The sequence below is a fragment of the Pelmatolapia mariae genome, linkage group LG10_11 (genome assembly GCF_036321145.2).
Source record: "Pelmatolapia mariae isolate MD_Pm_ZW linkage group LG10_11, Pm_UMD_F_2, whole genome shotgun sequence".
In the NCBI taxonomy this organism is placed as follows: domain Eukaryota; kingdom Metazoa; phylum Chordata; class Actinopteri; order Cichliformes; family Cichlidae; genus Pelmatolapia; species Pelmatolapia mariae.
Genome location: NC_086236.1, coordinates 879,528 through 949,417, shown reverse-complemented (window position 1 = coordinate 949,417; position 69,890 = coordinate 879,528). Strand labels below are relative to the sequence as shown.

The 69,890-nt window shown below is 46.1% G+C and overlaps 6 protein-coding genes across 6 annotated transcripts; 1 reads left to right on the top strand and 5 right to left on the bottom strand.

Annotated features, from left to right (window-relative positions):
* The first annotated feature begins 1,821 nt into the window (after positions 1–1,821).
* Positions 1,822–3,171, top strand: foxi3a (forkhead box I3a). The gene is made up of 2 exons (XM_063487931.1): positions 1,822–2,344; positions 2,525–3,171. Exons 1-2 carry the CDS (start codon positions 1,822–1,824, stop codon positions 3,169–3,171), a joined length of 1,170 nt encoding a protein of 389 aa, XP_063344001.1.
* A 17,078-nt stretch (positions 3,172–20,249) lies between these two features.
* On the bottom strand, positions 20,250–23,523 carry nhp2 (NHP2 ribonucleoprotein homolog (yeast)). The gene is made up of 4 exons (XM_063485407.1): positions 23,232–23,523; positions 22,545–22,614; positions 22,344–22,449; positions 20,250–20,669 (listed from the first exon to the last, which is right to left on the bottom strand). Exons 1-4 carry the CDS (start codon positions 23,392–23,394, stop codon positions 20,544–20,546), a joined length of 465 nt encoding a protein of 154 aa, XP_063341477.1. The 5' UTR covers positions 23,395–23,523; the 3' UTR covers positions 20,250–20,543.
* A 930-nt stretch (positions 23,524–24,453) lies between these two features.
* On the bottom strand, positions 24,454–25,829 carry LOC134635832 (cornifelin homolog B-like). The gene is made up of 3 exons (XM_063485414.1): positions 25,727–25,829; positions 24,716–24,870; positions 24,454–24,616 (listed from the first exon to the last, which is right to left on the bottom strand). Exons 1-3 carry the CDS (start codon positions 25,827–25,829, stop codon positions 24,494–24,496), a joined length of 381 nt encoding a protein of 126 aa, XP_063341484.1. The 3' UTR covers positions 24,454–24,493.
* A 3,245-nt stretch (positions 25,830–29,074) lies between these two features.
* Positions 29,075–33,192, bottom strand: LOC134635817 (hepatitis A virus cellular receptor 1 homolog). The gene is made up of 7 exons (XM_063485397.1): positions 33,101–33,192; positions 31,945–32,286; positions 31,749–31,811; positions 31,349–31,410; positions 30,634–30,706; positions 29,913–29,940; positions 29,075–29,398 (listed from the first exon to the last, which is right to left on the bottom strand). The coding sequence occupies exons 1-7, from the start codon at positions 33,132–33,134 to the stop codon at positions 29,209–29,211; spliced, it is 792 nt and encodes a 263-aa protein (XP_063341467.1). The 5' UTR covers positions 33,135–33,192; the 3' UTR covers positions 29,075–29,208.
* Positions 33,193–40,426: 7,234 nt separating this feature from the next.
* On the bottom strand, positions 40,427–53,550 carry LOC134635818 (hepatitis A virus cellular receptor 1 homolog). Its single transcript, XM_063485398.1, has 7 exons — positions 53,450–53,550; positions 51,505–51,846; positions 50,928–50,996; positions 50,562–50,623; positions 49,125–49,209; positions 42,656–42,683; positions 40,427–40,917 (listed from the first exon to the last, which is right to left on the bottom strand). Exons 1-7 carry the CDS (start codon positions 53,481–53,483, stop codon positions 40,773–40,775), a joined length of 765 nt encoding a protein of 254 aa, XP_063341468.1. The 5' UTR covers positions 53,484–53,550; the 3' UTR covers positions 40,427–40,772.
* A 5,732-nt stretch (positions 53,551–59,282) lies between these two features.
* LOC134635813 (hepatitis A virus cellular receptor 1 homolog) lies at positions 59,283–63,744 on the bottom strand. The gene is made up of 7 exons (XM_063485390.1): positions 63,661–63,744; positions 62,949–63,308; positions 62,680–62,748; positions 62,242–62,303; positions 61,623–61,704; positions 61,389–61,416; positions 59,283–60,065 (listed from the first exon to the last, which is right to left on the bottom strand). Exons 1-7 carry the CDS (start codon positions 63,692–63,694, stop codon positions 59,858–59,860), a joined length of 843 nt encoding a protein of 280 aa, XP_063341460.1. The 5' UTR covers positions 63,695–63,744; the 3' UTR covers positions 59,283–59,857.
* Between the last annotated feature and the right edge of the window lie 6,146 nt (positions 63,745–69,890).

The window sequence follows — 69,890 nt, the reverse complement described above, 5'->3', positions numbered from 1 at the left end:
ACTTTGTGTTGACAGATTGTTCATCATTCATCAATATTGTCTGTATGGACAGCAGTTTAAAAAAGTGAACATGTAAAGCTGAAGTGTTCAGTGATGCGGTTGAAAAATTTGGGAGCACCAAAGAGAAAAAGTGCAACTGTGGGAAAACATTAGTCTCGAGCCCTGCAGCTCCCACTGCACCCACAGTCCACAGCAGCTTCTACACCAGCTCCACCATCTGTACACTTTCTTCTGCCTCCTTTTTCTTTCTGCTCTTTGCGCTGTAAGTCATGTTTTCTCTGTCTCAGCTTCCACGAGCCTTTCATCGGAGGATCTTCCTCATGGTGCTGATCTCCTCCACCACGCTGACGGAGGAAGTCGTGCAGAGTGAAGCAGCTCTTCTGTGGTGATCATGTCCTGCACACGACTCAGTGGGGGTGGGGGGTACACTGTGTCACCATCCACCTGTCAGTCAGAGAGGCCACGCCCCTAATAATGTAAACATGAACCCTAATACAGGTGAGTTATCAAACACAGTTGCTATAGAAACCAGTTTGTGTATCAGGCTGTAAACGGCTTTATTTGAACTCTGCTGCCTCTGCTGGACGTCGGAGGAGCTGCAGGCTCTGACAGGAGGATGGTCACATGACAGCGCAGTCACATGACAGCCATGAGGACAGTTATCACACAAACATGAGCTCAGCTCCGTCCTCATGCATCTGCTCACTCTGAACAAACTCCTTCAGGCTGTAAAGTAACTGAGTAAAGTACAAAGCTACTTGTGTGTGGCAGCTTTGCAGCATCAGGATCATGACCTCCGTGTTGCTCCATCACTCGGGTCTTTATGGTGGAGCTGCTGGACTGAAGCCTCAGACCCGAGCTCGTGTCTGCTGACAGACGATCGTCGGGGCGTCTGCCACAGATCAGCTGAGCAGTTAGAGCCACGGTGAAAACGAGCCCTCGTTGGGAGGCGCGCTGAAGCATTTACATGAGAATGTGAGTTATTTTGATCGGGCCTGCAGACATGCTGACTGTCAGCGTGTCGGGGGACGTCTGCAGAACAAAGGGCTCGGGCGACGCCTCAAACAGCAGCTGCAGAAATGACTCAGGGTCTGTGAGGAGATAAGACGCTCCGAGCAGCCGCAGTTACAAATGAAGTTATTTATACATTTATAAAAGTTCCATCGTGGAGTTTATGTGTGCAGGAGCAGCGAAAAGCTCGTCTGTGAAACATCCAATCAGAGCCCAGGAGAACGGGCAGGGGTCACAGACGCTCTTCAGGAACACGACGACGCTTTCAGCATTTTATGGCTCAGAAGGTTCATCGAGTGGGAAAGTCACGGTCACAGGAAATCACCGTAAACACACCAATAAACAAATATCAGTGTTTCAGTGTTTGCAGAAGCTGTGAGTGAGCTTTAACCCTCATCCACAGCCTCACACAGCCAGCTGTGAACAACAGAAAACACACATTCAACATGAAAAAGCCTCAGATTTAAGAACTGAAACCATGAACAGATTTGAATTTTCAGAGTTTAAAATGTCTTAAATGCAGCTGAAGAAAGCAGCGACACAGCTCTGATGAAGCTGTGAGATCAGAGCTGCGTCTGTTCCCCTCTCGCAGGGTCGAGCTGACGTCTGCTCACTGAGTCGTTTGTCAGCACTGATCTGCCCCGGGGCAACAATTCAACCTGTTCTTATTCAAATCAGCCCCCTCCTCGCGCTCATCCCCCACCAGCCAATCAGGTCGTACAGGGGGCGGGGCAGCAGGGTATAAGTGTCTCAGGTGAGCAGCAGGTGTATAGAGCAGACAGGTGCAGGCAGACCGGAAGAAGCAGCAGCATGGCGTCCTTTGTGCCGGAGCGTGGCCCGTCTCCCTTCGTCTGCAGACGCTCGCCGCCCCAGCAGGAGCTCCGGTCTCTGGGCCTCGACCCGTCCGACTTCAGCCTGTACGGCCCTCTGTCTCCACCTGCGTCCAGCCCGTCGGCGTGGCTCCAGCCGGCCCACAGGCGCAGCTTCGCCTCCAGCCCGGACCAGAGCTTCGCCGCAGGAAGTGCACCGGGGCTGCCCCCGCCCTTCAGAGACTTCCACCCTCATCTCTACGGGCTCCAGAGGAGCATGCCCTGGTTCTCCCAGGACGAGATGCTGAGCTTGGTCCGCCCGCCATACTCTTACTCTGCCCTCATCGCCATGGCAATAAAGAGCGCTCCAGAGCAGCGGCTGACCCTCAGCCAGATCTACCAGTACGTCTCGGACAACTTCCCCTTCTACAGCCGCAGCAAGGCCGGCTGGCAGAACTCCATCCGCCACAACCTGTCGCTCAACGACTGCTTCCAGAAAGTTCCCCGGGACGAGCGCGATCCAGGTGAGGCGAGCACACCTGAGCTCTGAGGCTCTGATTCGTCGGAGACAGGAAGATGTTTTTGTGCTTTGTTTCCAGTATAAACTCAGTTTCTCCATCCAGGTTTTGTCTGAAACAACAAGTCTGACAAAAACCTGACGCTCACGCTTTGATTAACCTTCCTCCTCCTCTTCCTCCCTGCAGGTAAAGGGAACTACTGGACTCTGGACCCGAACTGTGAGAAAATGTTCGACAACGGAAACTTCCGCCGCAAGAGGAAGAGGAAGAACGACTGCGAGACCAATGAGAAGAAATCTTCCTCCTCTTCCTCTCCGTCCTCCTCAGAGCCCAGCCCAAAAATTGCCAGTGTGCACAGCAGCAGCGGTTACAGCACGGAGCCACCTCCTCTCTCAGACGCTGCGTCCAACCTCAGCAGCTTCCTCTGCCACCTCCAGGACTCCCTCTTCCTCGCTCCTCCTCCTCTTCACTCCTCTGTATCTTACATGAAGTTACCAGAGCAGGCCTCCCCGTCGCCTCACGGGTACACGTCGTCATATTCACCCGGCGCCGTGGTGCCGCAGTGGGACACCAGCTGCTCCTCTCCATCCTTCTACACCTCGCCGCCTCCTCTCTTCTCGTCCTCCCAGGCCACTCCTTTTAACTTCTGCCCGCTCCCCGACCCTCAGACTGGCTCGCCGCCGCTCTACACTGAGCTGCAGACGGCGTCCTGTCCTCAGGTGGAGCTCCAGGAGACGCAGCAGCTGCAGCAGCTGCAGGCCCAGAGCCAGCCTCTGTTCTCGGGGGGCTTCAGTGACTCTCTGCCCCTCGACTCGCTGGTCCTCCAGCACTGAAACAGACTCACCTGTCCGCCCTGAAAAGTTTCTATTTATCTTTTTTATACTTTCACAATTTTAGGATAAGTGATAAAACGTGTAAATATGAGTGAATGTGGGTGATTGGAATAATAAAAAAAACATTTAAGTTTAAAACTATGTATTTCTTCAGTGTCTCCAAACATGTCAACAAAACGTTTAACTGCACAAAAACAAAATTTGTAAAAAGTCACTTTTAAACCCAAAAAGATTCAAAAGATACCAAAAAGGAAAAAGAAGAAAAGACTGAAGTAAATGAGATTTAATCAGTGCCCTAGTTTTTTTTATCTGTTAAAATAAAAATAACCATAATTAAACTTCTACACTGCATTAAATTATAACTTATTACAGGTTATATTTAAATTATACGAACAAAAGCAGCTAAGTTTAGCTTTAGCATGAGTTTTGCTGCAGGTTTTTTTAAAACAATACTGAATAGCTAAACTTCAAAGTGGATGTTTGCTATTTATACAAATTAAAAGGGAGAAATGAATAGCGACACTTAGCTTTATTTTAGCTTCTGGTATCTTTGTCAGTAACTAGCATTGAATTGATATGAAGCTGATTAGCATCTCTGGGTAACTTCAGCTGCTGAGCTAGTTCTTTAGTTTTAGCGTGTGAGCAGCAGTGTTGCCAACTCCTCAGTAAGGAAAATCGCTATTGGTTGTCCTAAAAGTCGCTAGAAGTCGCTAAATGACGTCATCACCTAATTTGCATAATTGGTCATGCTAATATAATTGTAACCTACGTTGTTGGAGAGAGAAATAACATCGTGGAAGAGACATAAAGTGAGTAAAAAAAGTCCTAAATGCATTTAGAGTTTATTTAGAACTACTAATTAAATTTCTTTTAGCAATTATTGTTTTTTTAATGTCACAATTCCAACCCTGCTCCTTTACCCGGGCTTGGACCGGCAAAAGTGACCCGAAATAGGCACTCTGGTGGAGTTACTTTGTGTGTGTGTGTTTATAAGTAGTTTTAAACCTTGCGATCCACAAAACAGCATATAAGTAAAAGAGTAAAAGAAGAACTGACTGCGTTACAGCACCCGCTGCTTGTTGAGAGTAAAAGCCATACGCGCTTTCACATCTTTTCACGACTTTTTTTCTAAAAAAAAGTCGCTAGGGGGTCTGAAAACTCGCTAAATATAGCGACAAAGTCGCTAAGTTGGCAACACTGGTGAGCAGCTCTCTTTGCATAACTTTAGCAATGAAATTAGCATTTAGCTTACAGCTTTTCAATTAGAATGTCTCTATAACATTAGCAGTGTAGCACAGCAGTGTAGCTAGCCCCTTTTTATAACTTTAATTAATAGTTATGTTAGTTGTACAGTTAGCATATTTATATGATTTCTATGATTATGTTAGCTAGTTTTAGCTGTAAAGATGGCCTCTTTCTATGAGTGTATAAAACGTTAGCATCTTTATGTAGTTTTAGCTTAAAAGTCTGTCTGTTCTTTATCAGCAGCTGTTTAAAATCTCACAGTTCTTGAGCATAAGTCGTCCAGTAAGATTAAGACGAGTCTTTGGAGGTCTCTGGTTATTTGGGGGTCTTTGGGAGTTTTTATAGGTTTCTGTTTGGGAGTCTGTGCTAGCACTGGATTTCTGTAGGTCTCCGTAAAGCACCCCTCCAACAGCCAAACCCATCTGTTCTCTGATTGGATTGTTAAATTTGTGATTGACTTGACATTGACCAATCAGCTGAAAGGAAATAAAATTGGGTCAAAATTTGTACTTGTAAGTTGAAATCCACATGCAGCCAGGAAACCTGAGCGCAGAGTTTTACTCGTAGTTTTTGCTTTGTACCTGTAAGTAGACCTTAACAAAAACATTTGTAACTCGTGTAAATATTTTTTACAAACACACAAATTCTCATCTGTAGATGCACAAACATAAATCTTTCAGATATTTTGGTTTACAAGGTTACAAAACTCTGTACACAAATACACATTTGATTTACAAGTACAAAATATTTATGACCACAATTTGAGCCCATATTTCTGTGTGCTTTTGTGAGTTTGTGCTGGTGTTTGGGGGTCTCTGGGACTTCCTGTTTTCAGGGAAAAAAAACAAAAAAACATCTTCCAGCCGGTGCTTACCCGTACTTTGGTTTAGAACCAGTAATAAAAATGTATAAACCTGTCACAGCATCCTGCTGATGTGCACAACTGACAACACAACAATCATGGACTTCCACATCCAGCAGGGCTCATGTTAGCAGCTCAGTACAAAAGTCCCATTGGAAATCTGCCATTTTTAGTCAGGATGCATGAAGGTCACAGTTAGAGCTTCATGATGAACTTTATCAGAACAAACTGAAGGCCGTGGTGTATGACTGTTTATTCTTCTTGTTTTGTAGTGAAAATAAATCAGCACAGGTTCAAATATTGTGACAGTAAACTTCAGCATCAGCAGCAGGCTCCTGGCTCAGCTGTGTATTTGACGTCTCTTCTAGGCAGAAAGGAAGCTCTGAATCAAAAAGCACGACTTCCTGACACAGAGCGGACTTTTAGGTTCTACAGGTCAAAGGTCAGGACAGCGTAAACCTGTTGTATCCGTGGCTAAAGCTCAGACTGAGCTCTCCTGGGACAGCAGGATGCTACCACGGTGCTTACATTTAGCCCTGCACTCAGTGTTATCCATGTGATGTGGTATCATTGTACGTCAGTGAGCTGGGATCCCCACTGTGGCCAAAGTGCGCGCTCATGTGTGTGTATCATTGTAAGGTGATGTAATCAGGTCTACTTAATAAGGTAGACTGTTGTTGTGATTTGGTGCTTTATAAATAAAACATGAACTGAATTGAATGTGCTCATAAACTTTCCCCAGGAGGACTTTCCTTCCTCCTCTGACATTCCTGACCTTTGACCCCACTGTCCTCCCGACACGTTTGAGCTGCTGTCGGGTTTACCTGCCTTCAACCTGCAGGGTGAAGTCTGAGCGCGCTCAGGAGTTACACTCTTAGTTTTAAAGCTTTTTCCGAGGCAGATTTCAAATACAAGACACAAATGTAGAAATGACTGATCGCCATCACGTCGTCAGCGAACAGGCTGCGTTTGATTGGTGGACGAGGTGTAAGTGTGCCGCTTGTTTACACTTCACACATCCTCAGACTCACACACACAGCGATCAGCTGCTGATAGCTTTCATCAGACTCTTATTGACACAACAGGAGGTGGAGGGCCAACGTGTGCCGTCTGTTTACCGCCACAGGCCTCATCCATGCAGCGTGTGGGGGCAAAACACCCCCCCAGTCATCCCCATTAAAACCACAGCATTTGCATCTGAGACTGGGAGGAGGAGGAGGAGGAGGGTGCTGAATGATCTCAGCTGGCAGGATGACTGAAGCCCCGAGCTACGACTCAGTGATGAGTCTGCAGCTCCTCGAGTGCTGTTCACTGTGATTATTGATTATTGATGATCGACACGTTTACAATAAAAACTGTGTTTGATGAAACACTTTGAACTCAGACGAGTCATCACTGTGTCCTCACACACACACACACAGACTCACACACACACACACACACACACACACACACACACAGACTCACACACACACTCACACACACACACACACACACACAGACTCACACACACACACAGACTCACACACACACTCACACAGTCACAGACTCACACACACACACACAGACTCACACACACAGTCTCACACACACACACACAGACTCACACACACACACACCCACACACACACACACACAGACTCACACACACACACACAGACTCACACACACACACACACACAGACTCACACACACACTCACACACACACACACACACACAGACTCACACACACACACAGACTCACACACACACTCACACAGTCACAGACTCACACACACACACAGACTCACACACACAGACTCACACACACACACACACACACACACACACACAGTCACAGACTCACACACACACACACACACACACACACACTCACACAGTCACAGACTCACACACACACTCACACACACACACACACACTCACACACTCACACACCCACACACACACACACACAGACTCACACACACACTCACACACACACACACACACACACACAGACTCACACACACAGACTCACACACACACACACACAGTCACAGACTCACACACACACACACAGACTCACACACACACACACACACACACACACACACACAGTCTCACACACTCACACACACACTCACACACACACACACAGACTCACACACACTCACACACCCACACACACACACACACAGACTCACACACACACTCACACACACACACACAGACTCACACACACACTCACACACACACACACAGACTCACAGCAGGTCGTTGGGCTTCAGAAACCTGAACTTTGACCTCTGCCACATCCAGCTTTGACTTCATTATCCTCCAATCAGAGGTCCCCTGAAACAGCAGCTCCCAGCGTGGAGGTCAAAGGTCAGACTGCAGGGAGCAGACTACAGGTGAGGCTGCGCTGTGAGGACACCCGGACAGGTCGGCGGTCTGTGGCAGCGCTAACACATCAGCCGGTAACCCCGGGCAAGAACGCAGGCTGGACCGAACCCGGGACCTCGGTTCTGTGAGGCGACAGTGCCACCGCTGTCCCCCTGTGCCCGGTCCAACCGGCATCCTCCTCCAGAGTCCGGAGATGCGTGTGATCGTCCTGATCAGCTGCTCCGGCACACGCAGGGATAAACACGCGAGCCTCCTCAGCAGAGGCCGCAGCTCGCAGACCGTCGTGGTCCAGGACCGGCGTCCTGTCCTCCTCCACCTCAGACTCCCTGCTCCCTCCCTGAGTGAGGAGCAGCTGTGGACAGTGAAGCTCACGCCTACAGAGGACATCCTGTGAGCGTGAGGCGAGCTCATTGGTCCACGCCTCTGCGCTCGCAGCAGGAGGCGTCACAGCGTCAGACGGAGGCCATGTCCACACCAATGCGTTTGAAAATGCGCCGTTTTCTCTGCGTTTTGCCTCCCGTCCACACTGAGGCGGCGTGTTACGTCAAGGGAAACGCAGCGTTTTGGAAACGCTCTCCAAAGCGGATACATTTGAAAACGCCGTTTCTGCATCGCAGTGTGGACAGTGTAACCGCAGGTGTTGGGAAACAATGATGCATTTCAGTCATGTGGTGCAGTCATGTGACCAATTAAACTAAGACAGCAGAGGCCGTTACACAGCAGCTGTTTTGTCTGACGGTCCTGTTACAGATTAATATCAGTCTGTACGTGCTCCTCATAGCTTTTCTTCAAAGCCTTTAATTCTCACTCGCTTTTGCAACTTTGTATTTTTGTGTTACTCGCAGCAACAAATCCACCTCATTGTTAGTCCACTTAACAAACTCGCTGCTTTTCCTCGACGTTGTGCTGCGATGTTTCAAAGAGCTGGAAAGTAAATAAGCGGCAGACGATAATGAGCCTGACGCATGTGCAGCACGGGAACGTTTCAGTGCGGATGAACAGCTGTTCGACTGAAAACGACAGCGTGGACGTCGCCACAGTCAGGCTGTGCGTAGCTCCAGTCACACTGGTTCAAGTCCAGTTTAAACCTGCTCCAGGTGATGTGTTTATCCGTTACCGTGGTGATTTACAGGTCTTACTGGATGAAACGTGTTTGTTCGAGTCTGAGCTTTCATATGACATAATGGCGTGACATAATCTCATGTGGTTTCGGGGTTAAAGGTCGTCTTAACCTGTGCCTGTCTAATGCTGCGCTCACAGCATCAGGCCGTCGCTGTGTTTGAACTGTTGGAGCAGCTGTAAGTGCAGCCGAGGATCTGCTAACAGGTTTCTGCTGGTCTATGTCCTCCTCCTCCTCCTCCTCCTACAGTAGTTTGGATATGAAGTTACGGGGAGCAGATTTCTCCATGGGCTCATTCAGACGTTTCACCAGTCTCCAAATGATCCAGTGAAGACCAATCAAATCACTTAGAACCTAACAGAGGTTCTAGTGAACAGCAGCGGGTCAGCTGAGACTTGATGTGTTCTCTTGTTCGGGGTCTGTGATCCAGATTTGACTGAAGGCTGAAGAAAAGATTTGAGTGTTTTGGGTTTCTGCAGGTTTCACTAGTTTGAGTTGAAATGTGCTCAGACGGACGAGCTTCTGATCTGAAAACAAACTGTCGCTGCTCTGAAAGCTGTCAGCAGGTGAGTCTCCCTGATGGTTGGGGGAGGAGCCGATGTGGTTTCACTTTAACGGACGTGAAATGAAGGATAGGGGTCGCCCTGAATGAAGCTGTCAGGATACCAGCATGACGAGCCGCCCGCCAGCCCACCTTCAACTGTTTCAGCGCATCATCATCATCATCATCTCTATTTAGCACTTTAAACACGTGCTGTTCACTAAATAATCAAATTACACAAGAAAAAGTAAAATAATGAATAATTTAATGAAAAGACAAACTAAGTCTCTCTGAGGCCGACAGCCAAAGAATGAAAATGGCTTTAACACGACTTTAAAGTGGACAGTGAAGGGGCCGCTCTAACGTGCAGAGCGGGGTTATTCCATCATTTAGGAGCCACCATAGAAAAAGCCCCGCCCCCTCTGAGCGTCCTCCAGGAGCAGCTGGTCAGCTGACTTGAGAGACCAACAGGATGTGTGGGGATGAAGAAGCTCAGAGAGGCGAGACTGAGGGCACCGACAGCCAGAGAGGTCAGCACAGGGTCACATGCTCTGTTTGACCTGTTAGCAGTCGCGCAGCTGCAGCCGTGACAGCAGCGACTGACTCACCCCCACATAAAAGCATGCATCGTGTTTAAAGGTGCCGTCAGTCACATTAAATGATAAAAACTGGACTTCCCCACTGCTCTGATTTGGCTGTCCACTTTGAAACCCACGTCAGGAACAACAGCTTTAAAATAAACTTCAGGATCCCAAATCTACAGAGGAGCAATGACAGGGACACCGGGACCAAACACCAACACTGCTTTCTGTTCTTTCAAATGTAAACAGTTTAGAGCCAAACAAACTTTAGTGTCATCCAGACGCCAGAGGTTTATGGAGACGCCATCATTCTGCTTTAGGGGTGAATAGATTTGGCAGAGGGGACAGAGGAGAGAGAGAGAGGGGGTAGAGACAGAGGGACAGAGACAGAGGGGACAGAGACAGAGGGGACAGAGACAGAGGGACAGAGACAGAGGGGACAGAGAGGACAGAGACAGACAGGACAGAGACAGAGGGGGCAGAGACAGAGGGACAGAGGGGACAGAGACAGAGGGGAAAGAGGGGGCAGAGGGGACAGAGACAGACAGGACAGAGACAGAGGGGGCAGAGACAGAGGGACAGAGACAGAGGGGACAAAGAGGACAGAGACAGACAGGACAGAGACAGAGGGGGCAGAGACAGAGGGACAGAGACAGAGGGACAGAGGGGACAGAGACAGAGGGACAGAGACAGAGGGACAGAGGGGACAGAGACAGAGGGACAGAGACAGAGGGACAGAGGGACAGAGACAGAGGGGACAGAGAGGACAGAGACAGAGGGGGCAGAGACAGAGGGACAGAGACAGAGGGGACAGAGAGGACAGAGACAGACAGGACAGAGACAGAGGGACAGAGAGGACAGAGACAGAGGGGGCAGAGACAGAGGGACAGAGACAGAGGGGACAGAGAGGACAGAGACAGACAGGACAGAGACAGAGGGGGCAGAGACAGAGGGACAGAGGGGGCAGAGGGGACAGAGACAGACAGGACAGAGACAGAGGGGGCAGAGACAGAGGGACAGAGACAGAGGGGACAGAGAGGACAGAGACAGACAGGACAGAGACAGAGGGGGCAGAGACAGAGGGACAGAGACAGAGGGACAGAGGGGACAGAGACAGAGAGACAGAGGGGACAGAGACAGAGGGGAAAGAGGGGGCAGAGGGGACAGAGGAGACAGAGAGGACAGAGGGACAGAGGGTACAGAGAGGACAGAGGGGACAGAGACAGAGGGGACAGAGGGGACAGAGGGGACAGAGAGGACAGACGGGACAGAGACAGAGGGGAAAGAGGGGGCAGAGGGGACAGAGGAGACAGAGAGGACAGAGAGAGAGGGGGTAGAGACAGAGGGACAGAGGGGACAGAGAGGACAGAGACAGACAGGACAGAGACAGAGGGGGCAGAGACAGAGGGACAGGGACAGAGGGGACAGAGAGGACAGAGACAGACAGGACAGAGACAGAGGGGGCAGAGACAGAGGGACAGAGACAGAGGGACAGAGGGGACAGAGACAGAGGGACAGAGACAGAGGGGACAGAGAGGACAGAGACAGACAGGACAGAGACAGAGGGGGCAGAGACAGAGGGACAGAGGGGACAGAGACAGAGGGGAAAGAGGGGGCAGAGGGGACAGAGAAGACAGAGACAGAGGGGGCAGAGACAGAGGGACAGAGACAGAGAGGACAGAGACAGAGGGGACAGAGGGACAGATGGTACAGAGAGGACAGAGGGGACAGAGAGGACAGAGACAGAGGGGATAGAGACAGAGAGGACAGAGGGGACAGAGACAGAGGGGAAAGAGGGAGCAGAGGAGACAGAGGAGACAGAGAGGACAGAGAGAGAGGGGGTAGAGACAGAGGGACAGAGACAGAGAGGACAGAGTGGACAGAGAGGAAAGAGACAGAGGGGACAGAGGGGGCAGAGACAGAGAGGTCAGAGGGGACAGAGGAGACAGAGGGGACAGAGACAGAGGGGACAGAGGGGACAGAGGGACAGAGACAGAGAGGACAGAGTGGACAGAGAGGAAAGAGACAGAGGGGACAGAGGGGGCAGAGACAGAGAGGTCAGAGGGGACAGAGGAGACAGAGGGGACAGAGACAGAGGGGACAGAGGGACAGAGGGGACAGAGACAGAGGGGACAGAGCTTCGTCCTTTTCAGTAAAGCTCAGACAATGACGGCAGATGTCAGGAGAAACTTGCAGACAGACTCAGTGCAGCGGTAAGAACAGAGTCAGAGGTGTTACACAGGTGAGTTACGACTGTTGGAAGAGGTTAGGTCATATCTGCAGGGTCAGGGTGAGATTAGCGTTGTGCCGAGGTCAGACTGAGGTCAGACTGAGGTCAGAGCGTCATGTATGTAATAAAAATAGAGGATGGGCTGCTGTCAGTTACCCTCTCCGGCTCTCAGACTCCGTCTGTGCGACGTTATGCAAATATGAGGCAGCCAGACATCAGCGTGGCGGTTAGAGGGTCGACCACACACACGCCGCCGCTCGCTGTCAGCTCCTCTGTCAGCCCTCGTGCTGATGTGCCCTTTAGCAACAGAGACGTTGCGGTGGGCTCGGTCACAGCCGTGGGTCACAGAGTGGGCTGATGGAGACTCGGCAGGGGTCTGAGCTCCGGACTATCTGTGATGTTTCTACACCAGCAGAGAGCACAAAGATAAAGACGCTGACACGAGGAAGCTGCAGGATCAGGAAACATGCAGGCAGAGATTGTTAACGTTACCGTGGTGTTGGGGTCGTTGAGCTTCCTCTGTCAAGCAGACAAACACAAACACAGAAACTGCTGGTGTGTAAAGTTCTTGTGAGGACGTCCCGACCCGAGGAAGCACGCTGAGACACGAGCACGGTGTCATGGGGGTATCTGCTGCAAACAATAACAAAGTGTCCCGCAGCTCCTGCAGACGCACACCTGGACAGGTGATTTATTTATGCTGCTGTTCAAAAGGAGCATCAAGACTCAGAGAGGGACGAAAAACGCTCAGCGGAGGGTTAGGCTGAAACAGAGAAACTAAAGGAGCGCCTGGCGTTCGTCGAGCTAATTCAATTCAATTTTATTTACACAGCGCCAAATCACAACAGCAGTCGCCTCAAGGCGCTTTATATTGTACAGTAGACCCTACAATAATACATACAGAGAAAAACCCAACAATCATATGACCCCCTATGAGCAAGCACTTTGGCGACAGTGGGAAGGAAAAACTCCCTTTTAACAGGAAGAAACCTCCGGCAGAACCAGGCTCAGGGAGGGGCGGGGCCATCTGCTGTGATTGGTTGGGGAGAGAGAAGGAAAACAGGATAAAGACATGCTGTGGAAGAGAGACAGAGATTAATAACAGATATGATTCAATGCAGAGAGGTCTATTAACACATAGTGAGTGAAGAAGAAACACCCAGTGCATCATGGGAATCCCCGGCAGCCTTCATCTATTGCAGCATAACTAAGGGAGGATTCAGGGTCACCTGGTCCAGCCCTAACTATATGCTTTAGCAAAAAGGAAAGTTTGAAGCCTAATCTTGAAAGTAGAGATAGTGTCTGTCTCCTGAATCCAAACTGGAAGCTGGTTCCACAGAAGAGGGGCCTGAAAACTGAAGGCTCTGCCTCCCATTCTACTTTTAAATACTCTAGGAACAACAAGTAAGCCTGCAGTGTGAGAGCGAAGTGCTCTAATAGGGTGATATGGTACTACAAGGTCATTAAGATAAGATGGGGCCTGATTATTTAAGACCTTGTACGTGAGGAGCAGGATTTTGAATTCTGGATTTAACAGGAAGCCAATGAAGGGAAGCCAATACAGGAGAAATCTGCTCTCTCTTTCTAGTCCCTGTCAGGACTCTTGCTGCAGCATTTTGGATTAACTGAAGGCTTTTCAGGGAGTTTTTAGGACTTCCTGATAATAATGAATTACAGTCGTCCAGCCTGGAAGTAATAAATGCATGAACTAGTTTTTCAGCGTCACTCTGAGACAGGATATTTCTAACTTTAGAGATGTTGCACAAATGGAAGAAAGCAGTCTTACATATTTGTTTAATATGTGCATTAATATGTGGCGATCGTGGCTCAAGAGTTGGGAGTTCGCCTTGTAATCGGTAGGTTCCCTTGGACAGTCTCGGTCGTTGTGTCCTTGGGCAAGACACTTCACCCGTTGCCTACTGGTGGTGGTCAGAGGGCCCAGTGGCGCCAGTGTCCGGCAGCCTCGCCTCTGTCAGTGCGCTCCAGGGTGGCTGTGGCTACAATGTAGCTTGTCATCACCAGTGTGTGAATGGGTGGATGACTGGATGTGTAAAGCGCTATACAAATACAGACCATTTGAAGGACATGTCCTGGTCAAAACAGTGTTACTGGAGGCCAAGGTAATGCCATCCAGAGTAAGAATCTGGTTAGATACCATATTTCTAAGATTTTCAGGGCCGAGTACAATAACCTCAGTTTGATCTGAATTAAGAAGCAGAAAGTTAGCGGCCATCCAGGTCTTTATGTCTTTAAGACATTCCTGCAGTTTAACTCATTGGTGTGTGTTACCTGGCTTCATGGACAGATAGAGCTGGGTGTCATTAGCATAGCAGTGAAAATGTATGCTATGTCTTCTAATGATGCTGCCTAAGGGAAGCATGTATAATGTAAACAGAATTGGTCCTAGCACTGAACCCTGTGGAACTCCATAATTAACCTCAGTGTGTGAAGAGGACTCTCCATTTACATGAACAAACTGGAGTCTATTAGATAGATATGATACAAACCACTGCAGTGCAGTACCTGTAATACCTACAGCGTGCTCTAATCGCTCTAATAGGATATTATGGTCGACAGTATGGAACGCTGCACTGAAGTCTAGCAGGACAAGCACAGAGATGAGTCCACTGTCAGAGGCCATAAGAAGATCATTTGTAACCTTCACTAAAGCTGTTTCTGTGCTGTGATGAGCTCTGAAACCTGACTGAAACTCTTCAAATAAGCCATTCCTCTGCAGATGATCTGTTAGCTGTTTGACAACTACTCTTTCAAAGATGTTTGATATGAAAGGAAGGCTGGAGATTGGCCTGTAATTAGCTAAGACAGCTGGGTCTAGAGATGCTTTTTAAGTAAAGGTTTAACTACAGCCACCTTGAAGGCCTGTGGTACATAGCTGATTATTAGAGATAGGTTGATCATATTTAAGATTGAAGAATTAATTAATGGCAGGACTTCTTTGAGCAGTTTTGTAGGAATGGGGTCTAAAAGACACGTTGATGGTTTGGAGGAAGTAATTATTGAAGTTAACTCAGAAAGATCAATTGGAGAAAAAGAGTGGGTGGATTATATTCTTAAACTTAGTTACAGCACTTTCAGAAAGACATCTACTGTGATAAAGTCTACTCTCCACTGCTGTGTAATCAATCATTGTAAATGTAAATGTTATCAGGAAATGATCAGACAGCAGAGGGTTTTCAGGAAACACTGTTAAATGTTCAGTTTCTATGCCATATGTTAAAACAAGATCTAGAGTGTGATTAAAGTGGTGGGTGGGTTCTTTTACATCAGGGGTCGGCAACCTTTCTGATGATGAGTGCATCTAAAGTTTCCTCAGAAGTCAGTGTGCCATATGATTGCATTAGCAATAAATTTAATAACGCTGTATATGAACAGTTACACACTATATAGAACCACTTTATAGAATTATATTTGTTTGCAGGTGTTTGCAGCTATCAGCGAATAGTTATCAGCTATTTGGAAACAAAAAAAGACTTTTTATCCATAACAGCAAATGAACTGTACAACAGAAAATACAAATGCTATTTATGGTCTCCTCACAACAATGATAAGAAAAATAAACTGGGCCAATATGGCATGTTTGTTAATACAGAGATACACATGTTAATGTGATCTCAGGTCTCCCACTCAGAGACACAGGTCTCCGAGTGTCCAGCATTCAGAGGCTACCTGAGGACACTCATGTGAGAGAAAATCTGCTCACACAGATATGTAGAGCCAAATACTGTCAATAAGGCCTCTGCAATGTTCTGAAGACAGTTAACCTTGTCAGGTAGTGATGTCCAGCAGGTGAAAATGCAGCTCCATGAACACGCACAGCTGTGGATTCCAGCTGCGTTTGTAGCTCTGCAAACTTTGATCCCACAGAGTCGAGCTTTTCAGTTTAATCAGCTGCATTTCGATGTCCTCTGTGTCCAACCAGTTAATGACAAACCCAGCTGCTCATTAAAGCTTTCTGGTTTGATCAGAAAAGAAAACATTGGTCCATACACCTGAAAGTCCCAAAAACACATTGTGAATTCTGTCTCGAGTCTACGGATGTATCCGCGGTGCTGATGCTGCGCTGAGCGAACAGCTGCTGAAGCATTTGAAGTGTCAGAATGTGGAAATTTCAACATCGCTTGAAAAAACTGCCAGCTAACAACGTCCCTCTCACCGGTAGGCTAAGTGATTTTTAGCCAGTTACAAGTTGAATCTGGTAGTTGGGGTTGTTAGCTAAGATACCGTCATTAAGAAGAGACGCAACTAATGTGTGTATGCGAGCTAATTTGCGATGTGCACCGCTGGCCATTTATTTTTTAATGCACCTTCTCAGATTAATTCACTGCGTGTCGTGCCCAGGCCTGGACTGGGACAAAACATCGGCATTTTGACTGGAGACCGGCCCCCCAGGTATTAAAGCCATAAAGCCTTTGAATGAAAACAAACGCTGTTGTGACAGTGATGTACAGTCTTGTTGGTATATGTATGATTTCTATTCATTTTACGTCAGATAAAAACTTTGGTTGTAAGATTCAGATAATTATTTAAAGCGAGACATTTGATCTGATGCTAGAAATAATATTAAATAAATTCTAACAACAGCTGATCAAGCTTAAACGTGCTGCTGTTGTTTAGCGCGACCTCCGCTGGTTTCCTCTTTCTGGCGCAAAGTGGGCGATAAACAAACAAGAGAGAAAAGCCGATCAGCTGATCATTGATCAGTTTCATGATTGAAGTAGCAACAGGAGAGGGAGGCGGAGAGAATGAGAGGGGAAGAGGCAGCTGCAGCGTAAGGACAGAATAACTCCAGCTTTGTGTCTTTTTCATTCTAGCTGAAGTTCGGGCCAAACTGCGTCTCTTTTCAGCTCAATAAGAAACGCGTAATATTTTCTCTGAATACGAGACGATTACGTTTTTTACGGGACGGTTGGCAACTCTACTAACTAACCTTATGAATAAAATAAAGTCCACTATCAGTAACATCATAGCACCCACCCAGCTGTATAGAAACTCCGTCATGCTAGCTAGTACGCAGTACGAGTTATTGTAACTGACTGTAAAAAGTCAGCACAACTAAAATAAACTAAACTTGGTTTATATCTGACCCAGATAGACTGCAGGTCATAACTTCTTACCTGAAGTTCAGTTCACCTGACACTCAGACCGGCGGTCGCCTCGGGTCTCTCCTCCTCCTGCCTCCCCTTTCCCTCATCCACCTGCTGGCCTCTGTGGAAGCTCCGCCACAGCCACCACCAAACAACTGAGTTAGTTTTACACATCGACCAGATCCTGACCAATCCACCACCTTTCATTGTTTATACCGTTACAAAAAAAAAAAAAAAATCATCAACCCATAAAAACGATCAGCGATGATGTGAGGAAAAACAAAACATTATTAATGAAACTGTGCTCATGGTTTTAGCAGCCTTACTGGGTGATGACCATCTTTTATATACAGTCTGTGGCCGAGGTGCCCGTGCCACACTGACCCCACAGAGACGTGTCCGTCCTCCTGTTTCAGACCCGGCACATGGCTCCGGGTCCAGCTCGCAGGTTAGATGCTGCAGGGTCACTGATGATGTAACAGCTGTGACATCATTTCCTGTCTCACCCTTTAATGTTTGTGCTTTTTAAACTGCAAATATTCATTTGATTCTTTCTTCAGTTTGGATCAAATTTATTTGTATTTTTACTCATTTTAGGTCCTTTTGCTCGTTTTTGTGAAATGTTTTTATAACACAAACATATAAATAACAACAACAATGATAATAATAGTTGGTGAAGTGAGAGTGTCCACATGACTGACTTACAAATGCTGTGTGTGTGCTGTGATACATGCCACACACACACACACGCTCATACACACACACACACACACACACACACACACACACACACACGCTCATACACACACACACACACACACACACGCTCATACACACACACACACACACACACACACACACACACACACACACACACGCTCATACACGCACGCACACACACACACACACACACACACGCACACACACACACACACACACACACACACACACACACACACACGCTCATACACACACACACACACACACACACGCACACACACACACACACACGCTCATACACACACACACACACACACACACGCTCATACACACACACACACACACACACACACACACACACACACACACACACACACACACACGCTCATACACGCACGCACACACACACACACACACACACACGCACACACACACACACACACACACACACACACGCTCATACACACACACACACACACACACACGCACACACACACACACACACACACACACACGCACACACACGCTCATACACACACACACACGCACACACACACACACACACGCACACACACGCTCAGACACACACACACACACACACACACACACACACACAGAGTCTGGTTCCTGCTGGAGCCTCTCTTGTCAAATTTACTTTCAAAATAAAAGCCTTTGGGTGTCCCAGCTGTGGATCAATGAGTGTGTTTATTGATTATTGATGAGAGGACTCTTTCATGTTGCTTCACTGTCGCTCATCATCGATCTGCTGTAACAAACCAAGGCTGCATAAATAAACAATAAAGCTGCTCCATGTTTACATGAACACAAACACTGTCTCTGTGCTGCAGTAACAGCCTGTGTGTGGCGCTGCTGCCCCCGTGTGGCTGCACTGCAGACCTGCAGCAGCTGAAACTGAGCCACATGTTCCAGATGTTTTCCCTACACAGCTGTTTCACACTCAGCCTTAATTTACTGATTCATCAGATCGAAATATAACTGATCAATCGAGGTGATCGGATTTGTTTGTTTACCTTCAGCCGAATCAGAAACAACAACAGCTACTCTCCAGCACACATCCATTTCTGACTGTTTAAGTGAAATCAAGCTCTGGTTTACTCACAAATTTCTTAAACTTAATGAGAATAAAACAGAATTTATTTTAATAGGCACCAGATGAAAACGGACCAAAGTCCCAACCACAAGTCTTTCATTATCCATTGATCACTCTGATGTCACACCCCCTCCCCCTCAGGTTAACAGTCTTGGTTTCATCCTCGACAGCACTCTGTCCTTCACAGCACATAAATAATACCACTCTGTCTTCCTACTTTCATCTCTGTAATATTAACCGCCTCCGAGCAGTACAGCCATACACATCTCGTCTGGATTACTGTGATTCTCTTCTCTGTGGTCTGCCTCATAAATCCCTCCATAAACTGCAGTTAGTTCAAAACACAGCTGCTCGTATTATCTCCAGAACTAGATCCACTGAACATAGAACAGCTGTTCATTGGTTCACCTCCGTGTCAGATCCTGCTTCTCACTTTCAAAGCGCTTCATAACCTCGCTCCTCCACACGTACTCACCCCCTCGTACACTCCGCTCTTCTTCAGCTTTCTGTCTGCTCCACCTGCTCGCCTGAGCACCGTGGGACTCAGAGTTGTTCTGCACCGAGACTTTGGATGCACCTTCACCAGATCCCCGGACCACAAACTCTCACTTTTAAATCACGTCTCAAACTCATCTATTCAGAGCTGCGTACAGCTGATGTGTCTTAGTCCATCTTTACCTCGCTCAGCTTTTATACTTGTGTTTTTTTTATGTCTAAATTTTATTTTGCCATGTTTATTATATTTTATTGCTGCTATTGTTATTGTAAGGTGACCTTGAGGGTCTTAAAGGCGCCTACAAATAAAATTTATTATTATTATAACAAAAACTGATTTTTGATCAACAGATGCAGATCATCATCATCATCAATATTATTGTTGTTACACTTTAGCAGGTAAATAATACCTTAAAAAACATTTCATAAAATCATGAATTTTAACTATTCCTAAGCTTTCATTACCTTTCAATTTAATATTATGTTTACATACATATCTATATTTGATTATATATGTATGTTGTAATAATTTAACAATTAGAGAAAATATGTTGAACAATATAATTTTAAGTCCAGATTTTATGAAATATAAAAAATAAAAATGTTGTAATAAATAATTTTTTGATCCTTTTGTTCATTTCAGCACGTCGTCTTATAAATATAATAACTGAACCTGTTTCATTAAAGCTAACGACTTTAATAAGAAAAAACAAAAACATCTGTGAAACATCTGCCTTTACAGTCCTGATCACAGATCAATACATCGATCATACAAAAACATTTTTCACTCAAACATCAACATCGTTCTTTATCTGAAGTCTGTTTAGTCTGGACTTAAATCCTCCTGCTGGATTAGCCTAGCTTAGCACAAACACTGGCAGTGGATGGAAACTGTTAGCGCAGCTGGAGGAAGAACTGTTCCTTTGGGGGGTGGGGCTTATGAAGGGGGTGGGGCTTATGAAGGGGGTGCGGGGGGCTTCAGAGGGGTTTGGGCAGGCTGGAAACTTCCTCCAAGCACTCGTCATACGCTTCCTGGTAATCTTCATGAGGTTTGATGAGGATGACGCAGGTCGGCCTCTTCGAGCCCGCAGAGGAACCCAGGTCCTGGAACAGAGTTTCACAATAAGAGTCAGGAAATGAAAAAGATTTTAAAGTCAGAGAACTTTCACTGCTATGCAGATGACACCCAGCTCTATCTGTCCATGAAGCCAGATAACACACACCAATGAGTTAAACTGCAGGAATGTCTTAAAGACATAAAGACCTGGATGGCCGCTAACTTTCTGCTTCTAAATTCAGATCAAACTGAGGTTATTGTACTCGGCCCTGAAAACCTTAGAAATATGGTATCTAACCAGATTCTTACTCTGGATGGCATTACCTTGGCCTCCAGTAACACTGTGAGGAACCTTGGAGTCATTTTTGACCAGGACATGTCCTTCAACGCACATATTAAACAAATATGTAAGACTGCTTTCTTCCATTTGTGCAACATCTCTAAAGTTAGAAATATCCTGTCTCAGAGTGACGCTGAAAAACTAGTTCATGCATTTATTACTTCCAGGCTGGACGACTGTAATTCATTATTATCAGGAAGTCCTAAAAACTCCCTGAAAAGCCTGTTGTTGTGATTTGTTGCTGTATAAATAAAACTGAATTGGAAGCACACAGACTTTCCAAAATAAGAGAAATTATCCCAACACTAAAAGTCAGGAAATCACAAAAGATTTGAAAATAAGTCTGAAGCTGACGCCCACTCAAGTGTCACATGATCAGACATTCGTTAGTTGATTGGCTGAAGCTCAGCAGGTCATCGACTAATCAGAAGGTTGGTGGTTTGATCTGCATGCAAGAAAGCTTTTCTACTGAAAACGCTTCAGCTGAAAACGTCGCGATGCACGCGCAATCATCCAGGTACGTACATCTGCAAAAGTTGATTTTCTTAATCTGGACGTAGCGTTTTCAGTGGTGCTCATGGTCATTGATCAATGGTCATGAGAATTTGCATAATTATGATGAAGGCACTGACCTCCCAGCCCATTGTTCCTTCAGTGCTGCTGGTTTCAGTCATTATGCAAATGTCCTGTTTATAAGACTGAAACCTGCAGTCAGCTGAGACTGAAGAAGTCACCTGATGATGATGAAACTTTTCTCCCACTGAAAACATCCAGATGAACAGGATCAACTTTTGGAGCTTCAGCTGAAAAGTTTTGTTTGTGAGTCGTACAAAGTGGTGTACAAGAACCAATCAGCTTCTCTGACATCCTCACGAACTGTTTGCTAAAACAAGATGTGAGGTCAAATGAGCGCCACAGCCACAGAGGGTGCACGCTGTCCAAAGACAGAATAAGAGCTGAACTCCTGATAGTATAATCTGCTGCCTGGGGAGCGCGTGCAGCCGGAGCGCGTGCAGCAGTGTCCACATGGTCAGAAACAGCAGGCAGAGACACGGACGCCGGCGCACTCGTACAGACCGTCACATTCATGTCAGCGAGCAGACTCAGAGCTTTATGCTGCTGTTACAGAGGGCGTGGCACACACAGCGCTCTGAGACACACTGGTGTCGACTGTTTGTGATGCGCAGTAACGTTTTCCTGCTGCGCTGAGGAAAGTGCAGCGAGCAGTGCACACACATGCTGTGTGAGCGGCGCTCTGCAAGCACAGACTGAGTTTCAGCCACACCCATGACCCCTCCATCCAACCTTCACAGAGCGACGCGTTCAGAGCCCGCCCCCATCAGGTGACAGACCTTCAGCACACCTGTCCGCTGTCACTCACCACTTTAGACGGGATGTAGGCGTACGGCAGGCTTCTGTCCTCACACATGACGGGCAGGTGGCAGTAGACGTCGATGGGCAGCGTGTCGCCCGCCAGCACCACGATGCTGCAGACACATCAGAAACACATAAATACACCTGTGATCGTCACGAACACCTGGACACACCTGAGGACGCGCTGAAAGGTGCAGCAGCGGCTCACCCTTTCTCTCCTTTGTTGATGAACTTCTGAACTTCTTTGACTCCTCGTCGGATGTTCTTCACTTTGGCAGCTGGATGATAGAAACAGAGACACATTAAACCAGACTCCAGTCAAAAACCTGCAGTTTTAAGCTCAAGTGCAACATGAAGGATCTGCGCCTCCTTCAAGCCCAGTCCAGCTGCAAACTGCATTTAAAGTGAGGAGGAGCACATCTGGATGTTTAAAGCTCTAACATCTGTAGCGTGAACACATCGTTCACATGATTCCCGACAACAAAAGTTCCCTCACAAACCAAACTGTGAAGGAGATTTTCTCACATACTAAAAACACTTCTGCTAAGCATCAAAATAAAAGCACATGCAGCTGCCTTTTAAAACGTCCAGTGAAACCGGAAGCGGGTCTGACACTGAGGATGAAGCTGTACAAACAGCCGCTGATTTTCCACAGAAAATTACCAATAGATTACAAACTGTGCATCTATAAACGACGTGTTTACGGCCGAATTAACCAGAAGCTTTAAACGACTCGAACACTTTCTTATTTAAAGTCCTGCATCGACTCTAACAACTGCAGAGCAGAAAGAAATCGTTAAATTCGTGAATTTTTAAACAGAGTTCGGCGCCACCTCCACGAGAACAGTAATCTCCAACATTTCCCGGCCGTTAGCGGGATTCTTCTTCTTCTCACCTTTTTTCACGCATTTGTAGAGCTTCTTGCTGAGTTTTTTGGAGGCCAGCGGCTGAGCGATCGGGTTCAGGTGAGCGATCAGCTCCTGGTACGACCTCTCGGTGCCCCCGGTACCGGCTTCTTCACCCTCCTCCGAAACTTTCTCCTTCTTCACCTTCGTCATTTCTGATCGATAATCACTGGTAATCGATACCCGTTTGATTGTTTTCTGCTCGGACTCCTGCCTGCTGATCACAACACGCACACAGAAAAGACCCCACACGTGTTTCAAGACTCTTTCTCTGCCGTTTGTGAAAACGCTGAACCACAACAGCGCCACCAGCGGCCCGGAGGGCAGCGGCAGCACTACCCTTCAAAATAAAATACCAAACTTCCTTTTTTAGGTTTAGTCAGATGTTTTACTGACACTTCAGAAATATTCAGCGTAAATATATAGCGTATATCTATGTCTATAAAGAGATAAATAATAACATTTAATAAAATGAAAGTTTAAGTGGAGAGTTTTGGATTCAGCAAGAAGGAAATAATTTCCCCCTAAAACCTAAAAACCAGCTTCACTGTGTGGACACTCGACACTTTTCTTTCATTACATGAAGCTAACAGACACGCACTAAAATTAATTATTGCTCATCAGAATGATCTGAAGAGAGTTTGTTATTAATATTTCCTCATAAACTTAATGATCATGTTTTATTGCAAAGTGACACGACAATAAAATGAAAAACTGCTAAATGAAAAGTAATGAATGCTTTTGATTCCACATACACAGACACAGAGTATTTATTTAATTACATTTGATCTGGAAGAAATTTAAATACAGTTTCCATTTTTTAAAGGTTTTTATTTTGTCAGTATTGAATTTGGCTAGAAGCCAAACTTGAATTGTGTAAAAACATTTAAATGATTTCATGTAAATTGTGAATCCTGAAATCACCTTCCAAAGCTGACACGGACTGAACATTTGTGCATTGATTAAATATCAGATCTGAGCTTCTCTCCACAGTCTCGATTCATCTTTAAGCTCAGTCACAAGCTTCAATTTAATTTTAATGAATTTAAGCTAACAAACATTTAAATCGAGTAAACAGATGAATAGCACAACAAAACAACAACAACAACAAAAAACAAAGATTTGTTAAAAACAAATAACTGATAAATACAGTAAACACTGATGATTATTGATTATTGATTTCTCCTAGGGCAGAGCTGGGCCACGACGGCCGAGCCCGGTCTGGGGCAATGACTTCACGCTGATGACATCATCACTGGCTGATGATGTCACTGAACATGGTGGGGAGCTTCTGCTTCTTCATCTCGGTGGCCATTTGACACCAAACGCAGGGCAGACAGAAGGTGGAGCACAAACAGTCGGTGCAGAGGTTCCCCTGAAACAAACAAACAAAGTGAGCCACACTGGCTAACGTTAGCTTAGCAGCTGCTAACTGAAACTAAACGAGCGTCTCAGCGCCACCTCGTGGTCGTACTTTGATGCCGTAGCGCTGACGCAGCGACACCCTGATGGACATCGTGATGGGACGGACGCAGCCGAACACGTCCAGCAGGGGGAGACAGAGACACTGACCGAACTGTTTGGTGGTTCGACAGGCGAAGCAGGGACAGCACCAGAAGGCGAAGCAGCCTGGGAACGACAGCAGGCGACAAACACAACGTCAAAAACAAACTGAATAACAACATGAAACAAAGTAACACAAAAAACTGAAAAAAAAAAAAAAATAAGAGCTTAAAAAAAAGGCACAAAAAAAAAATGCAACAAACTGCAAACTATAAATAACATAAAAACAACAATATGAACAAAAATAAAAACAGCATCACTTCAGTTAAATGTTTAATATTACACAACAGGAGTGAATTCATTTCTTTATAATTGATTAAAAAAAAAGTTCAATCATAAAATATGATTTTTGTTTTCTTTTGTTTAACAAATAAACATATTGTTTACACTTGCAGTCGCTACTTAGGTTCAGACGATGTTTTTGTTTCTTTTAAGATGCGAGTAAAACCAAGCCAACATCAGCTGATGTGTTAGCCTCTGGATGGATTCACGTCACACACACTGATGATAATTTGACGCTTTTTGAATGGAGTTTGGTGCAGAGCCTTAGCAGCTGCTCTGAACATAAACTCATTAAAGAACCAAAGAAACTAAAAGTTGTGTGTCTGATTTTGAACTTCGGGACATTTTTAGGTTCAAACAGATTCAGTGTGAACGAACATGTGACCTCAGCGCTGTTTATATTCTGATGTATTTAAAATAATAAACTTATTTAAAATCAAAGGAAAACAGATGACAGCTGATGTTTGTCTCTGTGGAAACTGATAAATAAGAGAACGAGTCTGTTTATGTTCAATTAGATTCTTATGAGCTGTTGAAGCGTTGGCTGCATGCTCGTGTCCAGCTGTTAGTCTGGTTCCGAGTGTCGGTGAGGGATCAGTAAAGTCCGCTCTGATTGGATGAAGCGTGTGTGTTACTCTACATTGCTTCTTGTCGTCGCAGCAGTCGCAGATCCCTGAAGCCCAATCAGCTTCCAGCGAGGAAACGAAGAGCTGCTGAGGCTGAGTCATCACCGGCCGGCTCATCGTGCACCTGACGACACACAAACACCTGGACTCAGTCACACCTGTGGTACCCGCTCGTTAGTGATCAGCTGTTTGCAGCAGAGAGCTCAGTGAAGATTCCAGTTAGTGAAAGTTGTGAAGGTCATTTATCAACAGATTCCATAATCATCACAAGTGTGCATTAGTACAAGTTATTCACACGGGTCACTGCCTCCCTGAGTTAGCAGGGTAAAGGTCAAAGTTCATGACAGGACATGAGAAAAAGATTGAATCCTCTCCTAGAGTTAGGGTGAGGAGCTCCACCCTGAACCGCTGCTCCACATCGAGAGGAGCCAGTCGAGGAGGTTTGGGCTCCTGCTGGGCGTTTGAAGCACGTCGTACTGACGGAGGCCCCAGGACAGAGCCAGGGCTCACGGACAGATCACAGCTCCTGGCTGGTGTGAGTGAGGGAAGCCTGGGCTTACAGCTGCTCCCACGACCCGGACACAGGTGGCAGGAAATAAATGGATGGAAAAGTATGGCGTGGTTGGAAGAGCTGCCAGGAGAAAGAGCACGGCAGCTTGACTTAGGTTTGCAAAGCTGCACCTGAACCAAAGATCAGAGAGCTGTGCATGGATGCTGCGATCCTCAGTGACCTGCAGCTGTAAAGAAGAATGGACCAAAACTCGTCCACAGATGTGACGCACTGATAAAGTCCCACAGAAACCAGCACTGAGACTTTATCTACAAACTGCACTGTCACAGGAATGCAGAGAGCCGCGTGAACAACGGGAGAAACAACAACAAGAAACATCCGAGAAAGTCGGCACCAACAGCACGACGCAGCCACAGAGGAGAGAAGACGCACAGCAGAAACAAACTTCCACGGTCCAAAGAGTCAGGTCACTTCCTGTTATCTTGAAATGATCACGCAGCTGTCACGAGTTCATGCTTTTACTTTGATATTTTACAAACAGGAAATATGAGGTTACGTTAAACTATGTACACAATTCACACAAACAACATTAAAGTCTTATCAAATCCAAACGTTGCTGCTGATTTGAGAAAATATGAAGCTCGAGGTGTAACCGAGTTCTCATCACCGTCTACACCAGGACTCGAGTGTCCTTGATCCAGCACAGCTGATTTAAATGACCAAATTATCTCCTCAACGTGTCCTGAAGTTCTCCAGAGGCCTGGTAATGAACGAATCATGTGATTCAGGTGTGCTGACCCAGGGTGAGATCCACAGAGAATCTCCCCTGTTTGTATCCTGTGGACGCAGTGAGGATGAATGAAAATACCAAATATTTCATCACACACTGCACAGTCATCATCATCAAGCCCAAGACTGTGATCAGTGGATATACACAGACACGGGTAAAATAAGACAATATTTGCATGGAGTTTGGTGTGGAGTTCCACCAGCTGCCCAGGGAGCAATTTAAAGGTATAACAACAACATTCATGTGAGGCAACATGACAGGAATGTTAGATTAACTGTTTCAAACGATCAAAGAAGCAAAAAGCAGCAGACACACAAACCAGCCCACACACAAACCCACTAACACACAAACCAACAAATCCAGCTGCTGCGACTGAACCTGAACAATAATGAGATGATATAAAAGGAGAGTGTGATCATCTTACCTGTGTGACTGATGTGGTCGCTCTGATTGGAGAGATGAAGGTTTCGGATAAACCTGATGAACGAGTTCAGGTGGGCGGAGCCTGCTGACTCACCTGCATACTTTTAGATTTAATACATAAATCTGTGGAGAGGTCTCATCTCGTTCATTTAAAATGTGTTAAAAACAAGTTTGATTATTTATTTAAACTGGTTTCATTTGTTGGAATTTTTAAAATCTTTAAATAGTTTTATATAAAAACTTATACTACTATAATGTGATTACTATAATCACATTACATTCTCAGCAACGCAGTAAAGTAATGCATTTCATTACTGCAGGACGGACAGCAGAGCAGCAGTGCAGCCACACAGCTATGCATGTGACTTTTATGTCACAAAAGGATGAGAGTGATGGTAAAGTGGAGACGGCTCCAGGACTCTGCTAGCACAACTCGTGATGTCCGATGGCTCTTCAGTCGAAGACTCTATTTTAGCATCATTTATCAATTCTGAATGTTTTGTGTTTTGGGAAAAAGTTTTATTAAAAGCTTTGTTTGAATGCTTTTACTATGCAGAACACACCCGGATAAAAGTTTCAATTCTTTTGCCCTCCAGGCCTGCAGCTCTACACTCGCTGTCTTTGGATCTGTCCCCACTTCCATATTTGACATAATAGTATGATCCTAGTGTGTCTTTGCATGTGATTGGCTGCACGGTGTGCCCATCAGTACAAAGTACCGCCTGCCTGCATGGGCTCTCATCAGGGCTGAGCAGCAGGTGCTGAACACTCGGCTCTCCCTGAAGAGTCTGCTGTTGTGAACGACACATCAGCAGATCGCCTGTTTGCAGGCATCTGCAGACAGCATGTTAATGCTAAGCTAACGCTAAGCTAGCCACACCCCCAGTGATGTATGCAGACTCCAGCACAGCAGCCAGAGCCTGAACTTCAACAGGTAACAGTCAGGCTGCCGTTCTACCTGCTCATGTTTCTACAGTAGAATCACCGTGGCGACCGCCTCTCTGTGCTGAGAGATCCGGTGAGTCCTCGCGAGGAGTTCGTGTCGGTGTGTGTAGCCTCAGGTTTATAGTTTATTGTGAGACCGTGTGTTTCAGGTCATTTTACAGAGACATGAAAGTAACAAACACACTGCATTACATTTAAGAAAAGGAACAAGTAATGTGTAATAGATTACTTTATAGTCACACTGTAGTTTGAGTAAATGTAGAATATGCAGTGGAAGGAGCTGAATAATTGTAAGACATATTTAGATTATTTTAATGCATAAAACATAATAATATAATAAAGTATATTTTTTATATTTGTAGAGAGAGGCAGAGCCAACACATGTCAAAAACAAGAATGTTGTACTTTATATGAGATGTGAAGATTTATATGAGTCACTAACGGGCACCTTTGGGGTTATTTACCACCAGTGCACAGGTGTGTCTGTAACTGCAGTTCAGTCATTTGGCCACCAGGTGGCCACCTGGAGCAGTAAACAGCAGGACTCCATCCTCAGAGAAAAAGTGTTTAAAGGGTAAAAAACTAACAGATACAAAAACTCTGATCAAAGAAGTTCAAAAAGATTTTTACATATTTTATTAAATCTGAGAAAAACCTGAAATCACAACAAATCCTTCACAATAAGAGCTCATTTGTCTTTACATGTTAGTCTGTTAACCACCTGCTGCCTACAGACCCTCCCACCTGAGGGAGATTTACCACCTGAAGCCCTCTGATTGGACAGAAATGAAGGCACAGCTCTGGCTCAAACTCCAGAAAGGCTGTTGTTATTTCGTCTTCAGCCTCGGCAGCTGAGTGGGCGGAGCCTCAGAGCTGCAGAGGTAGTTCTCGTATACGCCTTCGCTGCCACTGATGTGGTACACGGCGTCCCCGGCGGAGCTTTCGCTGTGAAGCTGCACAGCAGACGACGTGGAGCTGAACCGGGCCGAGGTGTCGAACTGCCGAAACTTCTGAGGCCTGAGACACGAGAGCTGAGAGTCAGCTGTCAGCAGCTTTACTCTGATATTTATCATTATTATTAAATGTCTTCATAGTTACTTCCTGTACAGAATAAAAGACTTCCTGTGGAGAAGCTCCAGACTCATTTGTAGGATTCATTAAAGCTGCTAAACTTTCAGAGAAATTTGTAGAAACTATGTTGACTTGAAATTGGAAAATAAACTGCAGAAAAACCATCAGCGGAGCGACCGTTAAAATAACGAGCGGGCTGCAGCGCAGCTTCATGAGGACGCTTAAAGGGTCTGAAGCTCGCTGCTCAGTTTCCGCTCGTGTGAAATCGCCTGTGTGGTTTGTGGTTTTGGACACATCTGGTTTCAGTCTGAGCGCGTGTGAAGACGTGATGATGAAGGTGTATCGACAGACTGAAGGCTGAGAAATGGTGAAGGTTAAAGGCTCATAGATGTCGTCCTTCAGTGCTGAGCCGTGTCATTTATTCAGGAGACACAAAGAAGAAGTCCAAGATCATACTCACCGTCTGCAGAGCAGCTTCAGGCCTCCTGCTGCAGAGACACAGAGGACAGAGCAGACGTGAGCTGTGGGCGACCTCATGCAACATTTTAAAACCTGTCACAGACACAGAAGGTCACATTTTCATAAATCCAGTCCTATTCAGTCTTAGTGACCCGTGCGTCTCTCCCTGCAGGTCTGCCTGCTGCAGCCGCCATCTACCAACCACAGAGCTGCCGGGACACGCACACTGTGACGAGCTTCAGCTGTGCGAGCTGCTCTGCAGATATGAGCTTCTGTCAGAATCATTGCTGATCATTACAGTCACTTTGATGGGAAGTTGGAACGTGTCATACATGGAGTCAGGAGTGTTGAAACTGAACAGGATGGATGTTTATCTCTGCTGGAAGACCATCCTGGCATCAGACGAAGGTGAAAACACATCAGGCTCAGTTTCTGCTCCATCAGTGCAGAACTAAAACTTTGTTTTGGCTTCAGAGTTTCACACTCGCTGGATGTGAAACTTGTTTGATTAACACAATAACAGAACTGAAAGGTTTTCCATCTCTGATCATCTGAAGTTACGTCAGCTCCAAATGCTGATGGATCAGTGTGAGGGCGTCGCCCACAGCGTTCAGTGTCGTCTTTAAATCCATCACAGCTGATCAGTAACATCAGAAACAACAGTGGGTCAAACATGTAACGCAGCTGTGGCGAGCGAGCTGCTGAGGCCGTGAAGAACTCACCGACGATGAGCAGCAACACCGAACCCAGCAGCACGTAGAACATAACGCCCGTCAGAGCTCCGCCCTCCTGCTTCTGCAGACACACAAACACGCATCATAGATGTGACACGTCACACGTCTGTGCAGATTAGCAACACGTGAGCAGCAGACTGCACTGAACCAAAAACAACCCGTTTATTAGAGCTGATCCAAAACAACAAAAAGGCAAAGAAACAAAATCCAGAGCAGGAACTGAGGCAGGAACTGAGGGGCGGGACTATTTATACACACACCAGGTAATCAGGACGCTCACGCTAATAACATTAGTAGCAGTAACATCGATAACATGACAAAAATTATAACCAGAACCAAAGACTGAAAGCACTGAACGTCCAAACTCAACAAATCAAAAGCATCAAATAATAAACGAGCACCAAACTCTTAGCCCGCCGTCCTCTGCCTCCGTTTTCAGCTGATATCGGCCCCTGATGACAGGATGTGAATGGATTCAGTGCTGCTGTTTCATTTAAGGACCTTTCATTAGTACATGTGTAGTTATAGACACCCTGAAGCTGTTTGTGCACATCACTCTGACTCTGTCCTTTGGGGACGCTCACATGGATCCTGCTGCTGGTACTCAGAGGACAGACTTCTACAAACAGCTTCACTCTCTCCAACATTAGACGCGCCTGACATCAATATAACAGGTTACTTTGTTTCTCACAGGATCTCTCACCTCGCTGCCGCTCGTCACACTGTGGGAAGAAGTCAGGAGGCTTTCTGTGGAGGTCAGGTGACCTGCAGGATGAGGAAGTGAAAGCAGATGCTTTAAAGGGAGTTTCAGCAGCAGCCCGACGCTCTAGTGCTTCACTTTAACCTGCTGATGCTTTATTGCAGACACACTGGGACCATCAATCTGACAGAAATCAGGAGCTGCTGCTGTAAATATGTGACGACTAGTAAAGTTTACTCCACAGAAATGCTGTCGTTTGTTTGTGTGTGTCACTGACCAAAAACCAAGAATAAGGAGGAAATGATGAGTTTAAGCTGAAAGACCTGGTTTCATGTGCAGATTTGTTGCGAGCAGCACGAGTGTGCAGCGTGTTATAAACTACAAACAGCTTTGAATCGGTCACCTTCAGTCTGAGAGGCCGCGGTGGTCTTTGTCGTCGAGGCCGTTGATGTGTGAATTTGTGGAGCTGAAACAGACAGTTGTGCAGACACGAACTCGTTACTATCATGAATATAAAAGTTCAGGCAGACAGTTTAAAGTCTGAGAGTCAAATGGAGCGAGTGGATTCTGCTGTTTTCTCCTCACAGCTGCAGACTCACCCGGGACAACAGTCAGACCGATGTAATGCTTCTCGTCGTTGAACGGCCCGGGTATGTGCACCCTGCAGCCGTATCGTCCAGCGTCTCCCTCTGTGAGGCTCATGATGGTCAGAGAGACGTCTCCGTCCTCCAGTCGGCCCAGCAGCTGATACCTGCTGGAAGCTCTGGTTAACACTTTGTCTCCATCTGTGGAGATCAGCTGATTGGAGCACTTGTTGAACGGTATTTCTCCTCGCTGCCAGCACACTTCCACAGCGCCGTGATATTTCCTGTCATATTTACAGGGCAGAGTGACGTCCTGACCTGTGTGACCTTTGACCCTGCTGCTGTCACATTCACAGACTGGAAACAGAAACACAGGAAAACTTTGTTACATCAGATCCAAACTCTGCTCAGGGCTCAGATCAGGTCAGCGTCTCGTCATCTTCACTGGTTTCACTGGTTCCAGTAAACTCAGCTGTGCAGCCTGGGCCATCTCACACAGCATTACAAAGACTCAGCTCCATGAAGTCGTCCCATCAAACACTTACAAACCCTCCCAGACCAGTTCAGGCTGCAGACTGGGATGAAACCAGGCTTCATGTGTGTGTTCATCTACAGGTGACCCGGGTCTGTTACTCCTGGAGGTAAAGACCTACATGACCACACGTTTGTGTCTCTCACCCAGCTGTGCAGGTGATGAGACTGAAGCTGAACAACTAAACTCAAACACCAGACTGACCTCTGACCCCAACACGCTCTGACCTCAGCCGTGTTTGTCCTGACAGACACATCAGCAGGTGAGACTCACGCTCGGCCCTTCACACGTTTCTATAAAAGCATTTTCATTCAGACTGAGCTCGAGCGCTCAGAGTCACGTAACCAGCGCTCCTCTGTGGTGCCAGCTGACCTACACATTACAGAACAGAGACTAACACGAGAACAGAAAGCAGCACAGACCTGATGACGGGCTCAGCTTTAATGCTCTTATTAACGACTGAGAGACAGGAAGCTGCACACAGTCAGAGACACTTAGAGATCTGCTCATCTGGATTTAAGGTTCTACACACAAAACTGAAGCAGAGGAAAGACACACACACACACACACACACACACACACACACACACACACACACACACACACACACACACACACACACGCACACACAGCAGTTACCTGTGAGCAGAGCGAGCAGCAGCCTGAGCTTCATGACGGAGCTGAATGAGCCTCAGATCAGCTCCAACAGCTGCTGACGGCCACCACAGCTGCACGCTGCAAGAAATGAAGTGACGTGTAAAAACCAGCACCACACACTCTGCTGCTGCGACAGGAACATCCCACACACACAGCAGGCAGGGACCAATCAGAGAGCAGTTCTCTGTTTACGCACACACAATAATGTCACAAAAGTACATTTTAAAAAAGGGCTCTGCAAACACGGCCAATCACATTCATTCTGATGATCTGCAGAATAATTTGGACACAAAGCAAAAACCTGCAGACGTCACTACATACAGACAGTGTGGACCCTCTGTGGGATCTGATCTTTGAATAACTGCAGACCAAACTGTGGTTTGTATTCACTTCCACAGCACGTCTGGTAGAATTAACCGGAGTGATCGGCAACAGCAGAGAGCAGTCATAGCTCAGGTCTGAGAACAGAAGACAGGAAAAGATCAGGAAAGAAACAACTTCCCCAAAACAAAGCACCAATGAAACGAGAAGTAACACAGGCTGACCGAGAGTAGCCTGATTTTCATTTTAATACATAAAAATATTAATTTCACAGTACTCGATACAGTTATAGATCCAGAGGGCAGATTCTTAATCATTAAACTATCTATACTTGATAAAAAGCTATGTATTGTAAGTGTATATGGTCCAAATGTTGATAATCCCTCATTCTTTCACGGTTTTTTCAGTGCACTCTCTGAACACTTAGATGGCACACTTGTTCTTGGAGGCGACCTCAACCTTGGACTAAATGAAGAAATGGATAGGCTCAATACAGCAGGAACTCAGCGTAATTGGCAGTCCACAAATATAATCAAACAGTATATGAGCGACTTTGGTCTTTGCGATGCATGGCGCTCCCTTCACCCCACCAGTAAGGAATATTCTTTCTTCTCACATGTTCATCACTCCTACTCTCGTCTGGATTATTTTTTGGTCAGCAGCTCACTGCTGAGGGACATTTCAGACACTGAGATTCACCCTATAGCTGTCAGCGATCATGCTCCTGTATCTTTAACACTAATGGACGAGAATAACACTACGCCAAGTAAAAACTGGAGATTTAACACATCACTGCTCAAAGATGAAGACTTTATTAAATATTTTAAAAAAGAGTGGACTTCATATTTAGACTATAATGACACTCCCAGAACTTCAGCTTCTGTTCTATGGAAGCAGGGAAAGCTGTGATGAGAGGTAAAATAATTTCTTTCTCATCACATAAAAAGAAAAAAGAAAACAAAAATATTCAGGAACTAGAAAAAACCATCAAATCACTAGAAGAAGCCTATGCGTCCGACCAAAATCAGGAAACACTGAACAAAATACGCAAAACAAAACTAGAATTAAATGAGATAATTGATAAAAAAACGAAATTCTTAGTAGAAAGACTACGCTTACAAAATTATGAACATGGTAATAAATCCGGTCAATTTCTAGCAAACCAGCTAAAAATAAATAAAGAAAAAACAACTATATGTGCTGTTCAAGACTCATCTGGGAACACAGTATATGACCCGAAACAAATAAACAACATTTTCAGGGATTTCTATAAAGGTTCAAGGTTCTTTATTTGTCACATGCATAGTTATACAAGTATAACACACAGTGAAATGTATCCTGACACGCTCCTCAACATGTGCAAAAATGGGGGGGGGGGGGGGGAGAACATTATATATATAGTATATACATTAAGTGAATGTGCAGTAGTAGCAGCAAGCAGGTGAATTCTGTACATTAGGTGAATTAAATAACAATAGACAATTTGACTATTTTACAGAATAGACAATATAAACATATGTGGGGGGGGGGGGGGGGTTGGTTTAGTTTAGGGCCCGGGTAGGATAGAAGCTTCTCTTGAGTCTCTCTGTCCTTGCCCGGATAATGCGGAACCTTCTACCAGATTGTAGAAGTTGGAACAGTTTGTTGCCAGGATGGGACGGGTCCTTCAGTATCTGCGCTGCTCTAGTCCGGCATCTCCTGGTGTAGGTGTCCTGAAGCGGGGGGAGAGCAGTCCTGCAGCAGCGTTCTGCTGTATGGATCACTCTCTGGAGAGCTTTTTGGTCCTTCACACAGCTGTTCCCAAACCACGATGTTCTGTGTGAGGATGCTCTCCACAGCACCTGTATAGAAGATCCTGAGGATCTTTGGAGAGACCCTGAACTTCCTCAGTTGTCGTAGGTGATACAGGCGCTGCCTAGCCTTTTTGGTCTGGACCTGAATGTGGGCAGCCCATGTCAGGTCTGAGGAGATGTGGACACCAAGATACTTGAAGGACTGCACCCTCTCCACTGGAGCTCCATTGATGATAATGGGCTTGTAGTCTCTGTGCTGACTCCTTCTGAAGTCCACGACCAGCTCCTTGGTCTTGCCGACGTTCAGCTGGAGGTGGTTGTCCTGGCACCATGATGCCAGATTCTTCACTTCATCCATTTAGGCGGCCTCATCGCTGTTGGAGATGGCACCCAACACCACTGTGTCGTCAGCAAACTTCACAATGGTGTTGGAGCCGTGGGTGGCCACACAGTCTGAAGTGTAGAGGGAGTAGAGCAGTGGCGAGAGGACACACCCCTGTGGTGCTCCTGTGTTGATGGTGATGCTGTTAGAGACGCATCTACCCACCCTCACCACCTGAGTTCTGCCAGTGAGGAAGTCCAACACCCACGCACACAGACGGCTGTTGAGTCCCAGATCCCTCAGCTTTGTGAACAGTCTGCTGGGCACTATTGTGTTAAACGCTGAACTGTAATCAACAAACAGCAGTCTCACATAGTTACCCTGTTTCTTGTCCACGTGGCTGAGGGTGGTGTGCAGGACGTGGGCGATGGCGTCCTCAGTGGATCTGTTGGCTCGGTAGGTGAACTGGAGCGGATCTGTGGTGTCTGGGATGGAGGAGGAGATGATGTTCTTCAGCAGCCTCTCAAACACCTTCATTACTACAGAGGTCAGCGCAACTGGCCGGTAATCGTTCAGGGATGAGGGTTTGCTGTTCTTGGGGACAGGGATGATGGTGGATCTTTTGAAGCATGTGGGGACCACAGACTTCGCCAGGGACTCGTTGAAGATGGAAGTGAACACACCTGCTAGCTGGTCAGCACAGCAGCGCAGCAGACGGCCCGTGATGCCGTCTGGCCCCGCCGCTTTCCTTGTGTTCACTCTCCTCAATGCCGCTCGGACGTCATGCTCCGCGATGCTGGTCACCGGTCTCTCGTTGATGACGTCACTGTCCTCGGTAGGCAGGCGGTATATGGCACTAGCCGCCTGGCTAAAAAACGTTGTATTCACCACAAATAAACCCATCTAAAAAGGAAATTGATCAGTTTTTGGACAACATAATTCTCCCAAAATTATTAGAAACTCAAGCAATGGCACTGGATTCGCCACTGACATCGGGTGAACTCCAGGAAGCCCTGATAAGTATGCCCAATAATAAGGCTCCAGGTCCAGACGGCTTTCCTGCAGAATTCTACAAAGAATTCTGGACGATTCTAGCACCAGTTTTTTATAGAACGTTGTTGGAAATCAAAGAAAATGGCAGACTTCCATCAAATATGAATTCTGCAAACATTAATCTCCTGCTAAAACCAGGCAAAGACCCTGTATATCCCTCAAGCTATCGTCCAATATCCCTTATAAATGTAGACCTTAAAATAATCTGCAAAGCTCTCTCAAAGAGATTAGAGAAAATAACCCCCCTCTTAATTCATCCTGACCAAACTGGTTTCATAAAAGGTAGGCACTCATCAACAAATACATGTAGATTACTTAATTTGATAGACTACTCATGCAGTAAAAACCTTGAAACCACAATATTTTCTTTAGATGCAGAAAAAGTGTTTAACAGAGTTAACTGGAAATTTCTGTTTGCAACTTTACACAAATTTGGTTTTGGATCCTCTTTCATCAGCTGGTTAAAAATATTATACAATTCCCCAACAGCTTGTGTCAGAACAAATGACCAGACATCCTCCAGCTTCTGTCTCCTGAGGGGCACCAGGCAGGGGTGCCCACTCTCCCCTTAACTGTTTTATTGAACCACTAGCAGCAGCAATTAGACAGAATACAGTAATTAACGGCATAAAATGCAAGAACGTGGAACATAAAATCAGCCTTTATGCAGATGATGTGTTACTTTTTCTCCAAAACTCACAAACCAATATCTCTGGGGTGATTGCACTGATAAACTCTTTTGCAAGAATATCAGATTACTCAATTAACTGGTCAAAATCTACAGTCCTCCCGATTAATTGCTCCTTCCATAATTCTTTTTCTACACCGCTGCAATCGGGAAATATAAAATATTTAGGTATCAATGTCTCTCAGAGCAGCTCCAACAGCTGCTGACGGCCACCACAGCTGCACGCTGCAAGAAATGAAGTGACGTGATAGGGTGGGGGGTAGGTTTCACAATGAGCTCACCCGAAACCTTGGCTGATTGTGACCCACACCTGTTTTTACACCTTGGCTCATGTGATTGGTCTGGGCTGTTATCGAGTAACTGCTAGTGATGGTAAATTTGATTCTTTTTACTGAATCGAGTTTGAATGAGTCACTCACCAAAGTGAATCGGGTTTTTTGAGTCATTTGAGTCACTGAGTCAGTCGACCAGAGAGTGCAAAAAATTTACATTTTCACTCAAACTTAATTTGTTTCTCTTTTCATGTAAATCTTACTGCTAAGACGATTGAAAAAGAAAAACAACTATTTTTATAGAGCAAAAAAAACCTTAAGATTTCTAAAGGGAACATTTATTTTATTTATTTTTTATTTTAATTTATTAGTATTTTCCTCAAATGTGTCAAATATATATTTTCTCATCTAAATGTCCACTGAGCTGTGAGCCAGGGGGCGGTAAAGCGCCTTAACATTGGTTGCCAACCAAGAAGAAGAAGCTGTGAGCCCGGAGGGAGGGGGTGAGTGAGTCAAATGTGCTGTTAGCATGTTAGCAGAGCGATGCTACTGTGAACTGAGGAGCTATTGTCTTGATGTGAGCTTCTACTCAAGGTTTTTTCTTCCAGTTCAGAGCAGAAATGTTTTTGTTAAGAAACTGGCTGTTGTTTTTTCCACACAATTTTAATTATAAGCTAGATATATTTCTGCTAATGAAATTAGTTTGCTAACAGCAACAGGGATGAGTCAGTGAGTCAGTTGGGCTTGTGAATCATGATTCACGAGTCAGTAAAGTGATTCTCGAGTATTGAACGATTCGTTCATGATTCGCACATCACTAGTAACTGTTGTGGCTTCAATACTTATGAAGAAATACCTCAGAGTTGTCATACAGTTTCCTCTATTCAGTACATAAGGATCAGCGCATTCACGTAACTGTCAACTGCTAAGCTAGCGCACGCACATAAAGCCGGCGTACCTGTGTACTTCTGGTGATTTCAAAATAAGAGTTCGAACATTACAGTAACTACTCACTTTTCTATTTCAAACAATCAACAGAAAATTTCACAGAGAGATTTTTATATTAGGTTTTTAAAGCGGTGGGTTAATGTTTAAGTAACATGAGCCGAGAGGCAGCAGCAAGCTATGCTAACACTAGCTAGCTAGCATGTTCATAAACCTGGTGCTAAACTGAGAAAGTTTGAATAAGAGTCAACATTTAGTCACCAAATCAGAGTATCACGTACAGAATCACAGCAATGAGCTGAAACTTCTCCAGGTTTGCTCAGAATATTCCAGAAAAATCAGTGAGCGCCATGAACAGGCGGACTGATCTGTGCGAGGGAGAAGGAAGGTAGTGACGTGGCATTCTCAAACCATATTGTTTTATCCTTCCGCTGAAGGGAGGCTGCTTTTTGTCTGTTTCTCTGCAAAATCATTCAATAATTAAATAATTAAAATAAAATGAGCTTTTCATCTGGTTTTATTTACATTTTGCAGGCTTTTGTATGACGTAAGATTCAGTCTCTCAAACTACTTTTTGTCTAAAAACAAAATGAATGTTTTAAAAGTCCAACAGTAATATAAACTGTCAGATATGGGAAGCTAAAAGCTCAGGTAAAGCAGTCTACCTGTGAGCTGTAACCTAGTACAGTATAGAGTAAACGTACTTAGTTACATTCCACCATTGAAAAGCTAAATTTCCAGCACAAGTTCGTTATTGATGTAAACAGCAGTGCAGGTAGACTCACAGCACAGGTGAGGGTGGGTTAAAGCAGCACAGGTAAGGCTGCTGAGCCTCAGCTCTAAACAGGTAAACAAGCTTCAGCTCATCCTTACACGACCACCACGTGTCACAGTCAGGAGGACGTGCTGAGCCAACCAGAGGAGAGGAGAGCCATCGTAACCACATCAGGTACGCACAAAACACACCTGCACCTGAGTCCTCCAGCCACCTCCATCACGTCACGGTCCACAGGCAGCACATCATGGAGGGGAGCAGGTTAATGATGGGGTCAGCGGGTGGATGAGCAGGATAAGGAGGAGTGATTTTTCCTCATTAAAGATTTCCCACAGATCATGAACCTTCTGAGACTGCACAGAGGTCGGGGGAAGGGGGAGGGGTGTAGTTTTGAGCCTGTGGCCTGATGGGAGTTGTAGTTCTTTCACAGGATCTTCTCTTAATATTCAGAGAATCAGTGATGTGAGGAGGAGGCTCCATCTGTGAAGATAACTGATCACTGAGGTGGTGGAAGAATAAATCCAGCAGTACAGAGCCGTTCTCCTCCTGCAGGGGGCGCTGTGGTGTCTCCGTCCTGAGCTCAGCCTGAGCGGGTGGAGCAGGAGAGCTGGAGATGAACTTCCTGAGTGAGCTGCTGGGCTCGAGCAGAGAGTCTTTACAGGAGAGACGGAGGGAGGACGCCGCCATGATGGTGATGTTGGTGTAACACCATCATGGATGAAATAAAGCTCGTGTGCTTTTATTCTGACATGTCAACTTTCTTTTTTCCTTTCAGTAACAAAGATGTCACATCTGAGCTGGATCAAAGGAACAAATAATGTTTATTACTGTCGTCATAGCGATCTTACTAAAGTGCATCTGTACCCTAGTACAGGTGTGGGGTTCTCACGGGTAACTCCGCCCCCATGGCGGTGATTAGAGATATTACAGAGTCTTTTTTTAATCATAGTGTGGATTCAGTCCATCAAACAGCCTGAGCTCAAAGCACAGCTGAGTCTGTGTAGCTGCAGGTCATCTGTCCGGCCAGCAGGTGGAAGCAGCGTGCAGAAGAAGAACTGAGCGCCCAGGTTACCAGTCAGAGGTAAACATGTTTAAAGGAGCAGAAGAAGAGTTCAAACCAACCTTTAAAAGTCCTCCAAACATTTTATTAAATTAAATCTGAAAAAACAGGAAACCTCACCAAACCTTTCACAATAAAAGCTCTTTACATCTTTATTTACATGTTAGCTCTGAGTCTGTTAAACACCTGCTGCCTGCAAACCTCCAGCCTGAAGGTGGGGTTAGTCACCTGGGACCACAGCTGTAGCTCTCTGATTGGACACTTTCAAAGCAAAGCGTGAGAGCAAGGCCATCTTCCTAAAATACTGGACGCTTCTCAGGGCAAAGCTGTTGTCTTGCCTGTCCTCGATGTTCCCTTAAAGTCCGGAAGAGCTCGTCATTGTCCTGCCTCCAGGCTCTGCAGATGAGTGGGTGGAGCCTCAGAGCTCAGGGGCAGTTCTCGTATACGCCTCCCTCACCACCATCCATCTGGTAGATGTTGTCCACGGCGGCGGGCTGAGCGTGCAGCTGCAGAGTTGACGACGTGGGGTTGAACCGCACCGAGCCGCTGATCTGCCGATGCTGCCGAGGGCTGAGACACGAGAGCGAGAGCGTTAGTCAGCTGTCAGGATCTTTAGCTATAATGATATTACTACGACTGCTGGAGATTATAACATCCTGCAGAGAAACTCCAAAATAAAACAATTTGCTGCTTCTGTCTGTCGCTACCCGATCCGTACCGGAAACCCGATTGGTACCACGCATGCGCAAATCTTACGTCACTTCCTCTCTTTGCCAACATTGCAACAGTTAATGTATTTGAATGACACGGTTAGCGCCCAGTTAGCTCCTAGCATTTCTCGACAGCTCTGCCTCTTTTTCGACTACCGGGACATTTAAACAATGGATAATCTGTTTACAAACAAATTCATGCTTTTCTCCTCAACAGAGAGCGTCCCCCGATTGAACAACAGCGCCGTAAAATAAGAAGAATGGCGCCAAATTACAGACTTAATAATACTGACTTAGTAATATGTCACGTGAAGATTCATCAGCCAGATTAAGTGTTTACTGACAGTGATAGTGGACATCATCATCACTATTCCAACAATCCTCTCCACACAGACGAGCATAAACACACTCGGCTATCACTAAATCAAATTAAACATGGATTTGTAATGACGCTACTTCAGTTTACAATAGGGTTCATTCGCTCGGTCAGCAGGTGGCACTATCCTCGTACACTGGGGAGTAAACTGCCATTAAACGACACAGAAGAAGAAGAAAACATCTGCACATGCGCGGTACGGATCGGGTAGACCCGATTTGTAGGCCTTGGCCCTTTCTCAATTGAAATGCTTCATTATTGCAAACATTTTAAGAGATACTTATTATTCTTAACATCTTAACAGATACTCTGACCTGTAACTATCGTAAAACGCTTCGAGTGGAAGTAGACACCTTTCGCACATGCGTGGTACTGATCAGGTTTCTGTTATGGATCGGGTAGTGACACTGTCACATTTTATTATAGACCGAATATTAAAAATTATGATTTTATTTTATCCACACATCTAAAACTCTAAGCTGCTGATTGAATCTGTTTCCTGCTTCCATCCTCGTCATGACTCAGATTTTCCAAAGTAAAAGCGTCAAACTTGACTCAAAGCAGCGTGAAAGGTCACTTCCTGTTCGTGACTCTGATTACGCTGCAGTTCAAATGAAGCATTAACGAGCAGTTGTGTTAATGATGATGATGAAGGATCAGAGTCTTCCTCCCCTCGCTCTGAGGCTTCAGTGCAGCAGCGATGGAGCTGGAAACACTGAGGGTGTGGATCAACCACACCCACTCGTGCTGGAGCGGCTCTGATGGACTCAGCTCACAGTCACTCAATCACAAACCAAAGATTAAAACAACCCGTCCCTGTAAAGGGGCGGAGCTTTGGTGGCGTCGCACTCATTCTCGCGGGTTTGGACGCCATCATGGCGGACTCTGTTCAGGGCTTTTATGGACGGTGTTTCTGGAGGCAGCAGAGGGGTGGAGGGTGTGGTGCTTGGTGCTACTGTGGCTGAACATGGAGCTCTGACACAGGCGTCAGCGTTAATGATTCCACTCTGACGGGCCTTAAAGGTCGAGTGAGCCGCCGCTGGATTTGAAGTTTCCTCTGCCTGGTTTAACTCTGTGGTTCTCTCACCTCTCAGTTTCAGTCTGAACACGCGATGAAGGCTGAGAGATGATGAGTCACGACTTCTCGGCAGCGTCCTCGATGGTCGAGGTGTGGAGATGCGTTAGTTACTCAGAAACACAAAGATAAAGATCGTGCACTCACACTGTGTGGAGGAGCTTCAGTCTTCTCACTGCAGATACACAAAACAGCAGAAACCATGTTAATGACGAGACGTTCACCTTTGTGACATAAAAAGAACAAATCACACAAATCAGCACCGAACCGAGCGACCGAGCCCAAAACAGCGACGCGCTGACCGCCCAACACGAGAAACACGGAGACCAACGCACTGAGAGGTGCTCCTGATGATCGATGACCTCGCCTGAAACATCCAGACACCGTCGCTCTGTGAGGGCGGCGAGGTCAACGCTGCAGACGCCATGTTGGGTCCAGATTACAGCTCACGAAGAGCTGAATGAGCTCAGAACGTCGTTCAGTTTCTTATTTGTTTCTTTATTTTAACGTTGTTTCCTGTCTTACATGCGCACACAGCAGCAGACTGGAGCTGGCGTCATGCATGCAGCAGATGCTTCGGCCCCGTGGGAGGAGGAGGCCCTGACACACCTTCATCTGGACTTTAACACGATTTACTGCAGAAATGATGAGTCACGTCACACAGACGTGTTCCTTAATGCAGCTCAGCGTTTCCATCAGAGCTGCTGCTGCAGAGCGGGGGGCGCTGACGTCAGCACGAGGGTCTACCACACGATTCTCAGTAATGATGAGCGATCCAGCCCACGCACTCGCTCTGCGGTGACACAGACCCGAACATCTGGTTCTCAGGAGAAGACGGAGCTCCTCGGGCCTGTCTGCAGAGGTGAAGCTCGGAAACAAACTGTTGAAATGTTCACACCTTCAGCTCAGCCTCCACACCATCTCAGCGGTCTCACCTCCTGCAGGGGGCGCTGTGGTGTCTCTAACCTTCCCTCTCACTCGAGCTCCATGTTTGTGTTAAACAGTCTGGTTTCAGTGCACTCTCCTGTCTCCTGCACATCTCCATACCTGCACAGGTGTGCCACGAGGAAAACATACACCTGTCCACTCTTCATCCTCTTGTCCTTTTGCATGGCTCCATTAAATATCCAACGATTATTGTACAAAAATAAAAACAGTCAGCTGATCTGAGAGGACCTGACCGGGACGTGTCCCTGTTATCAAACCCTAAGTCATTGTTCACTGTCCTGATTCAAAGTTCAGGTTTATTAAACCGCGCTGCGTCACATGACCTCCATGTTTCCTGTCTGGCTCAGCTAAAAACACTCTCCCAGATCATGGATGGGGAGCTTCCTCTTTGTCCTCCTTTACTTTGTGCTTCTCTGCTCTGGCTTCTGGCTTCTGACTCTTGGTGGCGCTGTCACTTGCTGTCACTTGGTGTTCGCTCGCTTTGTGGTAGAGTATCACTTCCTGTTCCTGCTCAAACACAGTGGTGTTTCTGAGTAGCTTTTCTGCTTAGCAATTTAATTAAAAACTTTTAGATAACTTCTGTTTTCATAGTATAATCTTCACGTGCTTCATCTGAATCACCCTTTCTGTGTGCTCACTACCTAATTTATAGCCAAAGTTCACTCACCGTCTCTGTACTGTTTCGCTAGCTTAGCTCGTAGCCGACTCGTTAGCACCATGGCTACTTCACCTGTCCCTCCTGCACTTTCCTGCTCATTGTGTCAGATGTTTAGTTACTCCTCGGCCTCCTTTAGCAGTAATGATACTTGTAACAAATGTAGCATATTTGCAGCTCTGGAGGCCAGGATTACTGAATTGGAGACTCGGCTTCGCACCCTTCATTCACCCGTAGCTAGCCAGACCCCTGTAGCTGGTGCAGCCGAAGATAGCGTAGGCCCCGCTAGCTGTTCCCCGGCAGACCCCAAGCAGCTGGGGAAAGAGGGCGGCTGGGTGACGGTGAGGAGGAAGCATAGTCTTAAACAGAAGCCCCAGGTACACCACCAACATGTTCATGTGTCTAACCGCTTTTCCCCACTCGGCGACACACCCGCCGGGGGTCAAACTCTGGTAATTGGTGATTCTGTTCTCAGACATGTGAAGCTAGAGACACCGGCAACCATAGTCAATTGTCTTCCAGGGGCCAGAGCAGGCGACATTGAAGGAAATGTAAAACTGCTGGCTAAGGGTAAACGTAAATACAGTAAGATCATAATTCACGTCGGCAGTAATGACACCCGGTTACGCCAATCGGAGGTCACTAAAATCAATATTGAATCGGTGTGCAACTTTGCCAAAACAATGTGGGACTCTGTAGTTTTCTCTGGTCCCCTCCCCAATCAGACCAGGAGTGACATGTTTAGCCGCATGTTCTCCTTAAATTGCTGGCTGTCTGAGTGGTGTCCCAGAAACGATGTGGGCTTCATAGATAATTGGCAAACCTTCTGGAGGAAACCTGGTCTTGTTAGGAGAGACGGCATCCATCCCACTTTGGATGGAGCAGCTCTCATTTCTAGAAATATGGACGAATTTATTAAACCCCCCCAAAATATGACTATCCAGAGTTGGGACCAGGAAGCAGAGTTGCAGTCTTACACGCCTCTCTGCAGCTTCTCTCCTCCTGATACCCCCCCAAAAACCCATCTCCATTGAGACCGTGTCAGCTCCCAAACAGACAAAAAACAAACTAAAAACCAGCAACAAACAACTTAAACATAAAAAATCACAAAGAAAGAACAATACAGAATCCACATCTGAACCAAAGAGTAAAACAGTGAAATGTGGATTATTAAATATTAGGTCTCTCTCCTCCAAGTCTCTGTTAGTACATGACTTAATAATTGATCAACAAATCGATTTACTCTGCCTTACAGAAACCTGGTTGCAGCAGGATGATTATGTTAGTTTAAATGAATCAACACCCCCGAGTCATTCTAACTACCAGAAACCTCGAAGCACAGGCCGAGGGGGCGGTGTGGCAGCAATTTTTCACACCAGCCTATTAATTAACAAAAGACCAAGACAGACTTTTAATTCATTTGAAAGCCTGATGCTTAGCCTCGTCCACCCCAGCTGTAAAACTCAGAAACCAGTCTTACTTGTTATCATCTATCGTCCACCTGGGCCTTACACAGAGTTTCTCTCTGATTTCTCAGACTTTTTATCTGATTTAGTGCTCAGCTCTGATAAAATAATTATTGTGGGTGATTTTAACATCCATGTAGATGCTAAAAATGACAGCCTCAACATGGTATTTAATCTGTTATTAGACTCAATTGGCTTCTCTCAAAATGTAAAAGAACCCACCCACCACTTTAATCACACTCTAGATCTTGTTTTAACATATGGCATAGAAACTGAACATTTAACAGTGTTTCCTGAAAACCCTCTGCTGTCTGATCATTTCCTGATAACATTTACATTTACAATAATTGATTACACAGCAGTGGAGAGTAGACTTTATCACAGTAGATGTCTTTCTGAAAGCGCTTTAACTAAGTTTAAGAATATAATCCACCCACTGTTATCATCTTCACTGCCCTGTACCAACACAGAGCAGAGCAGCTATCTGAACGCTACTCCAACAGAGGTCGATCATCTTGTTAATAATTTTACCTCCTCACTGTATGACTCTGGATACTGTAGCTCCGGTGAAAACTAAGGTCTCAAATCAGAAGTCCCTGACTCCGTGGTATAATTCTCAAACACGTAGCCTAAAGCAGATAACTCGTAAGCTGGAGAGGAAATGGCGTGTCACAAATTTAGAGGATCATCATTTAGCCTGGAGAAATAGTTTGTTGCTTTATAAGAAAGCCCTCCGCAAAGCCAGAACATCTTACTATTCATCACTGATTGAAGAAAATAAGAACAACCCCAGGTTTCTCTTCAGCACTGTAGCCAGGCTGACAAACAGTCAGAGCTCTGTTGAGCCAACCATCCCTTTAACGTTAACTAGTAATGATTTCATGAACTTCTTCACAAATAAAATTTTAATCATTAGAGAAAAAATTACCAATAATCATCCCACAGATGTAATATTATCTACAGCTACTTTCAGTACCATTGATATTCATTTAGACTCTTTTTCTCCAATTGATCTTTCTGAGTTAACTTCAATAATTACTTCCTCCAAACCATCAACGTGTCATTTAGACCCCATTCCTACAAAACTGCTCAAAGAAGTCCTGCCATTAATTAATGCTTCAATCTTAAATATGATCAACCTATCTCTAATAATCAGCTATGTACCACAGGCCTTCAAGCTGGCTGTAGTTAAACCTTTACTCAAAAAGCATCTCTAGACCCAGCTGTCTTAGCTAATTATAGGCCAATCTCCAACCTTCCTTTCATATCAAACATCCTTGAAAGAGTAGTTGTCAAACAGCTAACAGATCATCTGCAGAGGAATGGCTTATTTGAAGAGTTTCAGTCAGGTTTCAGAGCTCATCACAGCACAGAAACAGCTTTAGTGAAGGTTACAAATGATCTTCTTATGGCCTCTGACAGTGGACTCATCTCTGTGCTTGTCCTGCTAGACCTCAGTGCAGCGTTCGATACTGTCGACCATAATATCCTATTAGAGTGATTAGAGCACGCTGTAGGTATTACAAGTACTGTGCTGCAGTGGTTTGTATCATATCTATCTAATAGACTCCAATTTGTACATGTAAATGGAGAGTCCTCTTCACACACTGAGGTCAATTATGGTGTTCCTCAGGGTTCAGTGCTAGGACCAATTCTGTTTACATTATACATGCTTCCCTTAGGCAGCATCATTAGAAGACATAGCATAAATTTTCACTGCTATGCAGATGACACCCAGCTCTATCTGTCCATGAAGCCAGGTAACACACACCAATGAGTTAAACTGCAGGAATGTCTTAAAGACATAAAGACCTGGATGGCCGCTAACTTTCTGCTTCTTAATTCAGATCAAACTGAGGTTATTGTACTCGGCCCTGAAAATCTTAGAAATATGGTATCTAACCAGATTCTTACTCTGGATGGCATTACCTTGGCCTCCAGTAATGCTGTGAGGAACCTTGGAGTCATTTTTGACCAGGACATGTCCTTCAATGCACATATTAAACAAATATGTAAGACTGCTTTCTTCCATTTGCACAACATCTCTAAAATTAGAAATATCCTGTCTCAGAGTGACGCTGAAAAACTAGTTCATGCATTTATTACTTCCAGGCTGGACTACTGTAATTCATTATTATCAGGAAGTCCTAAAAACTCCCTGAAAAGCCTTCAGTTAATCCAAAATGCTGCAGCAAGAGTCCTGACAGGGACTAGAAAGAGAGAGCAGATTTCTCCTGTATTGGCTTCCCTTCATTGGCTTCCTGTTAAATCCAGAATTCAAAATCCTGCTCCTCACATACAAGGTCTTAAATAATCAGGCCCCATCTTATCTTAATGACCTTGTAGTACCATATCACCCTATTAGAGCACTTCGCTCTCACACTGCAGGCTTACTTGTTGTTCCTAGAGTATTTAAAAGTAGAATGGGAGGCAGAGCCTTCAGTTTTCAGGCCCCTCTTCTGTGGAACCAGCTTCCAGTTTGGATTCAGGAGACAGACACTATCTCTACTTTTAAGATTAGGCTTCAAACTTTCCTTTTTGCTAAAGCATATAGTTAGGGCTGGACCAGGTGACCCTGAATCCTCCCTTAGTTATGCTGCAATAGGTGTAGGCTGCTGGGGGATTCCCATGATGCACTGGGTGTTTCTTCTTCACTCACTATGTGTTATAGACCTCTCTGCATTGAATCATACCTGTTATTAATCTCTGTCTCTCTTCCACAGCATGTCTTTATCCTGTCTTCCTTCTCTCACCCCAACCAATCACAGCAGATGGCCCCGCCCCTCCCTGAGCCTGGTTCTGCCGGAGGTTTCTTCCTGTTAAAAGGAAGTTTTTCCTTCCCACTGTCACCAAAGTGCTTGCTCATAGGGGGTCATATGATTGTTGGGTTTTTCTCTGTATTTATTATTGTGCTATCTACTGTACAATATAAAGCGCCTTGAGGCGACTGCTGTTGTGATTTGGCGCTATATAAATAAAATTGAATTGAATTGAATTGGCTTCCTGTTTCCTACAGGATCCAGTTCAAACTTTTACCCGAGCCCCTTCGTAACTGTCTGAGCTCCTTTCTGTTCATGCTCCAGAAAAAACCATGAGGTCCAGCTCAGAGTGAATACGCTCCATCCCTCGGACTAAACTCAAATCTCGTGGCGATAGAGCCTTCTCTCTGGCAGGTCCCAGACTTTGGAAAAGTTTCCCCCTAAATATTTAAATCTCTTCTAAAGACACATTTTTATGCTCTGGCCTTTAACACACTATGACCAAAGCATTTTGGTCTTATTCAATAGTCTTAGTTTTTGTTTTAATTCTCTTATTGTCCTTTTATTTTTATTGTTGTACAGTAGTACAACACATTGTTTCTGTTTTAATTCAATTCAGTTCAATTCAATTTTATTTATATAGCACCAAATCAGAACAACGGTCGCCTCTAGGCGTTTTAATGGCATTTCCTTATTGTTAAGCACTTTGTGCAGCATGGGCTGTCTGGAAATGTGCTATATGAACAAACTTGACCTTGTCACTGTGAGGACAGTTTAACTAAACTCACCCAGGAGTCCTGCGATGGCGAGCAGAGACACCAGGCCCAGCAGGACGCAGACGACCACCACCATCAGCTGACCGCCGTCCTCGCCCTGTAAACCCAGAAAAACACCACATCGCCCTGTTACAGGGAAGCTTCACCTTCTGTAATGCAATCAGCAGAGAGTTCGTCTGTTTGGTTAAAGACTGACTCTACTCTTTGGTCTCACAGCATTTATTCAAATAACACTTTTATATTTGGTGCCTCCTTTCCCAGCATGCATCTGGCTGCCACAGTGAAGTCAGCCCGATGGCTTTAAAAAGTTCAACAACACAATGAACTCGTATTGATCCACACAAAGTTCAGTCTATTTCTTATTAAGCCTCCTTACCCCTCAGAGACTGAGCACAAAATCACTACAAGCTCATGTCCACCTGCTGCCCCTGGACAGGTGTGGTGAAAGGTGTGTCTCCACCTGTGTCGTGTTATTCAGTATCTGTGGTGTATAAATAGCCCTGCTGCTTCTCTGTTTATCAGGTGGTCAGTGGTGTGGTCGTGTTTGCCCTCCTGTGCTTTTCTGGTCTCACTCTCTTGTTGTCTAATTTGGTTTTGTTTCCTCTTGTTCTTTTTACAATTCTAATCATTGCATATTAGCACCATATCACCCTATTAGAGCACTTCCAAAGTGCTTGCTCATAGGCGACCATATGATTGTTGGGTTTTTCTCTGTATGTATTATTGTAGGGTCTACTGTACAATATAAAGCGCCTTGAGGCGACTGTTGTTCTGATTTGGGGCTGTATAAATAGTTTTTATCAGCTTGTCAGTCATCTTTAAGTTGCTCTAACTTTTACAAATACAGTGTGTGTGAAAAAATAATGAATTTTATAAATAAAGAACCAAGAAATACTTTTTTATCTCAGGTTCTGGCTTGAACTGTCCAATCACACGAGGCCCCGTTAGCAGCAGTGTGAGGTGCAGACAATCCAAATAACATGATCAGAAACATTTAGGACCCTCCGAACTGACATAAATACAATTTGCTGCTTTTTAAGATATAATGTGAGACGTAAGGACCCACAGACACCTGGGAGCCGTTTATTCACGTAACTCGATGAGGGTCCCTCACATGGATCCTGCTGCTGGATGTACCTCTGTGAACCTGCAGGGATTTAATACACTCAGAGGAAAGACTTCTACAAACAGCTGGAAGCCTGCAGGATTATTGTTAGGATGATTCTCACTGTTCACATCCTCAATATGAAATATGTGGGGTCATGGTACCAGCAGCAGGTGTGAGGTAGCTAAGGTAGGACGTAACTCCATTAGTTTGAACAGTTATAGACAGCAGTGACTGCAGTGTTTTAATGTGAAACTGTGTCTTTAAGGATGTGAAAGTCCCGACACCCTGACTTCGGTCGCTCTCAGCGACTTCATGTTTTCACGCTGTTTTTCTTTCCTCACCTCGCTGCTGCTCGTCATGGTGGAGGGCGAAGTCAGGAGGCTTTCTGCAGAGGTCATGTGACCTGCAGCATGAGGAAACGAAAGCAGAAGATTTTAGGACAGCTGTGTCAGCAGCAGCATGATGTCAGGATGATTTAATTTTAGCCTCTGATCCTTTATTCCAGAAACACACTGAGTCTGAGATCAAACAGTTCCTGTCACTTTCAGTCTGATTGGACAAAAATCAGGAAGTGATGCTATAAATATGTGACGACTAATAAAGTTTCTTCCACAGAAATGTAAACGATCCTCTTTCCTGTCATCTGTGTTTGGTCCTGACAATCATGTGTTACACTTGCTGTCATCAGCAGATTAATCACAGGTCACCTTCAGAGGCTGCCGTCGGCTCTGTGGGCGTGTCTGAGTCTGGCGCCGTCCATGTGGGAGTTTGTGGCGCTGAAACAGATCATTAAGATGACATCAGCACACTCTGCTTCAGATGAGTCTTTGTAATGAGAGGATCAGCAGGTGGGAGCAGATAAACAGACACGTCTTCAGAGAGCTGCAGCTTCGTCGTGATGCTATTATCAGTAAACTAAAGCTAAACGGAGATTTCTTTATGTAAACACAGGCGGCCCGCTCGAGTCACGACTTCATGATGTCAGCAAATGAAAAGAGGAAAAGGAAACAGCCCCGAGGTTAGACCCGGTCGACGTGCTGATTTCTGAACAAGGAAAACTCAGAATGGAAAAATGAACGCAGTGTTCACAGATGTGTGAGGAAGACTCTCCCTGCTCACTGTGTAGACTGAGACGAAGCTGTAGTTGCTATGATACCACAGTCTGATGCTGTAGTTGCTATGATACCACAGTCTGATGCTGTAGTTGCTATGATACCTCAGTCTGATGCTGTAGTTGCTATGATACCACAGTCTGATGGTTCTGGTGTTGTAATAATTCCTCACCTGTGACGACGCTCAGGTCAAAGTGATGTTTGTCATCGTTGAACCAGCCGGGTATCTCCACCCTGCAGCCGTATCGTCCAGCGTCTCCTTCTGTCAGGCTCTTTATGGTCAGAGAGACGTCTCCGTCCTCCAGTCGGCCCAGCAGCTGATACCTGCTGGAAGCTCTGGTTAACACTTTGTCTCCACCTGTGGAGATCAGCTGATTGGAGCAGCCTCTGGTTGGTATTTCTCCTCGCTGCCAGCACACTGACAGAGCGCCGTGATATTTCCTGTCATATTTACAGGGCAGAGTGACGTCCTGACCTGTGTGACCTTTGACCCTGCTGCTGTCACATTCACAGACTGAAAACAGAAACACAGGAAAACTTTGTTACATCAGATCCAAACTCTGTTCAGGGCTCAGATCAGGTCAATGTCATATCATCTTCATTGGTTTTACTGGTTTAACTGGATCTGAGAGAGTAATTTCCCCACGGGGATCAATAAAGTATACATTATTATCATTATTAAACTGGCGTTTTAATTGATAGCAGTGCCTGATGGGTTTTATAGATTCTGCTTGTTCAGTGGTTTGATGTCAAAGTTTAAAAGAGAAGCTGCTGCAAACTTACTGATGACAAACACGACGAGGAACTGAAAGCGACTTCACTCTGAGTTTGTCGTCCTGTCGGTCGATGTTCTGAGTTCAGAGTTGTCTTTTTTTCTGTCACCTTAGTCAGACTTTCAGTCTGGTTTCTGTCAGAGTTTCAATGTTTTATATTTTCACTTGTTGGTCCGTGTCCTGTCATGCTGTGTGGTCCAGTCTGTGTCTCTGTGCTGAGCGTCACGTTCAGTTACTCATTTACAGTCCTTGTCCTTAGTTTTACCTCCTTTATCTTAGTGTCCTTGATTACTTTCAACTCTGTCTTGTTACCCTTATGTTTCCATGCTCTCTGATCACCTGCTGCTTCCATTTAAAGCTTCAGTTTGTTTCTGTTCTTTCTATGTTCCCTTTGTTCCTTCAGTATTTAGACTCTGCTCTTCGTGTGTTATTGGAGTTATTAAAGGTTAGTTTGTCTTTGACCTCCAAGACTCAAAAACAACACATAAGGATGAGAATCATGGATATCAAACGCAGACGGTGTTTGTGAAGCCTCAACATGAACGTTTCCATCGTCACCATGGAAACCAGACATGAGAAGCAGGAGGTGGATGAGACTGAAAGAACTGACCAAAATCTACAAACTACACGTTACATTAGGTTACATTAAATATGAAAACAGTGACTGAGTTCACACTCATCAGGTCAGGTATCAGCCCAGGCCCCCTGCTGGTCATTAGAAGAATGCAGGTTTAACACACATTTGGCTTCACTTTTTAGAAATCAAAGCTCCGTCCAGCTTTGCTCTCTGTCAGCTCAGCCAGGCTCAGACTTTGATTTGACCTTTTAGATGAATTCTCACACAGCTACAGATATGACAGAGAGAAGAAGACGTTTATCCACAGTAACAGCGGATCCACAGTGGAGAGGACGGCAGTGAGGTTTAGACTGTCACTGGTGACCCTGTCACCCCGAGTTTGTGACAGAATCACTGCTTTTGTCCATCATTGGAGAGACTTCAGAGATCAGTTCCAATAAAAAAATGACCTTTGGGGTCATCTGAGGTTAAAAGGAAGCACACAGTGAACCAGCTGTTATCGCTGGGTAACATGGCGTTTAACACGTTTCTGATTCTTGTTGTTTCTACAGAAGTCAAGTCTCCAGCCAAACCTTCAGGAAACCCAGCTGTGCTGACAGGGAACAGTCGAGTTTTCACACAACTATAAATCACATCCACCGTGTGAGGCAGAGAGATAAAAAGCAACAGATTAGTTTCACCAGCAGCACAGCTGATGTGGATCTCACGCTCTCAGTGATGGATAAAGGTTAAATAAAGACACCAGACAGTGGAAAGGTGCAGGTTACCTGTGAGCAGCGCCAGCAGCAGCACGACCTTCATGACGAAGCCTGAGTGACTCGTCAGAGCTCGCCAACACGTTTAAACAGATGCTGACAGCCTGCGAGTCATCATAGCTGCACGCTGCAAAAAATGATCCTGAAACCACAAAAACAGAGAGCGGAGGCGGGGCTCCTGACACAGTTTTTACTCAAACAGTTAATGCACTGATTCAACTCCAGATTATTTCCTTTATATTTCAGTGTTTTGTTGACATTTAGCTCCCTCTGTGGTTCCCGTCCTGGTTCAGTATGTGGTTATCATCCTCAGCCCCTCGTGTCCTCCTGCACCACCTTTTCTTTCTTTCTCTGTCATCTTTACGTTTTATAGTTTGGGTTTTTGCTGGAGGTCTCATGTTTTTAGCGCTGTGGTTCTTGTTGTACTTGAGTTTATGATTAATGCACTCTGTTCAGTGCAGCCTGTGTAGTATTTATTCTTGGAGTTATTTCCTGTTTTATTTTGGTAGTTAGCTTTCTTCTGTCTGGTGCTTAGTTTTACTTCCCCCCGTCTGTCATCCTCCTGATCACCTCAGGTGTATAAATAGTCCTTCCCTCAGTCTTTGGTTCAGTTTGTTGCCTTTGTTGGACTGTTACTGGGCCGGGCTGTTAACCAGATTAACCAGTCAGGAGCAGATTATAGAGCAGAGATGGTGGTTTTGCAGCACAGCGACCCCTGCAGGTCTGTGCAGGTAGAAAGCTGAGCTGAGAACGGTCACAGACAGCAACAATAAAGAAACAAAAATAGTTTTGAGTTCAGAATTCAGTTTATGTTCTGAGTCTTTGTGTCCGTCCCTCTCGTCTTATGCACAGAGAACAAACGTCTGAAGGTTGACGTAAACATGAGGGATGGGTGGTGCTGCTGTTCAGATGAAGCTGACCTCAGACGTTTGCTTTCCTTCTGTCTGCTCTCAGATCTGAAGCCACAGTAGACGCCAGACTGAAGCTTTGAATCCTCAGAATTAAACCAGCAGGATCATTTCAGTTAATCAAAAACAACTATTTACTAGAAATGACCTCTGACCCATCTTCACAGCTCACCAGGGGGCCGCGGGCCACGTTTTGTGAACCACTGATGTGAAAAACATTAAATATGATATTTCAGTCATTAGAAAACATGTATTATAGTATTTAATTAATAGCTGCAGTATTTACTGTGTATTAAACTATTTCATTGTCTACAGAGAACATTTAACATTTATTCTGTGTACAGTTGTAATATTTTATGCGTAATTATTGTTTATTTATAGTATTTTATTGCATCTTTCAGTGTTTTTGCAGCTCAGTAGCTGAGCTGCAGTCACTAGTTTCATGGTTAAGTTACTAAACTTCCACCTCACAGACAGCAGGATGACTACGAGGGGGAAGTTTTCCCCGTCGTAGCCTGTTCAGCTACAGTTCATCCGATCAGCCACACGGTGGAGGCAACGAGCAGTAAACAGGAGTGAGAAACACAAGAAGAAGAATTCACAGTGAGGAAAAAATGTGATGAGTTCCAACCGATGATTAAAACAATTAAATTAGCAGACTCATTTGTACTGTTGAAAGTGATTATTTAACACATCAAGCCTTAAATAAATGATTATTTAAGGCTTCCAAGGGTCCATAGGGTACATCTCAAGGAATCAATTTTCTCACTTAACGACATGATAAAAAATGCCAGAACTGAATATTTTGCTAATCTAATAGCTTCAAAAAAGAAAAATCCCAGAGTATTGTTTGATACAATTAAAAACATTGTCTCTCCTGATGTTCCTCATGTACCAGTCTATACTAAATCTGATTGTAATGACTTTTTAAACTATTTTGTTAATAAGGTCGCTGCTGTCAGGTCTAATATTTCTCCATCATCCTCTCAGTATCACACTGACATGTTGCTTACCTTTGATACCTGGTCCTCTTTTACTCCTGTTACCTTCAGCCCGCTGTCACTCCCGAGGTGTAACATGCCGACGTTTTGTCACGTCCCGCGGCGTTACTGAGGAACGCGAAAGGACACCTTCCGCGCTGTTATGGTACGCGCCGGGTTATGGATGAAATCCAGTGTAATGATGGTCCCGCGGTAATAGACGTTCCAGCCCTAACCATAACCTTATCCCTGACCTTAACCAGCACTTTAATGACGTTAAATAGCGTGTTTCCAAGCGATTTGAACAAAAAGAGCGAACATGTGTAAATTGAGTCCAGACGGTTCTCATATTTCCTCATTTTTCCGAGGTCGTCATTTAGGAACATGGTGGGTAGCCGGAAACGTAATATGTTGACGATTTGTCACCTAGCATAAAATGTTACGCTTTGGGAGTGAGAACGTGTTGGTTACCTTGCAGGACATCAGTGCTCTGCTTGGTCAGATGAAACTGACTTGAAGCCACCTTGATGTACTTCCTCCATCATTTTTCATTAGTGTGTTTGACTCTATTGGCCCCTGTATTCTGGAAATAATTAATACTTCTCTTTATACTGGCTCAGTTCCCAGCTATTTTAAACAAGCTATTGTTGAACCAATATTAAAGAAACCAAATTTGGACCCAACGAGCTGGCCCCAGTGTTTTCTGGCATTTTCAACTCCTCACTGCAGGCATGTCATGTGCCTGCCTGCTTCAAGTCCTCTACCATAATCCCTGTCCCCAAGAAACCAAGGATCACTGGACTAAATGACTACAGACCTGTGGCTCTGACATCTGTGGTCATGAAGTCATTTGAGCGCCTGGTTCTCTCCTACCTCAAGACCCTCACGGCCCCCCTCCTGGACCCCCTGCAGTTTGCATACAGAGCCAACAGGTCTGTAGACGACGCTATCAACATGGCTCTACACTTCATCCTGCAGCATCTGGACTCCCCAGGAACCTACGCCAGGATCCTGTTTGTGGACTTCAGCTCTGCCTTCAACACCATCCTTCCAGACCATCTCCAAGGCAAGCTTTCCCAGATGAATGTGCCTGATCCCATCTGCCGTCAGTGATCCCATCGGATCACTGACTTCCTGACAGACAGGAAGCAGCATGTGAGGCTGGGAAAGAATGTCTCGGACTCCCGGACCATCAGCACCGGTTCCCCTCAGGGCTGTGTTCTTTCTCCTCTGCTCTTCTCCCTGTACACCAACTGCTGCACCTCCACCCACCAGTCTGTCAAGCTAATCAAGTTTGCAGATGACACCACCGTTATTGGACTCATCTCGGACGGGGATGAGTCTACCTACAGGAAGGAGGTGGAACGTCTGGTGTCCTGGTGCAGCCACAACAACCTGGTGCTGAATGCCCAGAAGACAGTGGAGATTATTGTGGACTTCAGGAAGCACACAGCCCCACTGCCCCCCATCATCCTGACTGACACCCTCATCACCTCTGTGGACTCATTCCGCTTCCTGGGTACCATCATCACCCAGGACCTGAAGTGGGAGCCCACCATCACCTCCGTCATAAAGAAAGCCCAGCAGAGGATGTACTTCCTGAGGCAGCTGAAGAAATTCAACCTGCCAACACGGACGATGATGCAATTCTACACTGCAATCATCGAGTCCATCCTCACCTCCTCCATCACCGTGTGGTACGCTGGAGCCACCATCAAGGACAAGCAGAGAGTGCAGCGTGTTGTGCGCTCTGCTGAGAAGGTGATTGGCTGCAGACTCCCATCTCTGCAGGACCTGTACACCTCCAGGACACTGGGGCGTGCAGCTCGGATCACAGCTGACCCTTCTCACCCTGGACACAGTCTGTTTGACCTGCTCCCCTCAGGCAGGAGGCTCCGGTCCATTCGCACCAGAACCTCTCGCCACAAGAACAGTTTCTTCCCCTCTGCTGTTGGACTCATGAACAATAACCATATGACTGTTCCCACCACTAACACATGACCCTACACTGTGTTCACTGCAACATTCCATGTTTGGCACTGATCACCACCTGCACTCATGTATATATCTATCTACTTAGCACTTTTAATTCTTATTTTTATGTCTATTTAAGCATTATATGACAGTATGTTTGCACTAAGCACCGCGGCAATTTCCTAAAGTTGTAAACCTGCTCAACATTTGGCAATAAACCCTTTCTGATTCTGATTCTGATTCTGATTCTGATTCTGATTCTGATCTCTTCCCGGCAGTTACAGGCCAATATCAAAATCACCACTGATATCAAAGATCTTGGAAAAAACAGTTGCAGAACAACTTAACAACTTTTTGGAGAAGAACAATGTTCTGGACATTTTTTGGTTTCCGCAAATTGCACTGAAACCGCTTTGCTTAAAGTGTTTAGTGACATTCTGATGACAGCAGACACTGGAGAGTACACCGTTCTGGTTCTGTTGGATCTCAGCTCTGCTTTTGATACTGTTGATCACAGCATCATGATAAACAGGCTGAAGGACTTGTTTGGGATTACTGGTGTTGTTTTAAATGGTTTATGTCGTATCTGTCTGAGAGATCCTTTACTGTGTGTATGAATCATGTGTTGTCTGAAACGTCAGTTCTGCCTTCTGGGGCACCTCAAGGATCTGTTTTAGGTCCTATTCTCTTTTTGCTGTATATACTCCCTCTAGACCAAATTATCAGACGTTACAATAATATTTCTTATCATCTCTCTGCTGATGACATTCAGTTATACTGTTCTTTCAAAGCTTCTGAGTTTTATAAATTGTCTTGTTTAAATAATTGTCTGTCAGAAATCAAACAATGGTTAAATGACAGTTTCCTCCAGTTAAATGCAGATAAAACAGAAACCTTGATTATTGCACCTGATCACATGCTCTCAGAAATTCAGCAGCATATCAGTTTTTTAGACCCTTCAGTTCAGTCGAGTCTCAGAAACTTAGGTGTTATATTTGACAGTTCAATGTCTCTTGAGAAACACTCAAAACAACTTGTCCGGAACTGTTTTTATCATTTAAGAAACATTTCTAAACTCAGACTGCTGGTGTCAAAGGCAGAACTTGAGATGATTATTCATGCTTTTATTTCTTCTCGTTTGGATTATTGTAACGGTCTTTTTACGTGTCTCAACAAATCTGCTCTGGATCGCCTTCAGTCTGTACAGAATGCAGCGGCAAGACTTTTAACTGGTACAAACAAGAGGTCACACATTACTCCAGTTTTGGCTTCTCTTCATTGGTTGCCAGTAAATTTTAGGGTTCATTTTAAAATTTTAGTTGTAACTTTTAGAGCTCTGCACGGTGAAGCTCCCCAGCATATCTCTGACCTGTTGAAACCTCATGCTTCATCCCGAGCACTTAGGTTTTCAGGTCAGAGGCTACTGGTGGTCCCACGTACTCGGTTTAAAACACGTGGGGATCGGGGTTTTCAGGCACCAAGGCTGTGGGACTCCCTGCCGTTGTCTTTACGCTGTCTAGACTCTACTGACTCCTTTAAAAAGCAGCTGAAGACATTTTTACACAAACGGGCTTTTAATTAATTTTAACTTGTGTGTCTGATCTTATTGTGAAGCACTTTGTGATTTTTATCTGTGAAATGTGCTATATAAATAAATTTTACTTACTTACTTACATCACTGAAGCTTAATTAAAAATAGCCCCTCCCACTGTCAGTGATGTCACAGATGAGACACACACGAGAAATGTATTCCATATTTAGAAAGCCATGTTCACGTCGCTCTGATGTCCACGCTGTGAAACTCAGACCTGAGGCACCTTCAACAAGCTGCTGCAGAAAACTGACCATCAGATTTACATCACGAGGAGCTCCGCCCATCCGTGACGTGCTTCATCTGATTGGCTCCAGTGGGGAGCTTCAGAGATCAGGACGCGACTCGCCGTGTGAGGACAGACTGAAACAGCCACATCTGAACGATTTCACTCATTTTTCATGCTTTTATTGTTTAAACATGCTTCGAATCCAACAACAGGAAACATATTGATCAATAAGAAAACAGATGATTGGTGCTGTGTGACAAACATGTCACATGACCTTTTCCATTATGTGAGTTTGTCACAATAAAACTCTGACGAACGTCTTCAGTTTGACGGCTTCAGGTCACGTGTCAGACAGGACGTGTTGTCACGAGTCCCTCGCTTGTCACATGACTGATGTTCAGCAGGTGTCACTCAAACGAAACTTTAAAACATTAAAAGGAACTTTCGTTGGTGTCTAAAGGGGTGGGGTCACCTGTGTCACTGTGGATCCTTATAGGTTAAATCTGAAAAAACAACCTTTCAGAATAAAAGCTTGCTTTATTTACACGTTAGCTCTCAGTCTGTTAAACACCGGCTGCCTACAGAACCTCCCATCTGAAGGTGCTGTTAGTCACATGGGAGCACACCTGGAGCTCTCTGATTGGACGCTTTCAAAGCAAAGTGTGAGAGCAAAGCCATCTTCCTGAAATGCTCCTCGCTCCTGCTTCCTGTCATCGTCCAGGCTGAGTGGGTGGGACCTCAGGGGCAGTACTCGTAGTCTCCCCCGTCTTCTCCTCTACCTCCATCACCGCCGCCGCCATCGCTACCGCCACCATCGCCACCATCGCCGCCATCACCGTCGCTCTCCATCTGGTAGATGTTGTCCACGGTGGAGCTCTGGAGCTGCAGAGTGGACGCCGTGGAGCTGAACTGGACCTGCTGACCCGGGCCGACCTTCTCCTGAGGGCTGAGACACGAGAGCCACGCATCAGTTTCATCATCACAGTGACTTCCTGTAGACAATAAAAGACTTCCTGTAGAGAAGCTCCAAGCTTCTCATTAGAAATGTCATGGTTTAAAGACTTTGAGATGAAATTGTATAAAAAACGATGACTAATCCTAAAGTAACCATGGCAGCGACTGTGTCGGCCACGCTTGATCATAAACTGATGACCTGACATTATTGACGATGATCATTTATATTTCTGCTGCGTGGATCCGTTTCCTGCTTCATCATGAGTTTGATTTTCCAAAGTAAAAGCCTCAAACTTTAAAAATGAGTCACAGCAGACTCTGAAAGGTCACTTCCTGTTCCCATGGCGAGCCCCTGACTCTGATTACACCGCGGCTCAGGCTGAGTTGTCACGTGACCCTCTAATTCAGGCTGTGACATTTCAGCGGTGAGCGCTCGGCCGGGCGAGGATGAGGAGGAGGCAGGGTGCAAACCTCAGAGCTTCCTCTCCTCGCTCGCAGCTTCTGGTAAGCCGAGCTGCAGGGAACCGAAACTCTCGCGGTAGGTGGGCGGAGTCTGCAGCGGACTCACGAGTGGAGCTCCTGAAGCTGGTCGTACGTCACCCTGACCTCATGAGATGTGAAGAGCGTTGCTATGGAAACGATGATGAACGATGACCTCAGGTGTTCTGCAGATGTGCCACAGCTGTGCGCTCCACCTGCCTCACTTAGACGTGTTTAAAGTTTATTTAAAGTTTTTTATGACTGCACGACCACAACCTCAACTTCCTGTTTCCTGTCATCCGGTCACTGTTCATGACTGTCACAGGTGCATAAAACATCTTCGAGTTCCTCTTTCTGCTGCGACCTGTGACTGCGCTGAAACATGGCTGCCAGCCCACTGCTCACAGCCTCGGGCGTGACCCTCCGCCTTTCTGCTCCGGCGCTGTGACAGCACCGTGGACTTACCCGGGCTGCAGATGTGGACACATCTGGGCCCGCGGGCCTGCGTGCTGGGCTTTAACGATCAGGCTGCTTCGTTCTCGCTCTCAGCAGGTCTGAGTCAGCGGGCTCAGCATCTCAACGCCACCTGAAACCTCCTGTTCAGCTCGCCTTCGTTTGAAATCACCCGCGTGGTTTGTGGTTTTCTTTATCTGTGAGTTTCAGTCTGAGCGCGCTCAGTCGTGAGAAGACGCTGCCACGGTGATCGCAGCGTGCTGAGGGCCCGCGAGCCGAGACCCCACGAAGGTCAAACCTGACTCATGGTTTATCAGCGGCGTCCTCGACGATCGAGGCGCTCGGACACGGTGTTTACTCAGAAAACAGGAAGTTCACTCACGTGCTGACGAGCTGCTTCAGTCTTCTCACTGCAGAGACACAAACGACGTGATGAGGCGCGAGCTCGCCGTGCGTCACAGAGAATAAAATCACAGTTCAAACACAAACACGTAAAAATGTTTCCTGCATCACCGACGCTCAGGGCGGGATTAAGAACCCGCTGCCACACCGACGCTGGTCGCCGTCCTCGATGTTTCGAGGCCGTGAGAACAGACGGGTTCATTCTCGTACTCACCGGCGACGACGAGTCCGCCGAGCGCGAGCAGAAACACCAAGACCAGCAGGACGGCGATCAGAGGCGCCATCGTCTGTGCAACCTGAAAAACACGACATCACCGTCACAGCGAGGCCCGTCTGCTCAAACACCGACACTTTATTAGAAACACTGATCAGAGTCTGTGTGATGCATCAGGCGGACGTTCAAATGTTCAAAACCTACAAAGAAACTATCAGAGTGAGAGATCAGCTGAGCCGAGGCTTCAAAACAAGACGGAGACATAATCTGACTTCATCATCATCATCGTCATCCTCAGGGTCTATAAACAGATTGGTCACTGTCTGGTTTTACTTCCTGTCCTACTTTCTCCTCCATCCTTGTTCCAGAGTGAGTTTCCTGTCCTTCACTTCCTGTTTAACTTCCTGTCCTTTTCCTTCTTTCCGATCGTTGACATGATGATATCTGCTGATATCGATCCACCAATCACAGCGTGTGAGCGAGGGTGGAGTTCTTAAAGTCCTTATTTAGAACATCAGTGTGACGCTCGAGCTGAGCTTCGTCTTAAAACACAGACTCAGTGTTTACGAGGCGCTGACGTCACATCTCTCGTGTTTCACAGTGTTCGGTGTTTTCTCACCTCGCTGCTGAGCTTCACACTGGAGGAGGACGTCAGGGGGCTTTCTGTGGAGGTCACATGACCTGCGGGACGTGAAAGCAGACATTTTTAGGACAGCGTGTGAGCAGCAGGATGATGTCATAACGCTCTCATTTGAACCTGACCCTGACACGTCTGACTGTACAAAACCCACGAGACACAAACACAGAGGTCGTCCACTGAGGTGTCCAAGTGTTCAAGTGTCCAATAAAGTTAACTGAAAACTTTAAAGCTGCTCTTCCTCTGATACAGGAGCTGCTGGTCTCTGTAGATCATCATCACCTTGATAACACCTGACACGGTTCACCTGTTCACCTCAGAGCCTCCTGACTGGATTATCTGAGTTCATTTGAATCTCGTTTCTCCTGTTTTCAGATTCTGTCGCTACATCAAACAGATTCACGGCAGCTCTGTCGTCACCTTCAGTCTGAGAGGACGATGTCGACTCTGTGGGCGTGTCCGTCGTCCAGGCCGTGGATGTGGGAGCGTCTGAAACAGATCAATGACACGACATCAACACGACGAGCATTAGAGCTGACTCAGAGTCTGATCAGCTTTGAATCAACATCTGGATCTCACAGATGTTTCTCTGAGCTGCTGTCAGCGACATGAACGAGTCGTCCTCAGAGAGCTGCTGATGGTTCAGGACGATGATCCCGACGTGAGCTCGGTCGAACCTGCAGACTCACCTGTGGCGCCGCTCGGGTCGTCAACAACAGTCAGATTGATGTGATGCTTCTCGTCATTGAACCAGCCGGGTATCTCCACCCTGCAGCCGTATCGTCCAGCGTCTCCCTCTGTGAGGTTCATGATGGTCAGAGAGACGTCTCCGTCCTCCAGTCGGCCCAGCAGCTGATACCTGCTGGAAGCTCTGGTTTCCACTCTGAGTCCATCTGTGGAGATCAGCTGATTGGAGCAGCCTCTGGTTGGTATTTCTCCTCGCTGCCAGCACGCTGACAGAGCGCCGTGATATTTCCTGTCATACTTACAGGGCAGAGTGACATCCTGACCTGTGTGACCTTTGACCTCCACGCTGTCACATTCACAGACTGAAAACAGAAACACAGAAATACTTTGTTACATCAGATCCAAACTCTGCTCAGGGCTCAGATCAGGTCAGACTAGCCCACGTTACAGCTGTTACAGCTGTTACAGCAGCAGCAGCAGCAGCTCGTCCTCAGACCTCTGCACATCTGCACGTCTCTACCACAGAGACTCGGGCCTGGCAGAAGTAATAAACCACAGCAGCTCCTCGTCTTTACTCGCTGCAGTCTGAACAAGACTCATCATGCAAACTCAGTTTAAAGCTACAAATGTGCAGAAGAAGAATGCAGCAGTGACGTCAGAGCGGCTAAAGTTTCTGTGTTTACAGAGTCTCAGAGAAAGAGAGCCAGCAGTTACCTGTGAGCAGAGCGAGCAGCAGCCTGAGCTTCATGACGGAGCTGAATGAGCCTCAGAGCAGCTCCAACAGCTGCTGACGGCCACCACAGCTGCACGCTGCAAGAAATGAAGTGACGTGTAAAAACCAGCACCACACGCTGCTGCGACAGGAACATCCCACACACACACAGCAGGCAGGGACCAATCAGAGAGCAGCTCTCTGTTTACTGTGTTCAGTCAGACGAGCATGTTTTACTCTGATTACTTACACTACTTTGGTTTTTACAGATTGTATTTGATGATTTATGATCACATGACTGTAGTTATTGTGATTTCTCAGACACGTGTTTATTTTATTGTTTTATAACCTGATGATGTTTTTATCGGCTGAACTAAAATAATAACTCAATGAAATGTTTCTGATTATTTATCATCAATAACGTGCAGCACGTATTCTCTCTTTAGTGACTCCTTCGTGAAAAACCTTCACCTTTTACAGATATGACGATTCTACGCGGTGGGCGGGGCTTGGAGGTAAACTGCGGTCATTCAGCGACGACAGAGTTTAACCCACAGCTCAGTGTTTGTTCCTGCAGGTCGTTCATCACTGATCACGTTCATAGTTACTGTTAGAGTGGAGTGTTTAATATCACACTTCATATCAAATATAACAGAGTCATCAGTGATGTGACCTCTGTGTATCCCAGTTTCCTTGAGAGTGATTTGTGTTCACACAGTAACAGGATCAGGAAGATTACACACTGAGGCTCCGTCCACACCAGCCCGGATACATTTGAAAACGGCGTTTTCGTCTGAAAACGCTCGCCGTCCACACTAGCGTTTTCAGTCGTTTTCACAGAGGTGTGCGTCCACATTGAAACGGCCCAAAACGTTTACGTTCCAGTCCTGCGCAAAAGCCAGTGAGAATGAAAGAAAAGCTCTCTGCAGCACGTACAGACTGATATTAATCTTTTTTAGGGCTGTCAAAGTTGAGAGCGATCAAAACAGCTGCTGTATAATGCCCTCTGCTGTCTTTGTTTGTCACGTGACTGCATCACATGACTAAAATGCGTCATCGTTTTAGAAAGTCTGCGTTTTCGAGTGTCCACACTGCGACGGGACAGCTCCGTTTTGAAATGTGTGTTTTCGAGAGCGCTTTCAAAACGCTGCGTGTTTCCTTGAGGAAAACGCCGTCTCAGTGTGGACGGGAGGCCAAAACGGAGAGAAAACGATGCGTTTTTAAACGAAAATGCATTCGTGTGGACGTAGCCTCAGCCACAGAGTGTCTGCAAACAGTCCAGAACTACTGGAGAGACACTCGTGGGAGGTTTAGTCGCATCACTAAACCGTGGACAGGAGCAAACTGAGAGGTCTCAGTGTGCAGGACAGACGCCTGCAGCCAGACTGAAGTACGCTGAGGACGAGCTGGACAAAGATCCTGCAGGCTGAAGCGTCCTTTGGTCAGACGAGCTGAGACGCTGCTCATGGTTGGAGGAAGACGGCAGAGGCCACGCCCCCACAGTGAAGCACGGTGGTGGCAGCATTCTGAGTCATCGGGGTGTTTGTGCTTTCATGGGATGTCTGGTTTTATCATCAGCACAGTGGAGTTACTGTGTACCAGAGATGCAGATCTAACCCAGCACAGCCCACTGGTTCTCTTATTTTGAAAGGTCCTGATCCTGTGTTGTTCCTTGTGTCTGACTTCCTGCTGCTGGGTGGAGAAACCACTGACAGATGTTTGTTTCACTGCCGGTCAGGAGAACGTGACAGAGCTTTGAATGGAACCAGTGATGTCGGCCATGACAGCGTGGTTATCACACAGTGTGTAGAATAAATACCAGGATGTGACTGTAAGTGTAACCTGAGATCTGAGGGTCAGTTTCTATCTCTAATCGTGAGATTTCACAGTTTCCTGGGCTGACCCACATTTCTACACGTGTGAGGGAACACCATCAGCATCCACCACAGAGCAGTGTGTGGCATGGTTGGAGAGCAGCGGTCACCATGGCTTCCTGTTTGCACCAGCTGATAGAGGCTGTTTCCTGTGACTGCACCCTGGACGCTTTCACTTCCCTTTTTCATCTCTGACAGCCCGCTGTAAGAAATATCTGCAGCTGGATTCATGACAAATATTTTAAAGAAAGATTTTTTCAGCCTCCAGAAATGAAAAAAAGGAAATAATTTATTTCATTTTCATGTTTCAGTAAAATAAAAACATTTTCCTGTGGGAGGTCTTAGTGTCTCACACACTGCAGTACCACCTTTGACCACAGCAGGGAACCCCGGCGCTGTTTCGCTGTTCGAGCACGATCTGAGATTCTTTGTAGTGAAGTTTGTGTTTGTGCTGATACTGTTTGTACAGCACTGACTGATTTGTTATGGTTACATTTTTATTTAGTTATTGTTTTATCATTTTGATAACGGTTCGTCTTATGAAGCTTGATTTAGACTTCTGTGAGAACTCGTCTCAGCTGACATCGTAACAGGAAACATCCACAACGCCATTCGAGTCGCCACGGTCGTGACGGCCTGACGTGATGTTACGTTACGTTTCTCAGGTCCGCGCCGGGTTCAGGTCTGGGTCTAAACTGTGTTCTGGTCACTGAGTTACGACGTAGATCTGACACAGAGGGATCATTCATGTGAGACGTGTCTAACACTGATAAATTCTAACCTGCACAGCTGCCTGTTGGGGAATCGAACCCCCGTCTCCCGCGTGAAAAAACCAAGATGGCGCCGAGTATGGCAGCCTCGTCGCGAGCTCCCCCAAGCAACAGCTGTTTTTTGTGTTTAATTTTACTTTTTCTTTATTTTTTCACGAGTAGCACATGTCTCCTTGTGTACGACCGACAAACCTTACTGGACATAAAAGATGGACTTTCTCATCACTTTCCGGAGTTCAAGTTTTGCAACACGGACCCTCCGTTTGCAGACCCCCCATTCATCTCACCTGAGACGCCTTTGTTCTGGGCCCGTGGAGGCCGCAAACGCCGATGCAGAGGGAGAAGATCTGGCGTTCTGGTTCGACTGAGACGGCGCACTAACAGACCACCGTTACCCAGTTTATTACTGGCGAATGTGCAGTCTCTGGAGAACAAGCTGTGCGAGCTTCGGGCACGGATCTCATTCCAGCGAGAGATGCGGGACTGCTGCGTGATCTGCCTCACAGAAACCTGGCTATCGGACAAGGTACCGGACTCCGCAATACAACTACCGGGGTTCTCTGTGCACCGCGCGGACAGGTCACAGGAGCTTACTGGGAAAAGCAGAGGCGGTGGTGTATGTTTCATGATCAACAACAGCTGGTGTGATTATGCGAACGTGCACCCGGTCAAATCTTTCTGCTCACCGGACCTGGAGTACCTGATGATTAAGTGCCGGCCATTCTGGCTACCGAGGGAATTCACAGCAGTGATTATTACGGCGGTTTACATTCCCCCACAAGCCGACACTGACCGAGCACTCAGGGAACTGTACAGCGCGATCAGCAGTGAGGAAACCGCACACCCAGAGGCGGCGTTTATCACGACCGGGGACTTTAATAAGGGTAACCTGAAGAAAGTCTCACAAAAACTCCACCAACACATCCATTTCAGCACTCGTGGAGACCGGCTTCTTGACCACTGCTACACCTCTTTCCGGGATGCATACAAAGCCCTCCCCCGCGCCCCATTCGGCCAATCAGATCACCGCTCCATCCTGCTCCTGCCCGCCTACAGGCAGAAGCTGAAACAGGAAGCTCCAACCCTGAGGGCGGTGCACCGGTGGTCGGACCAATCGGAGTCTACGCTGCGGGACTGTTTTGATCACGCGGACTGGGAAATGTTTCACGTGGCTGCTAAAGACATTGATGAGTACACAGACTCAGTCTGCGGATTTATCAGAAAATGCGTGGAAGATGTCGTCCCATCCAGAACAGTTAAATCCTTCCCAAATCAAAAACCCTGGATTAACAGAGATGTTCGCACAGCACTGGCGGCACGGAGCACCGCTTTTGCCTCCGCGAACACATCGGACTACAAACACGCACATTACCAACTCCGGAAGACGATCAAAGCAGCCAAACGTGAGTACAGGGACAAGGTGGAGCAACATTTTGACAACCCTCGGAGTATGTGGCAGGGACTAAACACGATCACAGACTTTAGAGGGAAAACCAGCACACCGCAGACCACGGCCTCTCTGTGTGAGGATCTGAATGTATTCTACGCCAGATTCGACACAGCGAACACCACGAGACCGGACAGTGCGCGCACCGCGGATGACGTCAGTGCGCACACTGTGTCTGAGGAGGATGTGCGGAAGTGCTTCAGGAGGGTGAACGCGCGCAAAGCTACTGGTCCGGACGGGATTCCCGGCCGCGTCCTCAAGTCATGCGCGGCTCAGCTGGCTGGAGTGTTTACACACATCTTCAACCTTTCCCTCTCTCTGTCTGTAGTCCCAGCCTGCTTCAAAATGGCCACCATCGTCCCTGTACCCAAATCCTCCACCATCTCCTCATTGAACGACTGGCGACCCGTAGCCCTGACCCCCATCGTGAGCAAATGCTTCGAGAAGCTGGTCAGGGACTTCATCTGCTCTGCACTACCCGACTCACTGGACCCTCTACAGTTCGCATACCGCCACAACAGGTCCACTGATGATGCCATAGCCCTGACACTCCATGCTGCCCTGTCACACCTGGAGAAGAGCGACACGTATGTGAGAATGCTGTTTGTAGATTACAGCTCAGCATTCAACACCATCGTTCCCTCGAAGCTGGACAGGAAACTGCAGGATCTAGGACTGAGCAGCTCCCTCTGCAGCTGGATCCTTAACTTCCTGTCTGACAGACGCCAAGTGGTCAGATTGGGCAGCACCACCTCATCCCCCATCACACTGAACACTGGTGCTCCACAGGGGTGTGTACTGAGCCCTCTCCTGTACTCACTCTACACCTACGACTGCACGGCCACTAGAAACTCCAACATCATTGTGAAGTTTGCGGACGACACTACAGTGGTGGGTCTTATTACCAACGGTGATGAGACGGCCTACAGGGAGGAGGTCAGCGCCCTGACCCACTGGTGTCAAGACAACCATCTCACCCTCAACGTCGCAAAGACAAAGGAGTTGATAGTGGACTTCCGGAGGTGCAGAGGAGTACACACCCCCATCACCATCAACGGCGCCGCTGTGGAGAGAGTGAGCAGCTTCCGCTTCCTTGGTGTACATCTGGCTGAGGATCTTACGTGGTCAGTACACATAAACAAAACAGTGAAGAAGGCGCAGCAGCGCCTCTTCTTTCTCAGGAGACTGAAAAGATTCGGCATGAGCCCCCGCATCCTCAGGACCTTCTATCGCTGTGCCATTGAGAGCATCCTCGCTGGATGCATCACCACCTGGTACGGCAACAGCACCGCTCACAACCGCAAAGCTCTCCAGAGAGTAGTGCGGTGCTCTGAACGGATAATTGGAGGTGAGCTTCCCTCCCTCCAAGACATCTACAGGAAGCGGTGCCTGAGGAAAGCGGGGAGGATCATCAAGGACTCCAGTCACCCCAGCCATAAACTGTTCAGACTACTTCCATCAGGAAGGAGGTTCTGCAGCATCCGGTCCCGTACCAGCAGACTGAGAGACAGCTTTTTCCATCAGGCCATCAGACTGCTGAACGCTTCATAGACACCTCACCCTCACTACTGGAACTTCAACATTATGCACTCCATACTGTATATAAATACCACTGTTTTGCACATACCAACCTCTGTATATTTTATATATCTTATTTTATTGTTTACTTTATTTCATTTGTAAAACATGTATATACATACTATATACACACTCAAACACACACACGTAGAAAAACATATTTAGTATACACATTCAGTAATGTATATACCTTTACATATTGTACATATATTTATTACTTTTTAGATTAGCCATTTTTATATTTTGCTTGTTTTACATTATTGTATTTTGCACAACTCTGTTGCTTGTGAAGCTCGCACACAAGAATTTCACTCACATGTACTGTACCAGTGTACCTGCACATGTGATGTGACAATAAAAGTGATTTGATTTGATTTGACACACACGAGGTTTAGGGCTGGCCAATAAGAGCAGGTCTGACTTGATCCAGCTGCTGGTTTTATAAAGTCTGCACTCAGCTTTGCAGCCTGATGCTCGTTTTTTTTCACTCGTTCTGTCACGTTACATAAGAAGTGCCGATGGAAAAAGCCTTTGCTGTCTTAGAACGTCTGCCCCCGTCCCTT

What these genes read in the sequence shown, in the direction of transcription:
- LOC134635813 (XM_063485390.1), bottom strand. Translation starts at nt 63,694, where the DNA reads ATGAAGCTCAGGCTGCTGCTCGCTCTGCTCACAG. An exon ending in GCTGCTCGCTCTGCTCACAG is followed by an intron (nt 63,309 to 63,660) that starts GTAACTGCTGGC and finishes TTCTGTTTTCAG; the next exon opens with TCTGTGAATGTGACAGCGTG. An exon ending in ATCGTCCTCTCAGACTGAAG is followed by an intron (nt 62,304 to 62,679) that starts GTGACGACAGAG and finishes CACGTCCCGCAG; the next exon opens with GTCATGTGACCTCCACAGAA.
- LOC134635817 (XM_063485397.1), bottom strand. Translation starts at nt 33,134, where the DNA reads ATGAAGCTCAGGCTGCTGCTCGCTCTGCTCACAG. An exon ending in GTGTGACGAGCGGCAGCGAG is followed by an intron (nt 30,707 to 31,348) that starts GTGAGAGATCCT and finishes GTGTGTCTGCAG; the next exon opens with AAGCAGGAGGGCGGAGCTCT. An exon ending in GGTGTTGCTGCTCATCGTCG is followed by an intron (nt 29,941 to 30,633) that starts GTGAGTTCTTCA and finishes GTGTCTCTGCAG; the next exon opens with CAGGAGGCCTGAAGCTGCTC.
- nhp2 (XM_063485407.1), bottom strand. Translation starts at nt 23,394, where the DNA reads ATGACGAAGGTGAAGAAGGAGAAAGTTTCGGAGGAGGGTGAAGAAGCC. An exon ending in CTACAAATGCGTGAAAAAAG is followed by an intron (nt 22,615 to 23,231) that starts GTGAGAAGAAGA and finishes TCTATCATCCAG; the next exon opens with CTGCCAAAGTGAAGAACATC. An exon ending in ATCAACAAAGGAGAGAAAGG is followed by an intron (nt 22,450 to 22,544) that starts GTGAGCCGCTGC and finishes ATGTGTCTGCAG; the next exon opens with CATCGTGGTGCTGGCGGGCG.
- foxi3a (XM_063487931.1), top strand. Translation starts at nt 1,822, where the DNA reads ATGGCGTCCTTTGTGCCGGAGCGTGGCCCGTCTCCCTTCGTCTGCAGA. An exon ending in CCGGGACGAGCGCGATCCAG is followed by an intron (nt 2,345 to 2,524) that starts GTGAGGCGAGCA and finishes TCCTCCCTGCAG; the next exon opens with GTAAAGGGAACTACTGGACT.
- LOC134635818 (XM_063485398.1), bottom strand. Translation starts at nt 53,483, where the DNA reads ATGAAGGTCGTGCTGCTGCTGGCGCTGCTCACAG. An exon ending in CGCCATCGCAGGACTCCTGG is followed by an intron (nt 42,684 to 49,124) that starts GTGAGTTTAGTT and finishes GTGTATCTGCAG; the next exon opens with TGAGAAGACTGAAGCTCCTC. An exon ending in CTGAAGCTCCTCCACACAGT is followed by an intron (nt 40,918 to 42,655) that starts GTGAGTGCACGA and finishes CTCGTGTCTCAG; the next exon opens with CCCTCGGCAGCATCGGCAGA.
- LOC134635832 (XM_063485414.1), bottom strand. Translation starts at nt 25,829, where the DNA reads ATGAGCCGGCCGGTGATGACTCAGCCTCAGCAGCTCTTCGTTTCCTCG. An exon ending in CTGCGACGACAAGAAGCAAT is followed by an intron (nt 24,871 to 25,726) that starts GTAGAGTAACAC and finishes TGTCGTTCCCAG; the next exon opens with GCTGCTTCGCCTTCTGGTGC. An exon ending in GTCAGCGCTACGGCATCAAA is followed by an intron (nt 24,617 to 24,715) that starts GTACGACCACGA and finishes TGTTTGTTTCAG; the next exon opens with GGGAACCTCTGCACCGACTG.